Source organism: Ornithorhynchus anatinus, chromosome 10, assembly GCF_004115215.2.
Source record: "Ornithorhynchus anatinus isolate Pmale09 chromosome 10, mOrnAna1.pri.v4, whole genome shotgun sequence".
Lineage (NCBI taxonomy): Eukaryota > Metazoa > Chordata > Mammalia > Monotremata > Ornithorhynchidae > Ornithorhynchus > Ornithorhynchus anatinus.
The window spans coordinates 8063351-8135439 of NC_041737.1; the positions used below are offsets into that span (position 1 = coordinate 8063351).

At 46.1% G+C, this 72089-nt stretch overlaps 1 protein-coding gene across 1 annotated transcript; it reads left to right on the forward strand.

Annotated features, from left to right (window-relative positions):
* The first annotated feature begins 33430 nt into the window (after positions 1-33430).
* On the forward strand, positions 33431-37671 carry LOC103170567 (interleukin-8-like). The gene is made up of 4 exons (XM_007669183.3): positions 33431-33616; positions 34657-34792; positions 35609-35692; positions 36646-37671. Exons 1-4 carry the CDS (start codon positions 33553-33555, stop codon positions 36668-36670), a joined length of 309 nt encoding a protein of 102 aa, XP_007667373.1. The 5' UTR covers positions 33431-33552; the 3' UTR covers positions 36671-37671.
* The last annotated feature ends 34418 nt before the right edge of the window (positions 37672-72089 follow it).

A 72089-nucleotide genomic window follows, 5' to 3' on the forward strand; every position in this document is an offset into this window, starting at 1 on the left:
TACTCTCTATGCCTCCATTATCTCACCTCAAAATGGGGATTAAGACTGTGAGCCATATGTGGGACATGGACTGTGTCCAACCTGATTAGCTTATATCTACCCCAGCATGTAGTACAGTGTCTGGCACAAAGGAAGTGTGTAACAAATACCACAAAAGAAAAATATTTAATCCCCATTGTACAGATGAGGAAACTGGGACATAGAAAAGCAAAGTCATTGCCCAAGGTCATATAACAGACAAGTGGCAGAAGCAGGATTAGAACCCGGATCCAGTCTCCAGTACTGGGCCTATCTGTGTTTTCTTTTCTGCTGTCTTGGGATTTCGGGTCTTCCCAAAACCTTTCTTCTAGGAGAGTAACCCTTCTCCCTGTGTCTGGCCTCCAGGCCTATACCTGGCAACCAACAACTCATTAAGTCGTGGAACACTGTAAGCGCATTTGGGGCAGGGAACATGTGGATCAAATCAGTTATACTATACTCTCCCAAGCGCTTAGTACAGGATAATAATAAGCACTCATTAAATATGATTGATTGATTAATTGATCACGCTTGTTGCTACTCAGAGCCGAGGAACACTAAATTAAGCTGTTTAAGCTCTTTGTGGGAAGGGAATGTGATTGTTTATTGCTATATTGTAGTCTCCCAAGTGCTTAGAACAGTGCTTTGCACACAGTAAGCGCTCAATCAATAAATCGAATGAATGAATGAATGTGGCCTTTTTAAAGGGTAATCAATCACTGGCATTTGTTGAGCACTTACTGTGTGCCGAGAATTGTACTAAGTGCTTGGGAGAGGATGATACGAAACAGTTGGTAGGTGTGGTTCTACCAAGCTACCAAGCAACTTGCAGGTTCACCAGAGTTGGCCTCCTCCTTTTCACTTGGGCCAGTTTCCTCCCGGCAGATTTTCTTTAGCCAACGCTATCGGGGTGTGCCTTCCCATCTGCATTTCCTTTTTTTTTCCTCCCCTGTATTTTTTCCTCCTTGGAAATCTGGAAACGCAGCGTGTAATAGTTTCGGGTTTTATCGGCTCCCGAAAAAGCCAGGGAAGAAACCGGATGTCTTCCGGCTTCCCGGAAACCCAACCGAGGGCATGAGTACGGCACCCATGATTTGCATCTGCTACGGGTCCCCGGCCGAGGGAAGAAGAGGGAGAGGAACATTTCAGGGCAGGGCAGAGGGTGTCGCCCTGGGAGACCTGGGTTGGTTCTTCGGCTGGCTGGGGTCTCTTTCGGAAGTGGCCCCGGGGCGGTTTCTACAGGCTTGCTCTGATCCAATTAAGAAAGGTATTTTCATATCTGATGGAATCGCTGCTCATCACACTGAGCAGCAGGGTGAAATGCTTTAGAGCATGACAGGCCCTGTGGACCTCTTCTGCCCCACCTCTGGAGCCTGCGAGGGTAATAATAGGAATAATAATAATTGTGGTATTTAAGCGCTTACTATTTGCCGGGCACTGTACTAAGCATTGGGGTAGATACAAGGTAGTCGGGTTGGACACAGTCCCCGTCCCACAAAGGGCTCACAGTCTTAATCCCCATTTGCCAGGTGAGGTAACTGAGGCACAGAGAAGTGAAGTGACTTGGCCAAGGTCACCCAGCAGACAAGTGGTGGAGCTGGAATTAGAACCGACGTCCTTCTGACTCCCGGGCCTGGGTTCTATCCACTAGGCCATACTGCTTCTCCTCCTCTTTTTCCCACCCCCAGGCCACAGGCTGGGCAGGTTCTACTGTTCCCACTGTTAGAATGTTGGGGTGGTTGCGGCAGCTGTAATAATAGTCATGATGATGATGATAATTAAATAATAATGGTAGTATCTCTTAAGCACTTATTATGTACCAAACACTGGGCTAAGCATAAGGTATATACAAGAGCATCAGATCAGTCACTGTCCTTCCCCGCATGGGGCCTAGAGTCTAAGGGGGAGGGAGAACAGGTCCCCATTTTACCCAGGAGGAAACTGAGGCATGGAGAAGTCAAGTGACTTGTCTGAAATCCCAGAGCAGGCAAGAGGTAAAGCCAGGATTAGAACACAGGATTATAGAAGCAGCATGGCCTAATGGATAGAGCATGAGCCTGGCAGTCAGAGGCCCTGGGTTCTAAGGAGAAGCAGCGTGGCTCAGTGGAAAGAGCACGGGCTTTGGAGTCAGGGCTCATGAGTTCGAATCCCAGCTCTGCCACTTGTCGGCTGTGTGACTGTGGGCAAGTCACTTCACTTCTCTGGGCCTCAGTTCCCTCATCTGTAAAATGGGGATTAAGACTGTGAGCCCCACGTGGGACAACCTGATTCCCTTATGTCTACCCCTGTGCTTAGAACAGTGCTCGGCACATAGTAAGCGCTTAACAAATACCAACATTCTAATCCCAGCTCCGGCACTTGTCTGCTGTGTGACCTCGGGCAAGTTAAGTTCAGTGCTTTGCACTCAGTAAGAGCTCGATAAATGCGATTGACTGAATGAATGAAAAGTCATTTTTCTCTTAGCCCCAGGTACTTATCAGTAAAATGGGGGTTAAGACTGTGAGCCCTGTGTGGGACGTGGATTGTGTCCAAACTTGATTAGCTTCGTATATCTAGGGCCTGGCACATAGTAAGTGGTTAACAAATGACATTAAAAAAAGATGCTTGTCCGTACACATTCCTGAAGGGAGTTCTGTCATTTGCTCCAAGATTCCAGTTGGCCGGAGGCCTAGTAAGGGGAGGAGGAGGAGACATAGAAGAGGGAGATGTCCCAGAGGGTTACAAGCGCACAGGGCACAAGGACTGAGAATATCAGCTGCTCCCACCCCAACCGTCCAATTTCTTTTAGATTTCTGACCTTAGGACACTCGGAATTCACCCCGCCCTCAGCCCCAAAGCATTTATGTACTTATCTGTAAATTATATAATACCAATTCTTTATTTATTTTCATGTCTCTCCCCGCTAGGCCGTAAGCTCACTGTGGACAGGGAATGCATCTAGCAACTCTGTTATTGTACTCTCCCAAGCGCTTAGGACAGAGCTCTGCATCCGGTAAGCACTCAATAAGTACCATCGATTGATTGACTGTTTGATTGATTGAACCCGTGAGCCCGAGGTTGGGTAGGGATTGCCTCTGTTGCTGAATTGTATTGTCTCTGTTGCTGAATTGTACTTTCCAAGCATTTAGTATAGTGCTCTGCACACAGTAAGCGCTCAATAAATAAGATTGAATGAATGAAAGAATGAATGAATGAATGCATGAACTTGGTCTCTGGGGAAAACGGGCCATTCTCTAAAAAATATCTTCCTGGCTCTGGCTGGCTTAGGCTTCCACACGCTCCTGGCTTGAACTGGATCCTGGATCGTGACAGAGGTCCAGTCTGCAGATGGGCAGGGCATCAGGGAGAAGATTCATCCGGTGAAAATGTTGGCTGTTGACTAGAATTGGCCCAGGGCCAAACGAAGGCTGGGAAATTGTCCCTTTGGAGTAAAACTCCTGTTAGTGTAGGATGGGTGGGGGAATCTACCCCGGGCTCCTCTCCCCAGAGCTCACCCCAGGAGCCCTGACATCAGGACAGCCGTCTGCCCGACAGACGCCACTTTTTTATGCCCGTTTTCTCACCCAACCTCTGGTGCATGTATTAATACCATTCTGGAGTCTCGTTTGGGCTTTGTCGGCCTCCCATTTCCTTTGTCTGCACCTCCCACCTTCACCTTGCCTCTCAGCCAAATCTGGGCCAGGTGATGATTTTAAAGAAAATCATCTTAATCGAAAATCATCGGGCATTTAAATAGCCCGAGCGCTGAGGTGAGGTAGCAGGACCCTGGGGTTAAACCGAGGTGTCCTCCTCCCCCATAGGGTGTAGTAGACACCTCATTGCAATTGCTATTACTAATTGTATTTCTCCCTCTAGACTTCAAGATCGTTGTGGGCAGGGAATGCGCCTGTTTACTGTTCTAGTGTGTTCTCTCATTTACTTAGCACAGTGCTCTGCATATAGTAAGTGCTCAATAAATACAACTGACGGATTGAAGTATATTAACTAAATACTGAGTAGTGTCAAGCACAGTGCTAAGCACTGAGACCCACTCAGGATAATCCAACTAGACCTAACCCCTCTCCCATATGGGGCTCATAAATTAAAGGGGTCAGAGATATTCTCCCCCGCCCTCACCCAAATAAAGAATCTATGCCATTCTAGGTTGATAGTTGTGTGGCTTTCCAGCTGATTATTCTAATTGGAAATATTTTTATGTCTGTCACCCACAATGGAGTTCCTGCTCCTTTTGGCAGGAAATGTGTCACTTCTCTGTTTTTTTATTTTCTTTTGTTGGGTTTTTTTGTGTATTGTATTTGTTAAGCATTCATATATGCCAGGCACTGTACTAACTGCTGGGGTAGATAGGAGCTAATCAGATTGGCCACGGTCCATATCCCACCTGGGGTTTACAGTCTTAATCCCCATTTTATAGATGAGGTAACTGTGGCACAGATAAATTAAGCGACTTGCCTAAAATCCCACAGCAGACAAGAAGCAGCGCGGCGTAGTGGAAAGGCACGGGCTTGAGAGTCAGAGGACGTGGGCTCTAATCCCAGCTCCACCACTTGTCTGCTGTGTGATCTTGACAAGCCACTTAACTTCTCTGTGCCTCAGTTGCCTCATCTGCAAAATGGGGATTAACACTGTGAGCTACCTTGCAGCTACTCCGGTGCTTAGAACAGGGTTTGGCACGTAGTAATCCCTTAACAAATGCCATTATAAAAAAAAAAAAAGGGGCAGAGAGGGGATTAGAACCCAGGTCCATCTGACTTCGAGGACTGTGCTCTATCCATTAGGTCATGCTGCTTCTCTGTTTTGCACTTACCAAGCCCGTAGTACAGTGCTTTGCAATCAGAAGATTCTCCATAAATATTACAACTACTATTACTTCTACCTATTAGTACTAGTATTATTAATAAATAGTCGTATTAATTGGTAGTATTAATTACTTTACAACTACTACAACTATCACCACTACTATTTTTGAACGGGCTTCCGGCCCGAGACACTGACCTAACCTTCACCTTCTCAAAACGGCCTTCCTCACCTTGACCCCGGACGACAAATCAGTCATCGCTCTGACCAGAACGCTCTATCTCGGCGAGGCAGACAGCGGGTGAAGCAATCAGATGTTGCCCTGTCTCTCGTACCCCAAACACCGGCAACTTCCTCTCAGATTTCAGCTACCGTCATGTCATGTCCCCCAGCTAACATGGTGAAATTCTCCCCGCTTTTGGGGAACCGAGTAATAGCTAGCCCGGGCTTGGACGTCAGAAGGACCAGGGTTCTAATCCCGGTTCCGCCGCTTGCCTGCTGCGTGACCCTGGGCAGGGCACTTTACTCTGTGCCTCGGTTACCGCATCTGTAAAAGGGGGAGTAAGTCTGTGAGTCCCATGTGGGGCAGGAAGTGTGTCCAACTTGATTTGCTTGTAGCCACCCCACTGCTAAGTACAGTGCTTGGCACGCAGTAAGTGCTTAATAATATTAATAATGTTGGTATTTGTTAAGCGCTTACTATGCGCAGAGCACTGTTCTAAGCGCTGGGGCAGATACAGGGTAATCAGTTCGTCCCACGTGAGGCTCACAGATAATCCCCATTTTACCGATGAGGTAACTGAGGCACAGAGAAGTTAAGTGACTTGCCCACAGTCACACAGCTGACAAGTGGCGGAGCCGGGAGTCGAACCCATGACCTCTGATTCCCGAAGCCCACGCTCTTTACACTGAGCCACACTGCTTAACAAATACCATGGTGATTATTAGTATTATCTGTCCTCTGAGAAGTCCAATTTTATTTCAGATCAAAAAAATTAGCCTTAGGAAGGTGGTAACAGATGTAAATACCCCTCTTCATTCAATCAATCAGTCAATCAGTGGTATGTATTGAGAGCTTACCTTGTGCAGAGCACCGGGTGAGTGCCTGGAAGAGTACAGTACAATAGACTACATAAACATGATCCCTACCCCCAAGGAGCTTACAGTCTAGAGGGCCAGAGAGAGTTTTCCCTACTTGGGGTGGAAACTTAGGCACCGTTATCCCGGGAGGCCCCTGGGGAGGCATCAGGAAACTGGTTTATCATTCCAGACTATAAGCTCCTTGTGGGGAGGAATCCTGTCTCCCAACTATGCTGTCTTATAATCTCCCAAGCCCTTAGTACAGTCTTCTGCACCTAGTAGGAGCTTAATAAATACCACGGAATGACAGTGATTGATTCTCTCTTTTTTTCATCCCCTTCCCTCACTCCCTGCTTTGGGGTGGTTCCTTTGTTGGTTTGATGAAATCTGTAATTATTTCCAGCTGAAGATGGGAGAGGCCGAGCAGGCCAAACCACAACCCTGGGGAAGAGCAGTAAAGTTTCTAGGATCAGTGACTCCACCACCTCTTATCTTTCTCCTTAAGGGAGCCTGGTTGTCTGTCTCTTTGAGAAGCTCGAAATTCCAATCCATTGATCTCAATATTCATTCATTCATTCAATAGTATTTATTGAGCGCTTACTATGGGCAGAGCACTGTACTAAGCGCTTGGAGTGTACAAATCGGTAACAGATAGAGACAATTCCTGCCTTTTGATGGGCTTACAGTCTAATCGGGGGAGACAGACAAGAACAATAGCAATAAATAGAATCAAGTCCGCTGACATCAATATTATCTCATGGCGAGCTTTGAAGGAAGTTTAAGTTTGATCAGTGGCTCTTGGTATTTATTGAGCCCTTACTGTGTGCGAAGCACTGTACTAAGTATTTGGGAGAGTGCGTTACAGGAGGTAGGCTTGATCCCTGTCCTGAAGAAGCTCCAGTGGGGGAGAGACATTAAAATAATTTTCAGGTAGGGGGAAGCAACCGAGGATAAGGTTATGGACATGAGCACATGCAGAGAAAAGTGCTGAGGGGAAGTTTGAAAGAAAAATGCATTGTTGTTAAAAGCGATACAAATGGAAGAACACCAGCAATGCCATTTCTGTGTTAGACCCAGCTGCATCTAGTCAATCAATCAATCAATCAATGGCATTTATTGAGTACTTACTGTATGCGGAGCACTTTACTAAGCGCTTTGGAGAGTACAATATAGCAATGAACAGACACTTTCCCTTCCCACAGGACTCATCAGTCATTCATTCATTCAATCATATTTATTGAGAGCTTTTTGTGTGCAGAGCACTGTACTAAGTACTTGGGAAAGTAGAGTACAATAATAAACAGTGACATTCCCTGCTCCCAGTGAGTTTACACTCTAGAGGAGGATCTGCTTCCAAAAAACAACACCCGGATGCATGAAATCTCCTTGCGAGTAGGGAACGTGTTTACCAGCTTTATTATATTGTGCTCTCCCAAACATTTAGTACAGTCCTCTGCACGTAAGTGGTCAATAAATGTCATTGATTAATTGATCATAAGAACTGTGTGCGGTTGAGGCCCCCCACACCCAACTCAGCAGCCATTCCCTGATGTTAGAGATGGGCTGTCAAACACTCTGAATTTTCACTCTGAACTTCCTCCCTAACTTTCCCTCTGGTGAGCCAGCATGAGTTACTCATCCATGGATCTATCCATCCCCTCTATGCACAGGTGCCTAGGTGATACAGAAGGAAAAGGGAGAAGGGGAAATGAGGGCTATTTGTAAATTATTTTGGACCGTCTCCCTCCATTAGAATGTCAGCTCCTTGCAGGCCGGAAAAGTGATGTGGGCCTTTCATCTTTTGTATCCTCTCAAGCTCTTACACCCGGGAGGTTCACGAGAAATCCCACTGATAGATGGATTGATCCATCGATTAATTTCGCAGATCAAAAGTTCCAGGACTCTACAGTAAGAACAGACAATATAAATCAATGAAGTCCTGAGGTAATGAATCCAAAGCCGACGGCTAGCTGTAGGGAAAGGAGGAGGGGCCATCTAAGCGGAAAAGTAGAAGTCCCCCTGGGATCGAACTTCTCAAACAGGGTTTCCTGGAGTGGGAAGGGAAACTAGTTTTCCTGAGAAACGTAAACAAGAGTCTCAATCTGAGAACAGAGCCCCAGCGGAGGTAGAGAAAGTCATGAGAGAGGGTGAGGCGGTAGGCTGGCTGAAAACGTGACGACGGTGCCCAACTTGGGGCCAGCCATAGCCGGTGGCACAATGCCCCCTGTCAAATTAGGAATTTCCCCCTCCTTAGGGGCAAGATTATTAACTTTCTCAACTCCACTTGGCAAAAATGAAGAGAGGGCAACGTGGGCAGACTCAGGTTCGTCACTCAGTGTGGGTGAACAGGTTTTTCCTGAATGGACTTTTCAGAAGACTTATCTGATTTGGCCACGGTTCCCCTCAGGACATCCTAAACCCACAAAGTGCCCAGGGGGTAGGTCATGGCCCAGTGGTTTGGAGGTGACAAACAGGAACAGCCCGCCCACCAGGCCTATCCCAGGAACTCTAGTGTACAAAGTCAAATACAGTGCCAAGCACTTAGTACAGTGCCCTGCACACAGTAAGCACTCAATAAATTCAATTGATGATTGATTGTATAAAACAATTCAGGTTTGGCTGTCTTCCATCCCCGTCTCTGCTTCACTTATTAGTTCCTCAGTTTCTTCATCTGTGAATTTTTTTTTATGGTATTTGTTAAGTGCTTACTATGTGCCAGTCCCTGAACTAAGCACTGGCGTAGATATAAGCTAATCAGGTTGGACCCAATCTATGTCCCTCGTGGGGCTCACGGTCTCTAACCCCAGTTTACAGATGAGGGAACTGAGGTCCAGAGAAGTGAAGTGACTTGCCCAAAGACACACAGCAGGCAAGTGGCAGAGTCGGGATTAGAACTAGGTCCTTCTGACTCCCAGGCCCGTGCTCTATCCACTAGGCCACTAAATAAATACCTGTTCTCCCTCCCTCTTAGACCCTTGTGGGACAGGGATGATGTCTAATTCAGTCCATCACATTTATTGAGTGTTTACTCTGTGCAGAGCACTGTACTAAGTCCTTGGGAGAGGACAATATGACAATAAACAGACACATTCCCTAATCTTTCTTTATGGTATCTTCTAAGTGCTTCGTGTGGTGTTTGTTGTCTATTACACTTTTAAAATACCACAATTATTATTATTATTTGTTCTCAAGGAGACCACAAAGTAATCCTCGGGGTCAAAACAGGGCAGGGCAGGGTGGGAGCGAAAAGTCAAGCTCCAGGGTTCAGATGTCAATATTTATACTGGGAGCCCCATGAGGGACAGGGACTGTGTCCACTCCGATTAACCTGTATCTACCCAAGTGCTTAGAACAGTGCTTGACACATAGTAAGTGCTTAACAGAGACATCTGGGCCTCAGTTCTCTTGTTCGCTCTCCTACTTAGACTTTGAGCCCCATGAGGGACAGGGACTGTGTCTGACCTGATTAGTTTGGATCTACCCCAGAGCTTAAAACAGTGCTCGATACGTAGTAAGCACATGACAAATACTAAATAATAGTAATAGCACAAATGTCCAGGTGAATTTGGAGTCTGCATAAGGCATAGATTACACAGACTGGCTTAGAGAAGCAGCGTGGCTTAGTGGAAAGAGCCCGGGCTTGGGAGTCAGAGGTCGTGGGTTCTAATCCCGACTCCACCACTTGTCTGCTGTGTGACCTTGGGCAAGTCACTTCACTTCTCTGGGCCTCAATTACCTCATCTGTAAAAATGGGGATTAAAAAATGCGAGCCCCACGTGGGACAATCCTTACCCTGTATCTACCCCAGCGCTTAGAACAGTGCTCTGCACATATCAAGTGCTTAACAAATACCATAATTATTATTCCCTTGTCTCCACAAATCCCATCCACATCTCTCAAGGCCAACAGATTCGATAATAATGATAATTAGGGTATTTGCTAAGCGCTTACGCTGTGCCCAGCACTATTCCAAGTTTCCAAGCGCTGAGTCTCTACAAGTCGATCAGGTTGGACACAGTCCCCGTTCCACACGGGGTTCACACTCAACCTCCATTTCACTGAGGCCCAGAGAAGTGAAGTGACCTGCCCAAGGTGATGCAGCAGACATGTGGAGAAGCACTGTAACCCATTACCACTCTCATGAGCCCCTGGGGCTGTTAAGCAGCAGATGGAAATCTCCTTCATCTGATGTTATCTTCCACTCACCCACACGGCTCCTCTTGGGTAGACATGGTGTCAGAGATCTGCTAGCTGAGACGGAGCTAAGCCGGAGAATCAGGTCAAGCCCCGGGAGGTCCAACTTCACAACCCTGCTGGGAGATGAGCTATTCTTTGGCCTCTCTCAGCCTCGGTTTCTTTTCCCAAAAGGGGCCTCCAAAGTAGGTCACTGCTTCTACCAAGTAGGACAGTGGTATTGTCGAGCTGCTTTCTGTTTTACTCCTCACAGCAGGAGTGCAGTCTTTGTAAACACGTTGGGGTGTGTGTTTTCGGTGTGTGCGTATTCAGTGGGCACCTGTGAATAGAGAGGACAGTTCTCTCTCAATCGGTCAATAAATCCACGGTATTTATTGAGCAGTGGCCGCGAGCTTGGGAGAGGACCATATAACAGTTGGTAGACCCATTCCCGGGCCACAAGGAGCTTACAGTTCCCCATCTGGAAAGCGGGGATAAGAAGCTGGCTCTTCCTACCTCTTAGATAGTGATCCCCTCCATGAGGGAAGTCACTTAACCTCTTTGGGCCTCAGTTTCCTCGTCTCTAAAATGGGGACGACAAACATTCTGAGCCCCATGTGGGACAAGGAATTTATCGTAACCGTCTTGTCTCTGTTGTATTGTACTCTCCCAAGCACTCAGTACAGTGCTCTGCACCCGGTAAGTGCTCAATAAATGCCATTAATTGATTGACAACCTGGTAATTTAGGACTTTAAGAAAAAATAACAGTAACAATGTTACTAATGATAACTGTGGTATTTGTTAAGTGCGTACTATGTGTCAAGCACTGTGCTAAGCGCAAGGATAATTACAAGATTATTAGATTGAACACATGCGACTCTTGAGTGCTTTAAGTTTAGTTTCCTTAGTGCTGACATCACTAGCACTCAAAATGTTGACCAGTAAAATCTCAGGGTAATAGAACATATGGGCAGCCCAGCAAGGCCTGGATTATCAGTTTTCTTGGGCAAATAGAAAATGGACATTTTAATGCATAATAAACAGATCTACCGCTAAGATCTATAATAAACGTATCCATTGTTTTTTTGTCTTGCTTTGTTTTGTTTTTGCTGAACGTTGTTTCTGCAGAAGTAATACGAGTCCACCAAGTAATTATCGAGAATCAATCTCTTGGAAATTGACTCCCACTTCACTCCTTTGTCTTCTCCAACTCTTTCTCTTTAAAGAAAGGGGATCTCCATTTGCACACCTTTCCACTACAGCAGAATTTTCCTGGGCGTTCCAGTTTCTTGGAAGAGAGTAAACTAAATTCCTCCCATCCTCTTCCCCTTCTTCCCAATCGGTTAATTAATGCGCCCTACTTACTGAATGCTTATTATGTGCAGAGCCCTATACTTGCTCAGGGCTTACCCTGAAGCAGCTTTCAATTCCCTGAATGGTCTCCAACTGTCTGCAGCCCGTGTGAATTTTAAGTGCCATGTTGGCATTCTTTAATCTAAAAGCATCTCCCTCCTGGTGTGTTCTTTAATGAGGAAATGTATTGTATCTTATTTTATTCTATCCAGCACTTCCTGCAACTTTTTTCTGTGCCTTCAAAATGGTGAGGCACAGTCCGATGCTAAAAGGTAGCTGCTTGTAACTATTCCCATCCCGCTAATTTCCTACCACATCCCTGCCGATGCACTTCGTTCCTCTAATGCCAACTTACTCACCTACCTTGATCTCACCTGTCTCTCTGCTGACCCCTTAATAATAATAATGGCCATTATTATTATTACTATCATTGTACTTGTCAACTGCTTACTATGTGCCAAGCACCGTTCTAATCTCTGGGGTAGATACAAGTTGATCAGGTTGGACACAGTCTCTGTCCCACATGGTGCTTGCACTCTTAATCCCCATTTTACAGTTGAGGTAACTGAGGCCCAGAGAAGTGAAGTGACTTACCCAAGGTCACAGAGCTGATAAATGGCAGAGCCGGGTTTAGAACCCATGACCTCTGACTCCCAAGCCCGTGCTCTTTCCACTAAGCCACGCTGGTGCGTGAATACACATAAGAACGGAACAAATGCCATGACCGGGTCTGACCTTTAAGGAGCAGCACTGCCTAGTGGTTAGAGCACAGGCCTGGGAGTCAGAGGACGTGGGTTCTAATCCCAGCTCTGCCACATGTCTGCTGTGTGACCTTAGGCAAGTCACTTCACTTCTCTGGGTCTCAGTGACCTCATCTGTAAAATGGGGATTAACACAGTGAGCCCCATGCGGGACAGGGACTGTGTTCAACTCGATTTGCTTATATCCACTGCAGCTCTTAGTACAGTGCCTGGCACATAGTAAGCGCTTATCAAATATCTTTCATCCAGCTCAGGATTCTGTCTTTACAGTGGCAATCGGATACTTGGAAAAACTATGTGGTCTACGCTTGTCCTTCACATTCAACATCGTGGTTGTGGATGGACCAACCTGTTATCCAGGCAAATAGTTTCTGGTTGGGTGACACCCCCTGCCAGATGTTGAGGGTGGCGAGAGGCCATCCGCGTGAGCGCTCCTGGTCCCACTAATGAGGAGAGCCCATCTTCCTCTGGGTCTGAGCCCATCTTCTCCTCTGGAAGAAGCAGCGTGGCTCAGTGGAAAGAGCACGGGCTTTGGAGTCAGGGCTCATGAGTTCTAATCCCAGCTCTGCCACTTGCCGGCTGTGTGACTGTGGGCAAGTCACTTCACTTCTCTGGGCCTCAGTTCCCTCATCTGTAAAATGGGGATTAAGACTGTGAGCCCCACGTGGGACAACCTGATTCCCCTATGTCTACCCCGGCGCTTAGAACAGTGCTCGGCACATAGTAAGCGCTTAACAAATACCAACATTATTATCCTCTCTGGATTGTAAACTCCTTGTGGGTGTAGAACGTGTCTACCGACTCTGTTGTATTCTCCCAAGTGCTTAGTACAGTGCTCTGCACACAGTAAATGCTCAATAAATACCATTAATTGACTGTTGGGTAAAGCTGTGGGAGTTCAAAAGGTTATGTGTGTCTAGACTGCAAGCTCACTTTGGGCAGGGAATGTGTCTGTTTATTGTTACATTGTACTGTCCTGAGCGCTCAGTACAGAGCTTTGCCCACAGTAAGTGCTCAGTAAATACGACTGAATGAATGAATGAATGTTGGACCTCCTTCCTATTTAGATTGTGACTCCAAGAGGGACAGAGATTCTGTACTACCTGATTAACTTTTACCTATGCTTAGTACAGTGCTCGGCACATGATAAAGTTAAGAAATATCGTTATTATTGTTGGAGGGGATGAGGGGACATGGGGAAATAGAGAAATAAGGAAACTCTGTTGTGTGTTACCTCAAAAAGAGATGGCTCACATCTCTGTCTTTGGGGCCGATGTGGAACATTTTTGGGGGGGAGGTGGGGTGGAATGGAAGACCATAAAGCCCCTGACCTCAACCTGTGCCGGAAACAAAGTTTCCAAGCTCATTCTAGGCGTTGTAGCAAAGTGAGCCATAAGAAGACTATCCCTGGACCAATTGCTATCATCATCAAGATCATCAATCATATTTATTGAGCACTTAGTGTGTGCAGAGCACTGTTCTAAGTGCTTGGGAGAGTACCATAAAACAGACACATTCCCTACCTACCATGAGCTTACAGTCCAGAGAGAGAGCCCCATATGGGACAAGGACTGCATCAGAGTTGATAATCTTGCACCTACCTCAGTACTTAGCATTGCAGTCAGTTAAAAAGCCATTATTATTACTCTATCATTATTACTCTTATTGCTCCTAAATGTTTCCGAGATGACTGGTTTGGCATCAGTTCTCATTTTCTCCATATCGTCATGATCAAAGTCAGTGGTATTTATTCAGTCCCTACTCAGTACAAACTATTACTACTCACTACAAAGTCACATTAACTCAATCACTCATCCCATCCCACTTGGGTTACCGCATTAGCCTCCTTGCTGACCTCCCAGCCTCCTGTCTCTCCCCACTCCAGTCTAGTTGCCCTGATCATTTTTCCACAGACATGTCACCTCGCCCCTCAAAAAATTCCAGCGGTTGCCCATCCGTCTCTTTGTCAGACAAAAACTCCTCAACATTGGCTTTAAAGCAGTCCACCACCTTGGCCCCTCCTATCTCTCCTCGCTTCTCTCCTTCTACAACCCAGCCCACACACTTCACTCCTCTAGTGCCAACCTTCTCACTGCGCTTTTATCTCGCCTATCTCGTCGCCAACCCCTAGCCCACCTCCTGCCTCTGGCCTGGATCAGTAATTTGGGCTTTTTTTGGGCTTTGGCAAGTTTGGGCTTCATCTCATGCCCAGACCACCTTGTTTTCCCACTGTATTTTCCCTTCAGAGAAAGGTCCTGGCTCTGTGGAGCTGCGAGGGTGGGAAATGAGAGGGAGGAAATGAAAAGGAAAAAAGAAGATGAGATTTGGGAACTGGACCAATGTGGTTGCTGGAGGTATGGGGTGAGGGGGGAAAGGTCAGACCCCAGAACCTGCCCCAGGAGACAGGAGACCAGCTCCGCAGAGAGTGTCTGTGCTTTCCACACCCTTCCCTGTCCCCTCCCCCTGTTTGCACCTGGTGGTGATGAGGAGTCGGAGTTGGGGGATGAGGACGAGGTGGAGAGGGGTGGGAGGGGTTGGGGAGGATAGACCATCAGCCCGCTGTGGGCAGGGATTTTCTCTATTTGCTGCTGAATTGTACTTTCCAAGTGATTAGTACAGTGCTCTGCACATGGTAAGCGCTCAGTAAAGACGATTGAATCGAATGATTGAATGAATGAATTAGGCGTCATCTCCCGAGTCCAGGTATGCTGACAGCAGGGTGAGGGGACCAATTCACCCTCCACAACACTTCCAGGCCCCAACTGTCAATCAGGCAGACTCCTGGACCTCCTGGAGAGGTAGGCAGGGGCAGCCCTGCCTGCCTGGCCTCAAACATTCATTTATTCATTCAATTTATTTATTTATAATGTATTTATTGAGCACTTGCTGTGTGGAGATCGCTGTGTGGGAGAGTACACTATAACAATAAACAGACACATTCCCTATCCACGATGAGTTTACATTCAGCAACAAACAGCTTTGAACCCATCCTAACTTAGAGCACATTTTACTGTTCCCTGACCCCTTCTAACTGACATGGAAAGGACACATTTGCACGCTTAGGAAACCTTGCCAAAGGATTTTTTTCAAAACAAGAATGGGTTTGGCATCAAGCAGACGCAATCTGACCCTTCGACCCCGGGCTTCTGTTAGAAAAGTCCCCGTTTCTTCCCTGTTTCTGTGTCTCTAGGTGCATCCTCCGAAATGGAGGCGATCCCAAGGCATTTACAAACAGCTGCCGCCTCTCTGCCCCGGTTTGCCCCACAATGGCTTATTGTTCTATTCCCCAGGTGGCCAGTTGCTGAGAGCCCAAGCAAAGGGGTTTGCAGGGGAAAAAATATCCTTGGGAAATTCCAGTGTTCCCACATCACTAGCAGGGAATGAAAGTAAACAAGGATGAGGCTTGGAAGCTTTCTTCAGTGAGATCACCCTGACACCCTTCCGGATCTGCCTTTACAATCGAGGCAGCTGCTAACCTGCTGCCAGCGTAGGTCAGAGAGAAGAATGCAAACAACCACTTCGGGAGGTGAAGAGAGGTAGAGGTTTCAAAGCGACCCGACCCAGAGAGAACCTATACAAATGTTATTTGTTTAGTAGCAACTTCTGAGGCCGGAGATAGGCTTCACTGCGAGCGAGACGGAGCCAAAGAAAGGCAAGGAGACAGAGAGAAAAAAACTGAGTCAGAGAGAGAGGCATAGAAACATGAGCTACAATCCCCCACCGGTGCTTAGAATAGTGCTTTGCACATAGTAAGCCCTTAACAGATGCCATCATCTTTGTTATTATTGTTATTTTTCTATGAAAACATTCAGGACATGTTACCCCACTCCTCAAGAAACTCCAGTCGTTTCCCATCTACCTCCTCAATAAACAAAAACACTTCACACATTGGCTTCGAAACACTCAATCATCTTGCCCCCTCCTACCTCACCTTGCTACTTTCCTAGTACAACCCAGCCCACACACTTCACTCTTCTAGTGCCAACCTGCTCACTGTACCTCGAGTTCATCTACCTCACTGCCAACCTCTCGCCCACATCCTTCCTCTGGCCTAGAACGCCCTCCCTGACTCTCTCCCACTTCAGAGCCTCATTGAAGAAATATCTCGTCCAAAAGGCCTTCCCTAACTTAGCCCTCCTTTCCTCTTCTCTGACTCCCTTCTGCATCTCCCTGACTTGCTCCCTTTATTCACCCCCCCCAGCCCGTCGGCACTTAGTGCATATCTGTAATTTGTTTATTTATATTAATGTCTACCTCCCCCTCTAGACTGTAAACTCCTTTTGGCCAGGGACTGTGTCTGTTTATTGTTCTAATGTACTCTCCCAATCACTCATGCCCATCAGCTGGACTTTTCCTTTATTTTCTCGCATGGCATAGTGGATAGAGCAAAGGCCTGGAAGTCAGAAGGTCCTGGGTTCACATCCCGGCTCCTTGTCTGCTTGTCTGTCTGTTTACACTTGACTGCTGTGTAAACTTCGGCAAGGCCACACATCTGGAAAATGGGGATTGAGATTGTGAGCCCCATAGGGGATAGGGACTGTGTCCAGCCTGATTTGCTTGTCTCCACTCCAGCGCTTAGTACAGTTCCTGGCACATAGTAAATGCTCAACAGATACCATAATTATTATTATTATTATTCCCCCCCCCTTTCTTTTGTCTTCCTAAAATCTCCATCCTCTTTTCCCTTTTTCCCTTCTCCAGACTAGCCAAAAGCCCCTCTGGCCACTGCCTAGCCTTGCTCCTGGCCCTTGGAACTAAAGAGTTTGGTGAGCCCTGCAGGTAATAATAATTGTGATTTTTAAAGCACTTACTATGAGTCAGACTCTGTGCCCTTAGTACACTGCGTGGAAAGAGCATGGATCTGGGAGTCAGAGGACCTGTGTTCTAATTCTGGCTCTGCCACCTGTCTGCTGGGTGATCTTGGGCAAGTCATTTAACTTCTCTGGGCCTTAGTTACTTCATCTGGAAAATGGGTATTAAAGCTGTGAGCCTCACATGGGACATGGGCCGTGTCCAACTGATTGTCTTGTATCTACTTAGCTCAGTGCCTGGCACATAGTAAGTGCTTAACAAATACCACCAAATATAAAATAAGATGGGAAGCAGCATGGCCTAGTGGAAAGAGCACAGGCCTGGGACTCAGAGGACCTGGGTTCTAATTTGGTTCTGATATCTGTCTCCTGTGTGACCTTGGGCAAATCACTTAACTTCTTTGTGCCTCCGTTTCCTCAACTGTAAATGGGGATTCAAAACCTGTGATTCTCCCTCATACTTGGAATGTGAACCCCATGCAGGACAGGGATTGTGTCCAACCATATTTTCTTGTATCTAACCCAGCATATAGAGCAGTGCTTGACACACAGTAAGTGCTTAACAAACACCATAATTATATGACAGTGGGAATTAATGGTTAGAGGGGTTAGATGATTCAAAAAGGTCACCATGCCTGACATTTTCGATGCAAATTTCTAATGGGGGTTTTTTACAGTATTCGTTAAGTGCTTACTCCGTGTCAAACACTGTTGTAACTGCTGGGGTAGGTACAGTTAACTAGGTCAGACACAGTTCCTATCCCACAAAGAGTTCACAATTTACGTAGAAGGGAGAAGAGGTATTTAATCCCTATTTTACAGTTGAGGAAATGGAGGCACAGAGAAGTTAAGTGACTTGCCCAAGGTCACATAGCGAACAACTGGCAGAGCCGGGAATAGAACTCAGGTCCTCCAACTCCCAGACCCACGCTCTTTCCACGTAGGCAATGGTGCTCTTTTTATGTTATGTTCTACCACTCCTAACAATAATGACAATAGCCATCACGATCAATAATAATAATAATAATAATGTTGGTATTTGTTAAGTGCTTACTATGTGCCGAGCACTGTTCTAAGTGCTGGGGTAGACATAGGGGAATCAGGTTGTCCCACGTGGGGCTCACAGTCTTAATCCCCATTTTACAGATGAGGGAACTGAGGCACAGAGAAGTTAAGTGACTTGCCCACAGTCACACAGCCGACAAGTGGCAGAGTGGGATTCGAACTCATGAGCCCTGACTCCAAAGCCCGTGCTCTTTCCACTGAGCCATGCTGCTTCTCCAGAGATCACCTCATCTCTAGCCCATCTTTAAACCTCAGGTAGGCAGCATGGCTTAGTGGATAGTGCAAGGGCCTGGGAGTCAAAAGCTCGTGGGTTCTAATCCCAGATCCTCCACTTGTCTGCTATGTGACCTTGGGGAAGTCACTTCACTTCTCTGACCTCAGTTCCCTCATCTGTAAAATGGGGATTGAGACCGCGAACCCCACGCGGGACAGGGACCGTGTCCAATCTGATTTGCTTATGCCCACCCCAGCGTTTAATACAGTTCCTGTACTATAGTAAGAGTAAGTCTCTATAGTGTATGTACTATACTATAGTACATAGTAAGCACTTAAATACCATTATTATTATTATTACCATTAATTATGTTCCTCTTGTGGCCGTCAGATGTGAACTGGATCCCGATCAGACTTATCCCGAACTTTCCCTAGTTTAGGAAGTCTTGCCACCACAGGCCCAGGGAAAGCACTCAGATTTAATCACCCTGAAATTCAGGAAGGGGAACTTGCCTTCCTGCCCTCACCTGCATTATTGGCCCCATGGTCTGTCACTCTGGCTGGGTGACACCACTTGGAAATGAGTTGGGCAAAGGGAAGTGGCTGTGTCAGAGTTTACAAAACCAAAAGTCAAACAGGATGACATAAGGCTGAAGTCAGCACAAAATGCTAAAGCAATTCCTGGTATTCATAGTAACCCCAATAATCTGGAAGCAATAATAATAATGGTCATAATAATTGTGGTATTTGTTAAGCACTTACTACGTGCCAGGCACTGTACTAAGCTTTGGGGCCGGCTACAAGCAAATCAGGTTGGACACAGTCTCCGTCCCATCAGGGCTCACAGTCTCCATCCTCATTTTACAGATGAGGTAACAGACTCCCAGAGAAGTGAAGTGACTTGCCCAAGGCCACACAGCAGACAGTGTGGCCCGATGGAAAGAACAGGAGACTGGTAGTCATGAGTCACTCAAGTCCTCTGGTTCTCAGTTTCCTCATCTATAAAATCAGGATTAAACATTTGTCCTCCTCATCTCTTAGATGGTGAGTCCCCTGTGGAATCGAAGCTATTCCTTGGTCATCTTCTAGCCAGTCACCTTCTCAGACTCTTTCCCCCTTAGGACAGTTAACTTTCTTAAGAGAGCAAGCTTCTTGAAGGCAGGGACCATGTGTTTGCCTCTCTTCATTCAATCGTATTTACTGAGTGCTTACTGTGTGCACAGCACTGCACTAAGCGCTTGTCATCCTACCCATAATGCTCCATGCGATGCTTTGTACTCCGTGGGGATTCAATAAACACCGACCATCTTGAGATTTCTCTTACGGCGATTGCTATTTTTAAAATTTCAAGTCAGTTTGCATACAGCTCTCTCTCCCTCTTCTCCAGACCTCACCCCTGTGTCATCAATTTCATAACCGTTCGAAGCCGCACGTTGAGGAGTCATCAAGAGATGAAGCTGGCGGAAGTCGCCTCTGTGGGCAGAAAGGATGTCCTCTTTCAGCAAGAGGCCAGTTTCTAGATAGCCATTCCTTAGAGTTAACACACCTCTGTTCTCTCCACCCTAACTCAACTCTGATTTCTCTAAACCGGAGAACAAGCCGATTAACTTTGAAACAGCGGACATTTAGAAGTGTGTGGATGAGTGAATGAGCTCCTAACTGAGAGCTGAGTTCTGGGAAAGTCTCCCGTAAAGGCAAATTCACGCAGCGAAGGTTACGGTCACAAGGAGCTTCTTTCAATAATGTAGCGCAGCTTTGGGCTACAGAACAAAAATTCCCTAATTCTCCAACAGCGTCCTGAACGAAGTGTGTGGTGAAAAGCCTAGTGGATAGAGCGTGGGACTGACTGTCAGGAGGACCTGGGTTCTAATTCAGTCAGGCAAACGTATTTGTTGAGCCCTTACTGCGTGCAGAGCATCTTACTAAATGCTTGGGAGTTTACACCAATGATTCATTCACAAATTTATTGAGCGCTTACTGTGCACAGAACACTGTACTAAGCACTTGGGAGAGTACGATATAACAATAAACAGACACCATGATGGAGAAGAGCCTTTCCCTTACCCCAGCCTAAAGTGGGATCTACAGTGGGTTCCACTTTCGGCCTATCAGAACATATAGGACAGAATCCCAAATATTGAGCTAGAGTAATAATAATAATAATAATGTTGGTATTTGTTAAGCCCTTACTATGTGCCGAGCACTGTTCTAAGCGCTGGGGTAGACACAGGGGAATCAGGATGTCCCACGTGGGGCTCACAGTCTTAATCCCCATTTTATAGATGAGGTAACTGAGGCACAGAGAAGTTAAGTGACTTGCCCACAGTCACACAGCTGACAAGTGGCAGAGCTGGGATTCAAACTCATGACCTCTGACTCCAAAGCCTGTGCTCTTTCCACTGAGCCACGCTGTACTCAATGAATGCAAAGCACCGATTGGTTATGTGAAGTCAAACCCGACCCTCCACATTTTGTTTCATTCATCTTTTTATAACGGTATTTGTTGAGCACTTACTATGTGCCAAGCACTGTTTTAAGCACTGGAGTAGAATCAAGTTAATCAGGTTAGGCACAGTCCCATGTCCCACATGGGGCGCACGGTCTTAATCCCCATGTTACAGATGAGGTAACTGAGGCTCTGAAAAGTTAAGTGACTTGGCCAAGGTTACACAGAAGACAAGTGACAGAGCTGGGATTAAAAACCAGGTCCTCCTGACTGCTAGGCCCGTGCTCTAATAATAACAATAATGGTGGTATTTGTTAAGCGCTTACTAGGTGCAAAGCACTGTTCTAATCACTGGGGGGATACAAGGTGATCAGGTTGTACCACGTGGGGCTCACAGTTTTCATCCCTGCTCTACCCACTAAGTCACTCTGCTTCCTTGGGAGGAGGCCAGTCATGGAAGAAGGATGGCCGTGGGTGGACAGTTAGTGGAGGAGGATATCCATGGGAATAATAATGATTGCGGTAATTGTTAAGCACTTACTGTATACCAAGCACTGAAGTAAACGCTGGGCATAAATACAAGATAATCAGGTCTCACATGGGGCTCACATTCTAAGTAGGAGGGAGTACAGGTATTGCATCCCCATTTTACAGATGAGGGAACTGAGGCAGAGAGAAGTTAAGTGACTTTGCCCTAAGTCACACAGCAATTCCTCGTAGTGGAACTGGAATTTGAACCCAGGTCCTCTGACTCTTGGGCCCGGGCTCTTTACACTAGGCCACACTGTTTCTATGGAGTGGGAAGAGGATGGCCAAGGTAGGAGGATGGCTAAGGTAGGAGGATGGCTTTTGGAGGAGGATGACCTTGGAAGGACAGTGTAACTAAAATGGAGAGGATTTTGCAGTTGGCATTTCCTTGGTTGGTCCTATGTGGTGCTCCTCAGCCACGTCCCATAAAACCATTCTTCTCTTGAGAATGACATCGTATTGGTGGTCTGGTTCTACTCCAGGCTCAGTGTTTCCAGGTAATTCTTCCAGGGGTATTTCCAGGCACCTCACACAAATCTGCTTGTCTTGGAACAGGAAGTGAGGAAAAGTTCATCCAGTAGATTTGGGGTGGGAAAGCTTTTTCCTGCTTTCAACGTACTTCCGGCTCTCATTCACGCTGACTTCCTCATTCCTGGAGTAGGGAAATCACAGAAAACAAGCTGGGATTTCACCCACTGAGGAATGCGATTGAAGCAAGAAAGGGAAATAATAAGCCAGAAGAAACTGTGGAACAGATCCCATCAGAACAGTTCCCAGGGCCCATTCTACCGCCAGGAACCAGGCAAGAATTCCAATGTGGAATTCACTCATTCAATTGTATTTATTGAGCGCTTACTGTGTGCAGAGCACTGTACTAAGCGCGTTGGAAAGTACAATTCGGCAACAGATAGAGACAATCCCAACCCACCAACAGGCTCACAGTCTAGAAGGGGAAGACAGACAACAAAACAAAAGTAGACTGGCATCAATACCATCAATAATAATAATAATAATTATGGTATTTGTTAAGCGCTTACTATGTGCAGAGCACTGTTGTAAGCGCTGGGGTAGACACAGGGTAATCAGATTGTCCCACGTGGGGCTCACATTTTTTAATCCCCATTTTTACAGATGAGGGAACTGAGGCACAGAGAAGTTAAGTGACTTGCCCAAGGTCACACAGCAGACAAGGGGCAGAGCCGGGATTAGAACCCATGACCTCTGACTCTCAAGCCCGGGCTCTTTCCACTAAGCCACGCTGCTTCTCTTTATCAAAATAGATAAATTTTGCTTATCAAAATAAATAGAACCGTAGATAAGTGCACATCATTAATAAAATAAATAGAGAAATAAATACGTACAAATATATACAGAAGTGCTGTGGGGAGGGGATGGGGGTAGAGCAGAGGGAGGGAGTAGGGGCACTGGGGGGGACGAGCATGGATCATATTTAAGAAATCATAAAGTTGAGAAGAGTGGAAAATTCAGCACTCGATTCAAGACTGCTGGATTGGATGATTTCAATCGTTTCTGGCCACCGCTTCCGAGATTTCTAGGGTGATAGCTAAAACCTGTAACAGTCCTTTAGAACATCAGTTACCCAGTGGCCGTTTCTCTGGAAACCGTGTCATTCTGCAGACAGAATCATTTGGGTGTTTTCACTCTGCTTCCTGGAGTGTCATTTTCCAGTAGAATCACTGGAGTGTTCCCACTCCGCCTTCTGAAGGGAGCAGGACTTTTTCTTGAAGTCAGTCCAATCTGGCAAGGCCTAGGCCCTTAGCACAGCACTTGACACATAGCAAGCAATCAGTCGATCAACTGTATCTGTCGAGCACTTACCTTGCACAGAGCACTGTGCTTGGAAGGTGATAATAATGATAATACTAATGGCATTTGTTAAGAGCTTACTATGTGCCAAGCGCTGTTCTAAGCGCTGGGGGGGATACAAGGTAATCCGGTTGTTCCACATGGGGCTCACAGTCTTAATCCCCATTTTACAGATAACTGAGGCCACAGAGAAGTTAAGGGACTTGCCCAAAGTGACAAGTGGCTGAGCTGGGATTAGAACCCATGACCTCTGACTCCCAAGCCCGGGCTCTTTCCACTGAGCCACGCTGCTTCTCTACAATATAACAGACTTGGCAGACATGGTCCCTGCCCACAAGGATTTTACAGTCTAGAAGGGGAGAGAGTTAAACAAACTACAGATAAGTACAAAAGTGCTGAGGGGCTGGGGGGAGGGGGGTGAATAAAGGGGACAAATCCAAATGGAAGCATGATGCAGAAGGGACAGGGAATGGGGGAAATGAAGACTTAGTCAGGGATGGACTCTTGGAGGAGATGTGTTTTTAATAAGCCTTCAAAATTGGGGAGAATGATGGAGTGCATAATATATTCCACAATCATCATTATTATTACTCTAAGCCCAGCTACTACCTGGCAACCCTGTTTGGCACTGTCTTCTAACTTAATGTTCCCAAGACCCAATTAGCAGGTTTTAAAACAGCAAAACAATACCAAAAAAAAAAATATTTGATTCAGATGTTCCCCTGGAGTTTCTCACTCTCAGTCCTTTTGGATCGGGAAAACAAAGCAACTCGGGCCCTGAGGGAGAATCAAATAAACAGAAGTGAATACTTCCACCTCCTACTGCTCCTGTTGCGGTTTAGCTGTTGCTTGCCAAACGGTGGAACAGTGGAAGATCCAGAAATCATGCAAGAAGTCTCCAAAAGAAGGCCCTGGGTTTGAGACCCTGAAACTCTCAGGCAGATGCTCTTGGGATCATTCAAGTTTCATGCCAAGCCAAAGAGAAGAAAAGTCAAATAGAGCTTTTATAGTACCAAATTGCTTTTAAATCAGTTAGCTTATTTTATCCTCACCACATTCCTGGGAGACAGGGAGAGGCAAGTATCGTTAGCACGGGAGGCAGGATGGCCATTTGGAAAGAACGCGATGCTGGGAGCCAGGAGACCTGGGTTCTAATCCTAGTCCTGCCATTGCCCTGTTGGGGGACTTATCGCTGACCTCTCTGTATTTTGGCTTCCTCATCTGTGAAATGAAGATACCTATTCTCCTGCTGCTTGAACTGTGAGCTCCAAGTGAGACAGGGGCCATGTCTCGATCTGATAATCAATCGATCAATCATTGGTATTTATTAAGCATTTCCTGTGTGCCGTGCACTGTAGTAAGAACTTGGGAGCGTACAATACGACAGAGGTGGTAGACACAAATGATTATTATTATAATGTGCTTACTATGTGTCCAAGCACTATTTTAAGTGTTGCAGTAGATACCAGTTAATCAGGTTGGAAGCAGTTCCTGTCCCACATGGGGCTCGCGGTCTAAGTAGGAGGGAGTAGGATTTAATCCCCATTTTACAATTGAGAAAACCGAGGATCAGAGAAATTCTGTGACTCGCCGAAGACCACCGAGCAAGCCACTGGCAGTCAGATTAGACACCGGGTCCTCAGACTCACAGGCCTCTGCTCTTTCCACTTTCCAAGTGACTTGGGCAAGTCACTTAACTTCTCTCTGCCTCGGTTACCTCATCTGTAAAATGGGGATTAAGACTGTGAACCTCAAGTGGGACAACCTGATTACCCTGTATCTTCCCCAGCACTTAGAACAGTGCTCTGCACATAGTAAGCGCTTAGCAATACCAACATTATTTCCACTAAGCCACGCAGTTTATCTTAATCAGTCCCTTGTAGTTAGCAATTAATAAACACTGTAATATTTTCTGAGGAACCAGAGGAACACAGAGGTTTTAAGGAATTTGATCCAAGTCAGACCGCAGGCCAGGGACAAGTCTGGGATTTTATCCTCAGGCTCCTGCTGATGCCGATGGCATTTGTTAAGCGCTTACTATGTGTCTGCTCTAAGTACTGAGGTAGATACAAGGTGATCAGGTTGGACAGTGTCCCTGTCCCACATGGAGCTCCCAGTCTTCATTCCCATTTCACAGATGAGGTATCCGAGGCCAAGGTCACCCAAAAGACAAATGGTGGAGCCGGGATTAGAACTCAGTCCTTCTGTCTCCCAGGCCCGTGCTCTATCCACTAGGCCATGCTGCTGCCTTCCAGACCCTTGGTCTTTCCCATGAAATAAGAATTCTGGAAACTACAGGGTTGGCGGCAATGGGCCCTTCCAAACAGTTCTACTGAATGTCAAACAGTGGGGTCCAGGCCTGCGTCCCAGCGTCCCCCAAGTCCAATGTTGTCATGGGCCGGGGTTGGGGGGAGGGTGGTGAGGAGACGGGATGACTGTTCGCAAGAGTATCTCTCACATTCCTTGCTCCCTTCAGCTCATGGCTTAGAACGCCCTGACGACTGAGTTCCCTTTTGGTCAAGTGATTTAATTTCCTGTGCTGTGACCGTATCCTGAGGAAAGTCCTCAGGACAGATAAAGCTCTTGGAACAGAGCAGCCTATTTCCATGACCACTGGGTGTGCTTATTTAGGGCCAGCGCCCAAAGACGTGGATAAATAAGGTTTTTAAATGAGTGTTTCCAAGATGCTCATCGCTAGAGAAAATTCCCCGGGAAAAGTAAGACTCTGAGCAACATATGAGCTCATCAAAAATTGCTTCTAGACTCTGATCGACTCCGAGTACTTTTGATGCTTATTTTTTTTAAGGTTAGCGTGACTATATCTTGAATTTAAGGTTCTGGGAGTATGAATTCTATTCTGTGGACTGAATAAGGCCGTGTTCAAGACCAAAGGTTGCAGATAAAAATAATAATAATTATGGCATTTGTTAAGTGCTTACTATTTGCCAGGCGCAACTTGGGTTGGAGACAGTCTCTGCCCCCCATGGGACTAGATTAGGTCCCTTTCCTAATCATCCGTTTCTGGGCATACCTGCCCCAAGGTAGAGGGGAATTGAGGTTGTGTTTTGTGGTGCCAGATAGTAGTAATTTGCATGGTGCAGTCGTGGAATGACTAGCCATAAATAACGCTCCGTGTTACCCCACCTGTGGAGATTCCCTAACCACCTCTACTGCCAGGGCCCGGGAGCACTTCTAGGACAACAACATCCTGCTAGATGAAACTTGGCCTCCAGAGTCTCTGTTTCAAAGATAACTCCCAGTTGCCAAAACTAAAGTTCCCAGCAAGGTACGAGGATAACTAAACAGGAAAATCATTAGCTGGATTTCTACCTCTATCAGAATCCTGTTCCAGAAGGGCCAATCCCTCTGATGCCTCAGGTACCCAGCCAGTTTCCAGCCTGGCAGCCTGTATGGGCACCTGTCTCGGGGCGGACAGGAGTCGGGGAAGGGGAGGGTGAAAGGAAGCCGATCTTAAATCATCACTGACGCCGCTGCTGAGAGTGAGGTTCTCTCTGTGGTTATGACTGAAAAGGCTGCTCTCCGATGGATACTCCATATTGAATTCTCAACACAGAAGGGTGACCCTTTGTCGATCTGATAAGTTTGCTCTTTAGAGCACCTGTAACCAATCAATCACATTTATTGGGTGCTTACTGTGTGCAGAGCACTGTACCAAATACTTGAGAGAATACAATTCTACAGACCTGTAAAACACGTTCCCTGCCCTCAGTGAGCTTACAGTCTAGAAGGAGAGACAGACATTAATATAAATAAATAAATGACAGATACGTACTGAAATGCTGTGGGGCTGAGAAGAGCAGTGAATAAATGATACAAATCCAAATACGAGGGAATGGGAGAAGAGGAAATAAGGGCCTCTCGGTGTTTCCTGTTACCTGTTTATTTATTTTGATGTCTGTCTTCCCCCTTCTAGACTCTAAGCCAGGTGTGTGCGGGGATTGTCTCTCTTTATTGTTGAATTGTACTTTTCAAGCACTTAGTACAGTGCTCTGCACACAGTAAGTGCTCGATAAATATGATTGAATAAATGAATCAATGTTCTGAGTCTGTCTCTTGTTCTCTCAGACTTCCCTCTAGTCTAGTTGTCCCCGATAGACTGGAAATTCCCTGTGGGCAGGGAACGTGTCTTACCAAATCTGTTGCATTGTACTAAACCAAGCACTTAGTACAGTGTTCTGAACGCAGTAAACGCTCGATAAATATTGATTGATTCCCTGCAAGAAATCACACCTGCAAACACACTTAGGGTTGTCCTAGACTGAAAGCCACTTCCAATGGCTGGATCTCTTGATGACTCCTCAACATGCCAAGAAGGGGGGCAGGAATAGGGAAGACCTCTCTTCTTGGCTATTCTGAGGGCACAGATTGGTTAAGAGGGAAAGGAGGATTGAGTCCTGGAGTTCTGGTCCTGGGACAAACGAGCTAGAAAACAGCAGTCGAGAGAAGCTTTCAGTGAGGGATTCTGGGCAGATGAACGCAGCTCCCAACTCAACACTGATGGGAGCAGGGAGGGAATGTTTCTGAATTTCCAGTGAGTTTGCCCCCCACCCCGCCCCTTCTCCCCCCACCCGCCCATCACAACCCTATTTGTTTACTCCCCTGATGCCCGAGACAAAGGATTTCACAGTCTCAGGAAAGGGTTTTCCTCCTTATGACATTCAGGGATGCAAGTCACTGATTTCTTTAATAAATGAATCACAAAGTCCCACTCACTGATGCATCAGCCCCGGGAGAAGTTACAGCCCAAAACACTGACTTGGAGGCTTCAATTCAGTCCATTTAAAACAATCACAATTTAAAGAAAGTTTGGGCCCAACCCAGGGATTCTAGATCGTAAACTCGTTATGGAGGGGGGGGAAACATGCCGGCTAATTCTTTTTCATCGTGCTCTCCCAAGCGCCTAGTACAGTGCTCTTCACAGAGTCAGTGCTCAATAAATATGACTGGCGGATTGACTGATGGACTCCAAAGAAGAAAGGACAATACCGTGTCTCGTGCCCGATAAAAATGCTCATCCCTCCGGGATTTCAGTCAGGGCATCAGTTTTGTCTGTTTTCCCTACTAAGATTCATTCATTCATTCGACTGCATTTATTGAGTGCTTACTGTGAGCCAAGTACCATATTAAGCGCTTGGGAGAGTACAATATAACAGACTTATTTCTGCCCATAACGAGCTCACAGTTTAGAGGGGGAGAGAGACATGGATATAGATAATTAAATAAATAAATAAATGGATTAATAAATGATGCAAGGGTGGAAAACCTGTGCCTTATTACTACTGTACTCTCCAAGTGCTTAATAAAGTGACTGAATGGAGGGGTAAGCTTCTTGTGGGAAGACAATATGTCACTACCTTATTCTATATTTCCCAAAGGCCTATTAACAGTGCCCTGAACTGAGCTTGGAACATAATAAGCATTCAACTCATACCACAATAATAATAATAATTATTATAAAGTGGGTGCTCAGTAAATGCTTCTGCTGCTTCTTAATAATAATAGTAATAATAATGGTACTTGTTAAGTGCTTACTATGTGCCAAGCACTCTTCTATGCACTGGGGTAGATACAAGTTAGGTTGGACACAGTCCCTGTCCCACATAGGAGTCATACTCTTAATCTCCGTTTTACAGATCAGGGAACTGAGGCTCAGAGAAGTGAAGTGATTTGCCCAAGGTCACATAACAGACATGTGGTGGAGCCGGGATTAGAACCCATGACCTTCTGACTCCCAGGCCCGTGCTCTATCCACTAGGCCCTGCTACTGCTCTTGCTCGGGCCTGCCAAAGTTGCTGCCACAGCCAAGACTGAGTCAATCATGAGCACTAAATAAATACCACAATTATTATTATTATTCTCTGTGCCTCAGTTCTCCTTTTCTCCCTCCTACTTAGAGTATGAGCTCCATGTGGGACAGGGACTGTGTCCAACCTAATTCACTTGAATCTAACCCAGTGCTTACAGCAGTGTTTGACACATAATAAGCGCCTGACAAATACTGTTTTTTAAAAAAAGATTGGCAGAGAACCTGTCCCCTGAGGAGTGGGACCCCCCCCCCCGAAGGACTAAAATGCTCTCTGTGGGTTTGTCATGGGAATCGGGTGATTCTGTGAGAGAAAAATGGCCAAACCTCTCCTCAGTCAATCAATCAATAGCATTTACTGAGCACCTACTGAGTGCTGTACTAATGCTTGGGAAAGTACAACATAATAGACAAGACACCTGCCCTTGAGGGATTTACCATCTAGTGGGGGAGAGAGACATTAAAATAAATTACAAATAGGGGAAACCACAGAGAATAAGGATATGCACATATGTGCTGTAGGGCTGGGTTGGCGTATCGAAATGCTGAAGGGCTACAGGCCCAAGTGTATAGGCAAACAGAAGACAGGGAGAATAGGGTTGGGAAATGAGAAATCCACAGCAGAAGGCTTTCATTCAATAGTATTTATCGAACGCTTACTATGTGCAGAGCACTGTACTAAGCGCTTGGAATGAACAGGTCGGCAACACATAGAGACGGTCCCTGCCGTTTGACGGGCTTACGGTCTAATCAGGGGGGAGACGGACAGACGAGAACGATGGCGATAAATAGAGTCGAGGGGAAGAACATCTCGTAAAAACCGATGGCAACTGAATAGAATCGAGGCGATGTACATTTCATTAACAAAATAAATAGGGTAATGAAAATATATACAGTCGAGCGGAAGAGTACAGTGCCGAGGGGATGGGAAGGGAGAGGGGGAGGAGCAGAGGGAAATGGGGGGGAAAGAGGGTTAAGCTGCGGAGAGGTGAAGGGGGGGTGGTAGAGGGAGTAGAGGGAGAAGAGGAGCTCAGTCTGGGAAGGCCTCTCGGAGGAGGTGAGTTTTAAGTAGGGTTTCGAAGAGGGGAAGAGAATCAGTTTGGCGGAGGTGAGGAGGGAGGGCGTTCCGGGACCGTGGGAGGACGCGGCCCGGGGGTCGACGGCGGGACGGGCGAGACCGAGGGACGGCGAGGAGGTGGGCGGCGGAGGAGCGGAGCGTGCGGGGTGGGCGGTAGAAAGAGAGAAGGGAGGAGAGGTAGGAAGGGGCGAGGTGACGTAGAGCCTCGAAGCCTAGAGTGAGGAGTTTTTGTTTGGAGCGGAGGTCGATAGGAGACCACTGGAGTTGTTTAAGAAGGGGAGTGACACGCCCAGATCGTTTCTGCGGGAAGATGAGCCGGGCGGCGGAGTGAAGAATAGACCGGAGCGGGGCGAGAGAGGAGGAAGGGAGGTCAGAGAGAAGGCCGACACAGTAGTCTAGCCGGGATATAACGAGAGCCCGTAGCGGTAAGGTAGCCGTCTGGGTGGAGAGGAGAGGGCGGATCTTGGTGATATTGTAGAGGTGAAACCGGCAGGTCTCGGTAACCGATAGGATGTGCGGGGTGAACGAGAGAGACGGGCTTTCTGGAGAAGATATGATTTTAGTAGGGCTTTAAGTTCTCTCCCCTTTAAAGAACACCACAAGGAATTCTCCCCATCTCTGAAGTCTAGAACCTTGCATTTTCCTTAACTCCTGCCTTTCTTTCCAATGCCACATTCAGTCTGTAGCCAAATCCACTGCATCAGCCTCCTCACTGATTTCTCTGCCTCCAGCCCACCCCTCTCCAGGCCCAGATCATTTTCCTAAAACATCATTCTGCACACATCTCCCCACTTCTCTAAGAATACCAGTAGTTATTCCTTCAGTTAACTCCTTTAAGGTATTCGATCAGCTCTATCCCTTCTAATTTTCCACCCTCATCTCCCATTTCACCCCAGCTCACGCTCACCATTTCTCCAAAGCTACCGTTGTTCTTTGGTTCGTTTTGTGTTCGTGCCTTGCTCTCCTATCTCCCACCACAGACCTCTTGCTCACATCCTCTAGGCTGCAAGGTCACTGTGGGCAGGAAACATGACTACCAACTCCGTTATATTGTACTCTCCCATGCTTAGTACAGTGCTCTGCACACAGTAAGTGCTCAATAAATATAATTTATTGGTTTTGACTGATCGATTGTCCCCTTGCATGGAACTTTCTCCTCCTTTGGATTTGACAAGCCACCCTTCTCCCCATCTTCAGAGCCTTTCTGAGAGTCCATCTCCTCCAAGAGACCATCCCCAAGTAATCGCTTATCTCTCCATTTCATGTCCCCAAATTGACATTTCTACCCTTCCTTGCCACTAAGCACTTAAGTTCTCTCAACTTCTGTGAGTACCTCAGCACCACAGACCTTAGTACAGTGCCTGGAACATAGCAAACGCTTAACAAATACCACTATTTTTATTATTATTATTGTTATCTGATCTGAGGTTGTAGTCAGAAGCTGTCTTTGAGCCATAGTAAGTACTTAACAAACACCATTCAAAAAAAGAATCTCCTGACCATTCATTCAATCTTATTTATTGAGCACTTACCATGTGCAGGGCACTGTACTAAGCGCTTGGAATGTACCATTCGGCAACAGATAGAGACAATCCCTGCCCAACAACGGGTTCACAGTCTAAATGAACATGAGTTTGCCATCTTCTCTAGAAGGAAGGTCAAGGGCTCTGCTGAGTCCTCAATGGCTTGCAGGGAGATTTTCTCCAACTCATAATAATTTTGATATTTGTTAAGCACTTACTATGTGCCAAGCACTGTTTTAAGCACTAGGGTAGCTGCAAGATACACGGGTCCAGCATGGGTCCCGTGGTCTAAGTAGGAGAGAGAACAGATATTGAATTCCCCATTTTTCAGATGAGGGAATTGAGGCCCAGAGAAGTGAAGTGACTTACCCCAGGTCACACAGCAGGCAAGTGGTGGAGTCGGAATTAGAACCCAGGTCCACTGACTCTCAGGCCCACACTCTTTCCACTAGGCCATGCTGTTACCCCATGGCCGAGAAATAGGTGGTTTGCAACTATTATGCTTCCAAACGCTTTAAAATAATTCTAACTAGAGACACCCCATTTCCAAAAGCACTCCGGACTTATTTACCCCTGCCTAGAGGAAGCTCTTCAGTAGACTGATATCTTCCAGTTAACATTAGAGAAGCAACCTAGCCTAGTGGAAAGAGCCTGGCCTTGGGGGTCAGAGAACCCAGGTTCCAATCCCGCTCCACCTCTTGCCAACTTTGAGACCTTGAGCAGATCCCTTCAATTCTCTTTGCCCTGTGCCTTGGTTTCCTCATCTGAAGAATGGGAATCCAATACCTGCTCTCCCTCCCTTTTAGATTGTGAGCCCCTGAGGAACATGACTTGTGTCCTACCTGATCATCTGGTATCTACCTCAGTGCTTGGCACATTGTAAGCGCTTAAAAAGTACTCAATGATCAGAATAATTATTATTATCTCACACCCCAGCTTTCACCTTGAAAAGTCACAGGTCCTTTCGCTGAGCTGCATTCGCCCCACGTCCATGATCTGGGACTTTTGTGGCTGAGACCTAGGGTCTTGGGGTGGTCCCAGGAAGTGGAATCCCTTCCTTAGCTGGTTAATCTGCCCTTCCCAAACTGGTCCCACAGCAGTAATTCTGCACAGAAAAGGGCACTGGCCTGGGAATCAGAGGACCTGAGTTCTAATCCCGGCTCTGCCACTTGTCTGCTGTGTGACCTTGGACCAGTCACTTAACCTCTCTGTTCCTCAGTTCCCTCAACTATAAAATGGGGATTATGACTATGAGCATCATGTGGGACAGGGACCGTGTCCAATCTGATTCCCTTGTATCTGTAGAACATGTAGAACAGTGCCTGGCACATAGTGAGCACTTAACAAATACCATAAGAAAAAAAGACTTGGGTTCTAATTCGGGGTCCATCACTTGTCCTCTGTGAGACCTTAGGCGAGTCACCTAACCTCTCCATCTGCGCCTCAGTTACTTCTTCTTTAAAGTGGGGATTAAATCCTCCTCTCTCCAACTTAGATCGTGAGCCCTACGTGAGTCAGAGACCGTGTCCAACCTGATTATCTTGTATCTATCCCAGCACCTAGAACAGTGCTTGACACAGAGTAAGACCTACCAAATATCACAAAAAAGCAACTACCTTGAATAGCAATATCCTTTCTTTCCCCCTCCAAATTGCCACCGGGTAATACCAAATGTGTGGAATCGGAAATCACCTCCAAACTGAAAGAATAGAGGTAGACAATGATACCAGCACACAGGGCACTCGGGAAACTTGATGGACCAGTTTGGACCCCGAAAAATTCCAGTGAGGAACATCTTTGCAGAGCAATCGGTTGATTTAGACTCTAGGAAGGGGCTCTACCCGCGACTGATGACTCAGCTGCACTTCCGAAGTGCCAGCTGTGTTTTGCAAAAAATGGAAATTCCTCTGACATAATGAAGTCACGATCCACACAAGCACACCGGGGCTCGTTCGGTGTATAAAAGGACCCACGGGAGCACTGCAGCTTACAGAAACCCTCCAAGACAAATCAGCTCCCACAACCTCCTGACAGAGCCACAGACCAGAAGAACCATGACTGGAAAGTTTGTCTTTGCCCTCCTGGCTGTCATGATCCTGACTGCCACAGTCTCAGAAGGTAAGCCCAAGTTTTCTTGTACTCAGCCTGAGAAAGACATCTTAACTTTTTCTTTGATCTACTCAATTCCTCGATCTCCAGACTTTGCTAGTACTGTGAGCAGGCCACGCGTTCAGAGAAATCTATCATTAGGTCGTATTTATTTTCCGCTTACTGTGTGCAGAGCACTTTCCTAAGCATTTGGGGGATAGAACAGATTTGGCAGAGCTGTTCCCTGCCCACAAGGAGTTTACAGTCTAAAGGATCCACAGAAAACCCCTCTGGTTTTGCCTTTACTCCCCTTTCTTTTTAGACACCCAGATGCAAGGATTAATATTTCATGGTGGGCAACTTTTAACCCACCTAAAAGAAACTTTGGGGTTGTGTCATTTCAAGATATTGAAACAGAGAAAGCCTTCCTCGATAGGAGGGTTTGAAGGCATTCTGATGTAAAAGAAACTTTTTTGTTGTGCCATTTAAAGGTTTTTGAAACAAGGGAAGCCTTCCCCATGGGGAGGATTTGAAGGCAACGTTGGAGAATCTCCAGAATCCTCCAGCTTCCCTCTTCCCTACTGGGATCCCCGCAGCCTCTGTGAACCACGGGGCCGTAGGCCACACTAAACCCTTGTGAATACGTAGGAAGGTGGGGCTTTGGGCAAAACCTGCTCAGGGTTTTTAGAGACCTGATCTAAAAGCCCCATTAAAAAAGAGAAATCTACATAGAGGATGCTAGCAATAAGAAAATCTCCGCCACTTGGAGGTGAAGGTCCTTCCAGAATGCTTTGCAGCGCTGGCGTAGGAATGCTTTGGAAAGAAACCTCCACTTCTGTGGATTGTCTGAAATATTTAACTGAAGAGAAACTTCAGAAACAAAAGTCTTTGCGGTTGGGGTGAGCTTTAGGCTTTGGGATTTCCGGAGTCTGTTTGCTAGATAGGAAGGGGCAGTAACTTGTAGGAAGCACCCCTTGATTCTATAGGAAGCGGAACGGTCCCATGGAGGACACAGAAGGAGGTGTGCGGTTGGGGCCCGAACTCACCAGATTTCTCATCTTGCCCCTCAGCTGCCTCTATTAGTAAGGCGAACATCCAACTACGATGCAGGTGCATCAGCACGCACCCCAAACGCATCGCTCGCAAGCACATCAAATCCGTGGAAGTGATCTTCAAGGGACCGCACTGCTCATTAGACGAAGTCATGTGAGTATCCGAGGGTGTGAAACGGGGGCTTCCAGAGGGGATGGGCAGCTCGAGGGTGACCAGTTGCCCTTCAAGCCGTCCCTCCCAAGCATTCAAGTCTGGTTAAAACCATCCTTTATTTTCATAAAGGGGCCTTGAATTTTATGCCAAATCTCATTTTGGTCCAGGGAAAGGGGTGCCTTCTGTCCATCCAAAGGGATCCATCTTGGGGAGATTCAGAGGGAAGGGCACGGTGGATTATCCATTAATCAGTTAACTTCTTTACTGAGCACACACCATACTGTACTGAATGCTTGGGAAGTTCAGTAGAGTTAGTAGACATGACTTCTTTGGAGGATCCTAGGTGATTATAATACTAATGGTATTTATTAAGCACTTACTGTGTGCTAATCGCTGAGGGGGATACAAGAAAATCAGGTTGGACACAGTCCCTGTCCAACGTGGGGCTCACCATCTCCATCCCCATTTTACATATGAGGTAACTGAGTCACAGAGAAGTTAAATGACTTGCCTTAGGTGACTTGCCCGAGGTCACACAGCAGACAAGTGGCAGAGCTGGGATTAGAACTCATGACCTGCGGCCTCCCAGGCCCATGTTCTATCCACTAGGTGATGCGGCTTCAGTAACCGGATGGTCCACGGAGTGGCACGGGAACCTCAGAACCCCCCTGCCCTCCACCCCTCACACCACAGAGAGACTCAACTCCTTCTAGGTGACCCCCAAAGTCCCTCCAGCTTCAGAGCCTGAGCAGGTGCACTGGTCTATCAAACAACACCCCAGACAAGAATGTTGACCCTCATTCTTTTTCTCTGCAGAGTGACGCTCCAGGACAACAAGGAAGTCTGCCTGGACACCACCAAGGACTGGGTACAGGAGCTTATCGAGAAGTATAAGAAAATGTGAGAATGCCTTTCGGAAGAGATTTCTTGAAGGGGGTGGGTCACGGGAAAGTTAATCCATCAGTCCATCAGCGGTATTTCCTGAGCGTTTACTCTGCTCAGAGTACTTTATTAAGCGCTTGGGAGAGGACGAGACAGCAGAATATCATGGAGTACGGTAGAAAACCCTAATCTCTGATGCCAACGCATCAGGTCACCACTCCTCACACGCTGCTTCCCGTGGCGTGTGCTGGAGTGCGAAGCCCCAGAGCTGCTTATGGTTTTCACTGGAGGGGTTGGGGCAGTGGTGTTGTGCTCATGCCCAGGCACGAATGCCTTCCCCATGCCCCACTAGGCTGATGCCCTATGTTTTTATGACAGAGAACCCGGTAATGAGGAATGGCGGTCTTTTCTGGACCGATCAGAGCTCAAGGTGTGGGTGGAAAACCAGGGCTTTGAGCGTGGCCCAAGAGCTTTTCCCTGACATTGCCACAGACTATCCTAACCATAAGTCAGCGTGGCTTAGTGGCAAGAGCCCGGGCTCGGGAGTCAGAGGTCACGGGTTCTAATCCCGGCTTTGCCGCTTCTCAGCTGTGTGACCTTGGCCAAGTCTCTTCACTTCTCTGGGCCTCAATTACCTCATCTGTAAAATGGGGATGAAGATTGTGAACCCTACGAGGGACAGCCTGATTACCTTGTATCTACCCCAGCGCTTAGAACAGAGCTTGGCACATAGTAAGAGCTTAACAATACCAACATTGTTATGAGTCTGCTCCAGTCAAATAAGGTGTCTGCTTACTGCTACTTGGATGCTACTTGGCTCTGTCCATCTGTCAAAATATTCCTGGAGGATGAAAAATAAACCCTTAGTTATTGTCCTGCAGATGAAGAGCTTGCAACTTCAATAGCTATGTGTCTATAAACTCTAACGTTCTTGGATACATTTCTAAATCGCTTCTGTTTTTCTATTTTAGAATCGAGAAGAATAACCAGATGTAAGGAAAAGCAGAATTCCCTCCGGATTCCCTCTAAGAACAACTCATTTGAAAATACCAAGAAATCTTCTAAGACCTCTTTTCGAAAGCCTTGGCGAGAACACTGGGATGTGAATCTAGAGAGCTGGGTTCCAGTTTTCATTTTGCCACTCTTCACTCTCTCTGTGTCCTTGAGAAAGTTCCTTAACTTCTCTGGGCCTCTACTTGTCCACTTGCAATTTGGGAAAAATGATCCCTCCTTCTTTTCCCTCCCTCCCTCCAAGGGCTGACTTGAGAGCTGATTAGCTCAGTGCTTAGAAAGGTGCTTGGCACATACTAAGCAATTAAAAACTACAATAATAATGATGATGATAATAATAATGTTATTGAGAATAAATTAGGCGAGGGACAGGAGAGCACCCTGAGTTTAGGGGGAAGAAATGCTCCAAGATAGCAATGTTGTTTTCATATGTAACTTATTTGCGTACACAATATTTATATATTTATTTAATTTTGTGCTCTGAGTAAATGAGTCATCATTAGAGCTGTGGAAAAGGTGTGTCAAGAATGAAGAGGCAATCCTCGAGGTTCCTCTTCAGGCTTCTTGACCGCTGTCCCCATCATATTTTTCTACAAGCTCAGGTCGATGGATTGCCACACAGTACTCAGACCATCATCCTCTGTCCCACTGACCGCAGTTTACACCGTTCTCTGACTGAGGAGGTGAAATTATGATGTCAGATATACTGTGTTGGAGTGATTTTATTTAAACAGTTGTATTTATTTAAATGGTTAGGCACCATGGTGTTTTATTTATTTAAGTTATTTTGAATGAATCTGGTTACATACCAGAGAAAGAAAAACTATTTTAACAACTGAAACATGTTGCGATGTTTTTGAAACATTGGTTCTGGGGAATGTATTTTTGTGTCATCTGTTTGCCTTTCATTGTAAACTTCTGACTTCTGTAAGATTTTCTTTGAAGTTATTTGGACAATAAAGAGTAACTGTTTTTTTACAAACCAAGAATTTGGTCTCCCTTGTCTCTTAAATGGTATCGCTTTAGCCTTGGGCTACAGAGAATTGTTCAAGATTAATTCAGGGTGACCTCCACAGGACCATAAGTTAAATCATCCTGAATCAGCATGTGAGAAATCCCATTCTAATCGTTCATTTGGCCCAAAATTCTTCTCTCTGACAGTAGCTCTGGGCATGCGGAGGAATTCCCCTATCCTCTCTGTTTGGATCGACCCGTCAAACCCCTAACTCATAACTTCCTTATTATGAATCTAGCGGTTTTGAATTTATTCCAACCCCTCTATGCCACTTAATAAATTAACTTTTTCCTGTAATAAATCAATTTGGACCTGAATTGATCTACACCCCCTTGGATCTAGCGATATTTTCTACCTGATCACATTCCTGTGATCACCCTACTCACAGCCCTACGGCACCCACATACCCATCCAAAAAGTATCTGAATGTCTGTCTCCCCATCTAGACTGTAAAATCCTTGCGGGCAGGGACCATGTCTACCAGCTCTGTTGTACTGTACTCTCCCAAGTGCTTAGTACAGTGTTCTGCACACAGTAAGCACTCCATAAATCCCACTTGTAATCGATTGATTGAATTTCATGGAATCAGTTTCCCCAGTTGGGAATACTCCTGCCTACAGCCAATACAAAGGTGGGATGGGGTTGAGGAGAATGGAATCTGTCCACCTTTCTGTCATGCAGGTACTAAAACCAGTAGAATTTCTCATTATCTGGTTCATCAGGTGAAAAAATAGATCGCTGAGGATGTGTGTATGTCTGTGTGTGTGTTTTTGTATTTCCCAGCAGCTAGTACAGTGTATTGCACGGTGTTTATTCAATAAGCAATCAATAATATTTACTGAGTACTTACTGTGTTCAGAGCACTATACTAAGCACTTGGGAGACTAAAATACAACAGAGTTGGTAGTCACATTCCCTGCCCATAAAGAGCTTACAGCATAGAGAGGGGAAATGGAAATGAATTTAAATAAATAAATTATAGTTAGTGTACATAATAAACTTTAATACTGCCCTTTTTTATGGTTTGTTAAGCACGTGTTATGTGCCAGACACTGTACTAAGGTAGAGCTGTAGACGTCATCTGAGATAGTAAAAGAGGCCTCAAAGTACTCCACCGCTGGAAGAGCGGTAAAATACAATTCAAGGGTAATAGTAATTGTTAGGGCTTCCTAAATGCTGGGATAGATACAGATTGATCAGATTGAACACAGTCAGTGTCCCACATGGGGTTCACAGTTTTAATCCCCGTTTTACAGATGAGGTAAATGAGGCACAGAGAATCGTATCTACCCCAGCGTGACACATAGTAAGCGATTAACGAATACCATTAGCAGCAAAAAAAAGCTCCACAAACTTCCTGAGAAGTTTATTCCACAATTCAGTTGTCCATAGAGTCAGCCCAGAAATACAATTAATATTGCTTTACCTAGAAAAGGACTAGAGTATTTCTTTGAGTTTTAAATGCCATAGAGCAGAGTACTGCCAGAATTTAAAATACTATAATAATAATAATAATAAAAGATACAAGCAAATCGGGTTGGACACAGTCCCTGTCCCACATGGGGCTCACAGTCTCAATCCCCATTTTACAGATGAGGTAACCGAGGCCCAGAGAAGTGAAGTGACTTGCCCAAGGTCACACAAGCACACTTCTGATTTCCAGGTCCGTGCTCTTTCCACTATGCCATGCTGCAACCATGCTTAAACAGAGCAGAGTACTGCTGGAAGCCTCTAAATCACAGCACGGAGCAGACTAGAGACCTGTTATCTAACCTCTCCGGAAGGGTGGAAATTTCCAAGTCCACAATTTTGCGTAAACTGAAGTGTATATGAATCAACAAGTTGAGATAAGAAAACTTCCAAGAGGACGGCGGGCGTCAGAGATTAAACACCCTGAAACCAACAGGTAACTAGAAGGGAGACTTCAATCCCTCTCCCAACCTTCAAAGCCTTATTAAAATCACATCCCCTCCTAGAAACCTCCCCAATTAAGACCTCATTTCCCCTACTCCGTCTCACCTCCGTGTCATTCTCGTCCTTGTTTTTGTCCCCTTTAAACACGTGATATTCACCCCTCCCTCAGCCCCACAGCACTCGGGTCCATATCTTTAATTTATTTAACATCTGTCTCCCCTTACAGATTACAAGATCCTCTTGGCAAGATCCTCAAGCAAATCTCGTATACAGTTCTCTCCCAAGCGCTTAGTACGGTAATCACACAATAAGTACAATCGATTTGTTGATCGTTTGAGACTAAGGAAAGGGAGCAGATGACTCGGGGACTAGCAAAGACTCTGCCCCCTTTTATTGTGGAGCAATGAAAAAGAAAATCTATAATTCCTCAAGAGATACGGTCAAGTACCAAAGTCCAAATTGGTCCCTCTGGATGGACTTCGTTCCAGCTACTTGCCTCGGTTTTCTCTCCTATTAGACTTTAAGTGCCTGGGGGGCCCGGAACACGTCATTTTTTTACTTCCTACTTCCCAGTGCCCATTTCAGGGAACTTGGACTTGGGGTTCTAACACCAGCTCTGCCACTTGTCAACCGTGTGACCTTGGGCAAATTGCTTAACTTATTAGGGCCTCCGTTTCCTTAACTGTAAAATGAGGATTCAGTACTTGTTCTCCCTCTTACTTGGGCTGTGAGCCTCATGTGGGACAGGGACTGTGTCCGACCTGACTATCCTGTCTCTATCCCAGTGCTTAGCACAATTATTGTTATACTCCTACCCCTGTGAATTTTCCCCATCTCCCTTATTGCTTCTATTTATAATAATAATGGCGGTATTTGTTAAGTACTTACTATGTGCAAAGCACTGTTCAAAGCGCTGGGGGGATACAAGATGATCAGGTTGTCCCACATGGGGCTCACAGTTTTAATCCCCATTTTACAGATGGGGGAACTGAGGCACCGAGAACTTAAGTGACTTGCCCCAAGTCACCCAGCTGACAAGTGGCGGAGCCCGGATTAGAACCCATGACTTCTGACTCCCAAACCCGGGCTCTTTCCACTGAGCCACGCTGCTTCTCACGCTGCTTCTATTTATGAAGCACCTCCAAAAATATCCATCCCCCGAACCTTTACTTTACACCCTCTTTCCCCTGATGATCAATCATTCAATCGGTGGTATTTATTGAGCACTTAATATATCCAGAGCACTGTAAGTACTAAGCGCTTGGGAGAGCACTATATAACAGAGTGGGTAGACACGTTCCCTGCCCACAACAAGCCATTGTTCTTGTCTGCCCGTCTCCCCCATTTAGACTGTAAGCCCGTCAAAGGGCAGGGACCGTCTCTATCTGTTGCCGATTTGTCCATTCCAAGCGCTTAGTACAGTGCTCTGCCCATAGTAAGTGCTCAATAAATACTATTGAATGAATGAATGAATAAAGCTGAAATCATCTAGACTGTGAGTTGTGGGGTAGGGATTTTCTCTATCTGTTGCCGAACTATACTTCCCAAGCACTTATTACAGTGCTCTGCACACAGTAAGCACTCAATAAATACGATTGAATGAATGAATGAATTTAGGAGAGCTAAATCGTCTCCCCAATTCCCTCCCACCCCTCCATTCACCTTCTCCCCCTCAGTCTCCTAAATACTTTCAAAGTCTCCCTCCTCTACCTGTGCTTCTGATCCTCTCCCCTCTCCCATTCTAAAATCATCTTCTCCACCATTCCCTCTCTCACTGCCATCTTTCACCACTCACTCTCTGATAGCTACTCCCTCTCCTTCTCCAGCGCAGCCCGCACAGTCCTCTCCTCTGCCGCTCACCTCCTCACTGCGCCTCGGTCTGGCCCGGCCCGTCCCGCCGTTGACCCCTGGCCCACGTCCTACCTCTGGCCTGGAACGCCCTCTCTCCTCACATCTGCCAAACAATCACACTTCCCCCCCTTCAAAGCCCTACTGACATCTCACCTCCTCCAGGAGGCCTTCCCAGACTGAGCCCCCCTTTTCTTCTGCTCCTCCTCCCCTCCCCATCATCCCTACTCCCTCCCTCTGCTCCACCCCCCTCCCTGCCCCACAGCACTTGTATATATATGTACATACTTATTTATTCTACTTATTTTATTAATGATGTGTATATATCTATAATTCTTTTTATTTGTTTTGATGCTACTGATGCATGTGCTGTCTGTCTCCCCTCTCTAGACTGTGAGCCCGTTGTTGGGTAGGGATTGTCTCTATCTGTTGCTGGATTGTACTTTCCAAGCTCTTAGTACAGTGCTCTGCACACGGTAAGTGCTCAATAAATACAATTGAATGAATGAATCTCTGTCTTCCAACCGGCTTAAATAGTCCCAAAATTGAAAAAAAAAAAACCTGTCTGAATCCCAGTGCTTCCTTCAGCATTTACCCAGTCTCACCAGTCCCATTCCGGTTCAAACTCCCTCTGCCTCCACTTCCTCTCTTTCTACTCTCTCCTTGACCCCTTTCAATCTGGCTTCCGCCCTCCAGCCTGAGCTCCACTGAGAGCAATTTTCCCAAGGTCACTCATGTCGTCTACATATAATGAGTTCTTACGTGCCTGTTTATTGTTATATTGTACTCTCCCAAGAGCTTAGTACAATGCTCTGCCACAGTAAGCGCTCAATAAATACGATTGACTGAACCTCTTCTCATCCACCTATTTGGCCTCTCGGACTTTTGACTCCATAGATAATTCCCTTCTTCTAGAAATGCGACCAGGAAATTCTGCTGGAACCACTCTCCTGGGAGGTGAAGGTCAATCAATGAATTGGTCAATGGAATTTAATGTTGGCATTTGTTAAACGCTTACTATGTGCGGAGCACTGTTCTAAGCGCTGGGGAGGATACAGGGTCATCAGGTTGTCCCACGTGAGGCTCACAGTCTTAATCCCCATTTTCAGATGAGGGAACTGAGGCCCAGAGAAGTGAAATGACTTGCCCACAGTCACACAGCTGACAAGGGGCAGAGCTGGGATTCGAACCCATGACCTCTGACTCCCAAGCCCGGGCTCTTTCCACTGAGCCACGCTGCTGGGTGCACAGCACCGTATTAAGGGAGACGGCAGAAGACAGCAGTAGGCTGGGCATGGTGGTAAGTCTCTCCCATCCTGTAGAAGCAGCGTGGCCCAGTGGAAAGAGCATGGGCCTGGGATTCCGAAGACCTGGGTTCTAATTCCGGCTCTGCCGCTTGTCTGCTGTGTGACTCTGGACAAGTCACTTAGCTTCTTTGAACCTCAGTTCCCTCATCTGCAAAATGAGGATTCAATACCTGTTCTCCCTCCTACTTAGACTGTGAGCCCCATGTAGCACCTGATTATTGCATATCTACCCCAGTGCTTAGTAGTGTGCTTGGCGCATAGTAAGCACTTAATTCTTCTGTTGCTTTCTTCCCACCCTGCCTCCCTTCCTCTTTCCTTTCTTCCTTTCCTCCCTCCCTGGTACTTTACAAGATATTAAACCATCTTCCAAGGAAACAATATCGCCAGTTCAGTGCTTTGCATATTCCGAGTCTTAGTTAAATATATTTGACTGACCAACCGACTGAAGACGCTTGGTGAGACAAAGTTAGAATTAAAGGAAAGGGAATAGATTCGGCTAACTGGCCTTCTCCAACCTCAGTTGATAGCATTAGTACAGTGCCTGGAGAAGCAGCGTGGCTCAGTGGAAAGAGCACCGGCTTGGGAGTCAGAGGTCATGGGTTCGAATCCCGTCTCTGCCACTTGTCAGCTGTGTGACTGTGGGCAAGTCACTTCTCTGGGCCTGTTACCTCATCTGTAAAATGGAGATTAAGACTTTAGGCCTCACGTGGGACAACCTGATTACCTGATTACCCTGTACTGTGCTCTGCACAGAGTAAGCGCTAAACAAATAGAAATACAAACAACAACATAGGAAACGCTGCACAGAGGCCATTATTATTATTTACTGAATGCCTTCTAAGTGCCTGAGAAAGATAAACGGAAGCAGAACTCAAATTTTCTGGCTTCAAGAAGCTTAGAATCTAATGGGGGAGATAGTGGAAAATTAAACCAATCTGACAGCAAAATACTATTTCTTAAGCCCTTACTATTGTGTTAAACACTGTTCTAAGAGCTAGGGTAGATACAAGATGATCACGACGGAGCCAGTCCCTGTCCCACATGGGGCTCACAGTCAAAGTAGGAGGGAGAACAGGTATGAATCCCCATTTTACAAATGAGGGAACTGAGTCCTGGAGAAGCCAAGTGATTTGCCCAAAGTCGAATAGCAGACAAATCGGGGAGCTGGGATTGGAAGCCAGCTCTCCTGAATCTCAATCAAGAACTCTTACCACAAGGCCATTTTGCTTCTCTAGTCCACACTTACCTAAGTGTTTTGGCTAGAATGTTCTTAGGGAGAAAGGGGAAGTTCTTTTTCCCTCATGACCTTGTTGTGATACGGTGTGAGAAAGACCCTTGGACTCTGTGCCCCAGGTGAGACAGGGACAAAGTCAGATCTCATTAACTTCTATCTACCCCAGCAATTAGTACAGTGTTCACGATATAGAAAGTGCTTAACAAATAACGGCATCACCATCATCATCATCACCAGATTAAAAAAAGGTTGGGATGAAATCACTGAATAAATAACTTACCTTGCCCTTTTCTCTATTGTTTTTAGCATTCTCAGCTCAGATAATTATTTTTCAGATATACGCAATCTTTATTTGAGATTTGAACACCTTCCTGAAAGTCCTCACTCCCATTTCCCTAATAGAAGAATTACTGCAACTCATATTTAGAACTGCCCTAGATCATGCTTTCAAAATTTGGAGTTTTGTCTCCAAAATAATATCCTCAATTCTTTATTTTGTTACGAGGAAGAAAACTCTCTTCTTGGACAGAATGGCTAATCTTTCTATCTTTATCTCCTGGGCCTTTGGCAATCTAGGATTTTCTTCCTCTGAGAAATCAACATCATAGAATAGCTGATCTGGTACAGAAAACCACTTCTCCAAGACATCAGGAAGTGAACCGAGGTTAGAGCCACTGAGCTCTTTGAAAATCCCTGACAACTTTCAACAAAAACTTAGAAAAGAGTCAACCGCAGCTCATTTGATTAGCCCCAACTCAGTGTCTTTCTTGTTTATGCTGTCTTTGTTTTATTAGCTTAGACATAAACTTGGATTATTTCGGTGGCTTCTTTGTAGAGACTCTAAATAAACTATTCCACTTCTGGCCCTGATTCTATTTATTATTCTGTGCTCTACAGTCAAAGACTCAGATGGGCTCCGACTTACCTACTTTTCTCCCGGCTCCACAACTTGTCCGCTGTGTGACATCGAGCTAGTCACTTCATTTCTTTGAGGTATCCTCAGATACCTCTTCTGTAAAATGGAGATTAAGACTGTGAGCCCCACGGGGGACAGGGACTACGTCCAACCCAATTTGCTTGGATCTACCCCAGCGCTTAGTACAGTGCCTGGCACATAGTAAGTACTTAACAAATGCCAGGACTATCATTATTATTATTATTTTTCTGTCATCTCTCACTTTGCTCTAGGGGAAGTACAAAATGCCAAATCACAAAGGACAAACTTTTTTCTCTCTAGGAACACCCCAATGGTGAACAGCAAAATACAGGATGAGGCACTATCGCTAGTTTAGATACACCTTGGAACCTTAAAAAACCTGAATTAGGATGCCAATGTGGAGTAATTCCAATATGACTCACATGGCTCCCTTCCTTCAAAGCCATGCTAAACCCGCACCTCCTCCAAGATACGTTTCACCAAACATCCCCCCACCTTTCTGGTTATATCATCCCCTTAGTTCCAACGACCTTCTCACGAACTTATCTATTCATCTGTTACTGATGTCTTCATCGACCAAATTCTTCTTCATATCAACCCTCAAGCTCTTGTAAATATTTCTTCTTTTCAGTCAACTGGGGTTTGCTTAACTTTCCATCGGAGGAATGGGTTTTTGTGAATCAATTTCAATGGGCAATGAAGGAAATTGTTCCAATTCTTCCTCTACCCTAAACTTCCCATTCATTTACAGAGCTCATGCTTGCTTTTTTGATTTTTGAAAAAAATGATACTAAGTGCTTATTATGTGCCAGGCACTGAACTAAGCACTGGGATAGATACAAGGAAATAGATTGGACACAGTGCCTGTCCTTGATGGACCTCACAGTCTTAATCCCCATTTTATAGATGAGGTAACTAAGGCAAAGAGTAATGAAGTGACTTGCCCAAGGTCACAGAGCAAACAAATGGCAGAGTCGGGATTAGGATCCAGATCCTCTGGCTCCCAGGCCTGAGCTCTATCCATTAGGCCATGCTGCTTTTAAGGGTGCTTTCTACCAAAATACTGCAAGGCAAAAATACTCTCCTGGAGAATAATAATAATAATATATTAAGGGTTTACACTGGGTTAAGACCTGGGGTAGATATGGTAAAACCAAATTAGACACGGTCCCTGTTCCATATGGGGTTCATAATGTAAGGGAGGGGAAATTCAGATTTAATCCCACACTCAGATGAGGAAACTAGCACAGTGGAGGGAAGTGACTCACTCAAGGTCACACATAAGGAAAGCATGCAAACTCACTGTGCCCACTCCATACACTTACCGGTGAGTCCCTTTTTCACCTGGGTAGTAATGTTGCGGCCATCGGATCAAACCTCACTCAAGAAAATAAAACAGGGCACCTTTTCTGGCTCTTTGCTAAAAATAATGGTGGTATCTGTTAAGCGCTTACTATGTGTCAAGCGCTTTATTAAGTGCTGAGGTAAAATGAGCTCTGTCTCTGTATTCCATGGTGCTCCTAGCCTAAGGAGGAGGGAAAACAGGTATTGAATCCTTCTGTTACAGAAGCAGAGTGGTCTAGAGGGATAGAGCAGGGCCCTGGAGTCAGAAAGATCTGGGTTCTAATCCCTACTCTGCCACTTGTCTGTGGTGTGACCTAGGGCAAGTCACTTCACTTCTCTGTGCCTTTGTTATCTCAGCTGTAAAATGGGAATTAAAACTGTGAGCCCTATGTGAGACACGGATCGTGTCCAACCCCATTACCTTGTATCTACTCCAGCGCTTGGTACAGTGCCCGACAAATAGTACGAGCTTAACAAATACCACAATTATTATTATTAGATGAGAAAACTGAGACCCAGAGGAGCAAATTGACTTGCCCAAAGCCACACAGTAGCCAAGTGGCAGAGCCAGGATAAGAAGTTGGTTTCTCTCACTCCCATGGTCCTTCCTTTAGGCCACACTGCTTCTCTAGACATTGCACTCTTATGGATTTGATTGAACAATGAAAGTGGGGACCGTCACATCTTACTGTGCTCCCACTGAGGATATGACATTATCCAACTTCAGCCCATTCATGAATCTCCGGTCCAAATCCCCCCTCTAAGATTTGGGTGAAGCTACAAAGCAGAATTTACTTTGGACTTCAAACAAAAACCACCCTTTGCTGTGTATAGTGCTCTCTGTATGGCTCAAAACTAAACTAAAATTAAAACCAACAGTCAAATCAATCCCTGGATTTATGTAATCCCCCGATGAAACATTCAGTTCCATTAAAGCTGGATTTTGCAGAGCTGTCTGTAAACAACTGGGCCAGAAAATCATAGACAGCAAGTGCATTAATTTTTCACTCCACCAGTGATTTGATCCCAAGGGTCCAGTGGTTTTCAACAGAAGCAGCACTGTGTATTACTTAGAGCATAGACCTCCTTGTCAGGAGGACCTGGCTCCTTTTCCCACCTCTGAAACTTTTCTACTGTGTGACCTTGGGTAAGTCACTTCACTTCTCTGTGCCTCAGTTACCTCATCTGTAAAATGGGGATTAAGACTTGAGCCCCAAGTGGGCCATGAAATGTGTCCAGTCTGATTAGCTCATATTTTTTTAATGATTTTTTTTAACATTTATTATGTGCTAAGTACTGGGATGGATACAAGCTGATCGGGTTGGACACAGTCCATGTCCCACTTGGGGCTCAGTCTTAATCCTTATTTTGTAGATGAGGGAACTGAGGCACAGAGAAGTTAGTGACTCGCCCTGGGTCACACAGCAGGTATGTGGCAGGGCTGGGATTAGAAAACAGGTCTTCTGATTCCCAGGCCCATGTTCTTTCCACTAGGCCATGCTGCTTCTCACACAAGGTGCTCTGCACACAGTAAGTGCTCAATAAATACGATTGAATGAATGCATGAATCTACCCCAGCACTAAGTGCAGCGCCTGGAACAATTCCCCCTCTAGACTGTAAAATCATTATGAGCAGGAAATGTGTCTGTTTATTGTTGTGTCGTACTCTCTCAAGTACTTAGTACAGTGCTCTGCACACAATAAGTGCTCAGTAAATACTATTGAATGAATGAAAATGGGGATTAAGACTGTGAGCCCCATGTGGGACAGGACTGTGTCCAATCTGATTAGCTTGTATCTACCCCGTTCATCTCCCCTCCCAGTCCCACTGCACGTATATACGTATCTGTAATTATTTATATTAATGTCTGCTTCCCCCTCTAGACCGTAAGCCCCTTGCGGGAATGGAATGTGAGAAGCAGTGTGGCTCAGTGGAAAGAGCCCGGGTTTGGGAGTCAGAGGTCATGGGTTTAAATCCCGGCTCCACCGCTTGTCAACTGTGTGACTTTGAGCAAGTCACTTAACTTCTCTGTGCCTCAGTTCCCTCATCTCTAAAATGGGGATTAAGTCTGTGAGCCCCACATAGGACAACTTGATCACCTTGTATCCCCCCAGCACTTAGAACAGTGCTTTGCACATAATAAGTGCTTAACAAATACCATTATTATTATTGTTATAATGTACTCTCTCACGCGCTTAGTACAGTGCTCTTCCCACAGTAAGTGCTCAATAAATGTGACTGAATGAATGAAGAAATGCCTGGCACATAGTAAGCGCTTAACAAACGCTATTAAGAACAAACCCCTTAGGGAGCACTTAACAAATACTATTAAGAAAAAAGCCCATAGTGAGCGCTTAACAAATACCGTTAAAAAAATCAACAACAACCAAAAAAAAAGAGAAATTACACTTAACAAATACCATTAAGAAAAAAGCCCATAGTGAGCGCTTAACAAATACCCTTACAAAAATCAACAACAACCAAAAAAAATGAGAAATTACAAGTTTTTGGGGGCCTCCATCAGGAGGGAATCATGGATAGTGAGTTGTCGGGGTTTGGAAGCATCCTGGTGCACTTAACACACACATCTATAATTTATGTCCATCTCCCCCTCTTGACCGTAAGCTCATTTTGGGCAGGGAACATGTTTACTGACTCTGTTGCATTGTACTTCCACAACCACTTAGCACTTAGAGATCTCCCAAGCTCTGCACACAGTAAGTGCTCAATAAATACCACTCATCCAACCAAACCTGGATGGCCAACTCAATCTGGGAAAGTACAAAAGTGACATCCTGGAAAAGTGCCCAAGGGCTGAGATCTTTTCCTGCTTATGCATTCATTTCCCTCAGGGCTTATACCCAGGCAAACTCCATTAAAATCAATAGTCGGCTAGTCAGGAATGCTCCACACCCATCTCATTATGAAATCTATGAGTTTGAAGAATTCTCACTGAGGAAGATAAAAACACTGCCTTTTTTTTTTTTTTACAAATACAAGATTGCTTAAACTCGGATTAACCCAAGGCCTGACCCTTGGCTTGCCTTAGGATAGAATGACTAGGGCAGGAAACAGTTTCTCTCTTGAAAAAATCAGAAGGGATTGCTATAAACCCAGTGATATTGATCAAACGTTTAGGAAAGAGAAGATCCCCAGAAAGCAACTTTTGACTGGAATCCATTTGGGGAAAATAAGATAATTCTCCTAGAATGTCCCACTCTTGACTCCTTGTGCTTAGGGATCTCTTCTACCAACTCTACTGAACTGTTCTTTCCTAAGTGCTTACCACAGTCCAGTCTCCACAATAATTGTTCAACAAATACCACTGATTGATATAATAATAATAATAATGTTGACATTTGTTAAGCGCTTACTATGTGCCAAGCACTGTTCTAAGCTCTGGGGGGAATATGAGGTGATCAGGTTGTCCCACATGGGGCTCACAGTCTTCATCCCCATTTTACAGATGAGGTCACTGAGGCAAAGAGAAGCGAAGTGACTTGCCCAAAGTCACCCAGCTGACAAGTGGCGGAGCTGGGATTAGAACCCATGACCTCTGACTCCCAAGCCCGGGCTCTTTCCACTGAGCCACGCTGATATTTAAAATGGCGACCAGTCAATCTATCGATCAATGATCGATATGTGCGGAGCAGTGCGCTAAGCACTTGGGAGAGTACAATGCAACCGAGTCGGTAGACACGGTCCCCGCTCACAACAATGAGCTCAAGAGATGAAAGACCAGCATTCAACATTAGAAGCCCAGAGAAAAAAAGGAGATTGAATTGGAAAAGAGCAAGTGAGGTTTCCTTACTTGGTCCCCATGGGACCAAGCTCTTACTATATGCTAAGCACTGTTCTAAGTGCTGGGGCAGATACACATTAATCAGGTTGGACACAGTGCTTGTCCCACATGAGTTAGGATTTAATCCCCATTTGACAGATGAGGTAACTGGGGCACAGAAAAGTAACTTGCCCGAGATCCCGCTATCAGAAAGTGACAGAGCCTGGATTAGAACCCAGGTCCTTGCTCTTTCCACTAGGCCATGCTGCTTCTCAGCCAATACAGGATTGTTTCCTACCAATCAATGGTTTTTACTGAGTCATAGCTGCTTACAGAACACTGTGCTAAGCAATCAGTGGCTTAGGGAGCCCTTCTCGGAGCGCTTCCTTGTGCAAGACAGGCAGACCTCAGAACTCAAGCACGCAGAACTCAAGGACTCAGAACCTCAAGGGCAGAGTACAGTGAGAGCACTCGATAAATACAATTAAAAGAATGAACTCTGCTTCTCTCTGGTTAAAAGGCCATTTAGCTACCAGTTCCTGCTCAACCTCCTGCTACTGGTTCTGTCTTTAGGAGACAGTTTCTCCCTCCGAAATGCTCCGGTTGAGAACTTTGAACACCGGACCTTGGATGTTTCCGCAAACTCTAGAGAGGAACAGACCAAACATCCCTCGCTAATATTTGAATTCCCAGAGGGCTTGGCAACAGCATGGCCTACTGGAAGCGTGGCCTAGTGGAAAGAACATGGGCCTGGGTGTCAGAGGACCTGGATTCTAATGCTGGCTCCTCTACTTGCCTGCTGTGTGACCTTGGGCAAGTCACTTCACTTCTCTGTGCCTCAGTTACCTCATCTGTAAAATGGGGATTAAGACTGTGAGCTCCATATGGGAGATGGACTGTATCTACCCCGGAGTTTAGTACAGTGCCTGGCATATAGTAAGTGCTTAACAAATACTTCTTGGATGGAATTTAAGCCCTCACTATGTACCAGGAACTCTGTACTAACTCCTGAGTTAGAAGCTAAGCAGGTTGGATAGAGTTTGGGATGAAGGCAAAGCAGTTTGGGGTGAAAAACCATCTTTCCAGAGAGAAGACTTGGTTGGTTTGAAACTGGGCCAAGAATCAAGTTTCATCAGGATTTCAGACAAGTGGTAATTAAGCAAATATTCTTGTAGTTTGGACTACTGCATGAGTGATTCATGACTTTTTTTTCCCAAGAACAATTGGGCAAACACATATTTCTGGATCCTGAAAGGATCTTGGCATAATTCAGGGTTTGGAGAAAAATCCAGAAGTCATTTTGGTAAGTCAGGTGGGGCTCACAGGAATGTTTTTTGTTTTTTTTTCTGGGTAACCCAATCATGGCTAAGCCCAGAAGAGAAGAAACATTTTAACTGTAAGAAATTGAAATCCCTTTGGGAGATCTCTCCTCTGCTCTATCTTAAACTCCTTGAGAGCAGGGATCATGTCTTTTCACTCTACTGAACTCGCCCACGTGCTGAGTACACTGTTTTGCACGTGTAGTGGATAGAGCGTGGGCCTAGGAATCAGAAGGTCATGCGTTCTAACTCCAGCTTCCCCACTTGTTTGCTGCGTGACCTTGTCCAAGTCACTTCACTTCTCTGAGCCTCAGTTATCTCACCTGTAAAATGGGGATTAAGAATGTGGGACAGGGACTGTGTCCAACCTGATTAGCTCTTACGTACTCCAGCACTTAGAACAGTGCTCGACATATAGTGAGTGCTTAACAAACACCATTATTATTATTATTATATCATTATTAACAATAAACAGAAACATTCCATGACCCGAGGGCAAGAAACCAATGGCCTGGTGCTTAGCAAAGCTAAAGGACTTGCCCCCAACTGTCACATGTTATAGCCCCTGTGGTCAGCAATGCAGAGGGAGGATAGCAGAAGGGGGTGCGTGCGTTCGCCGGAGTTGTCTTCTGGAACATGAATGGACCGAGTTTAGTTAGTCCAGTTTAGTATCTGTCTCTCCAACTAAATTGTGAGCTTCTCAAGGGCAGGGATTGTGCCTTCTAACTCTATTGTACTCTTCCAAATGTTTAGTTCAGTGCTCTGAATGCCTGGCTCTCCCTGGCTCTGAGACTAAACTGGGTTCAGAATCTGCCTGCTCTGAGCCCACGAGCCCATTGTTGGGTAGGGATCGTCTCTTTCCGTTGTCGACCTGTACTTTCCAAGCGCTTAGTACAGTGCTCTGCACACAGTAAGCGCTCCACATAAATACGATTGAATGAATGAGCGAGCACTGTGGTTTGGACTCGGGGCGAGGGTGGAGGCTCCTCAGGGCTGCTGTCGGCCAGAAAGCCGCAGAAAGGGACTTTGGGCTATTCCCGGAAGAATTAGTGCCTTTTGAGCTCTGACCCTTTTATCCAGAAAAGTCTAACAAGATGGCCCGATAAGCGGCCGCTTTATTCAGGTGCTTTATCTATCGTGTGAGTGGTTTAAAATACATAAATGCCAATCTGATGACAGACGGAAAGAGTAGGGGAAAAGGGGACATAGGGCAACCCATGTACCCTACTCTTCCCCCTTCTTGCAGTGGCTCGATGTCCTGTCGCCCGCTCTGTCCTCCAGAGGAGGGATGGCAGTAGCCCCAGAGTCCCCCCACCCCGGCCTCACCCCGCGCCTCTCCTGTGGAGGGGTGGGGGCTGAGGGTTATGGGTGGCAAATTCAACACCTCACCCTATGCGGCAAGGAAGCAGCATTGTGAAACTCGAAGAGACAACCTCCTCACCCCCCAGAGAGCTGGAATGCAGCGGTGTGAGGTTCGGGCATACCCTAGTCACACTGCCCACGTCAGATGGTGTCATATAACTTTCAGTTATAAGCCAGTCATCTTAGCTGTCATAAGCCAACCACTTCAACGAGATGGAGAAAGAGGAGATGGGGCACCCACGCACATCTGCCATCCAATCACAAGACTCACAAGTCATAGACGCACAAATCTACATGAGTCTCAAAATGTCCACCCCTCCTGAGCCAGTCATCGTATGTATCGACCACTAACTGTGTGCAGAGCACTGAACTGAGCGGTTGGGAGAGTTCAATGTAACAATTTTACAGATATATTCCCTGCCAACAGTGAGCTTACAGTTTAGAGGGGAGACAGGCATTAATATATATAAATGAATGACAGGTATGAAGCAGCGTGGCTCAGTGGAAAGAGCCTGGGCTTCGAGTCAGAGGTCATGGGTTCGATTTCCGGCTCTGCCACTTGTCAGCTGTGTGACTGTGGGCAAGTCACTTCACTTCTCTGTGCCTCGGTTACCTCATCTGTAAAATGGGGATTAACTGTGAGCCTCACGTGAGACAACCTGATTACCCCGTGTCTACCCCAGCGCTTAGAACAGTGCTCTGCCCATAGTAAGCGCTTAACAAATACCAACATCATTATTATAAGTGCTGGACTGGGAGGGGGGATGAATAAAAGGAGAATCAGGTCGATGCAGAAGGGAGTTGAAGAACAGGAAAAAAGGGCTTAGGCAGGGAAGGCCTCTTGGAGGAGATGGGCCTGAACCCATCCAGTCAACGTTCCAAGTATCTACGGGACTGCCATTTCCTTAGGTCTGGATAATGCCCTTTCCAGCAACCCCGGGGCCTATAGAACGAACCAGGACAGAGATCCCACATGCCAACTCCCTGCCTCTGGAAGTGGCACAGATCCATCACCCATTCTCCCCACACCTGGCACTCACCCACCCAATCCACCCACTTTTAGGAAAGTTCTCAGGGCCACTGAGATCTGCGGCAGCCACAGATGAAGGCAAGAGTAAATATCCTGTGAAAACACAGCTGGGCTCAAATGAAGACCTTTAAGAAGGGCCTTATTTGTAGGGAAAGTGGGTGTAGCTAGAGAAGGTGGTGTTTGGAAGCTCCCATTAAAAATATTTTAAAATAAAGTTAGCAATCTTTACTCATTTTATGAGAAACGGTTAAACATTTCCTGCTTTTATCTCAGTTTCTCCTGGGAGATTTATTTGCTAAATTTCCTGTTTTGTTGCTGCTGGGATTAGTAACCCTAAACTCTATTTGCTTTCAGTGGTTTGGTGTTTTTTTTCAGTCCACTTGATACAAGTGTTGGGGAAAGGGATGGGGAGGAGGGGACTAAAAGGTGAGGGGAGGAGGGGAAGAGAGGATGAGAGGAAGAGGACAGGGTGTGATTCTATGGGGACTGATGTCTCACGTTCTGCCCGTTGGGCAGGAGGAGAGTCAAAATTGATGCCAGCAAACACCGTAGGCCCGACCTGCCTTAGATCCCAAGCTTTTTGAGGGAAGGGATGGTGTCTTCTAATTTTAATCTCATGTCCTCTCCCAAGCATTTAGTCCAGTGCCCTGCAAGTATGTGCTCAATAAATGTCACTGTTGATGGATTTAGAGACAGGGATGTCCCAGAAGCTTCCCAACTTTCCAGATTCCTGCTGCTTCATTCTTGGGACCTATAGCTGGGAGATGGCAGGGGGTGAGGAGGAAGGAGACTCCCTAGTTGTCACGGCCGTCAGGTAATACGTCTAATAACCACATTGTTTTTGTCACCTTTAACCAGCCTGGGAGTTGGGGGTGGAACATCGGGGAGATCCATGGGACAGAATGGAGCAGACAAGAATTTCCAGTTCTTGAAAGGTTGTACGGCATTCACTCTTTTTTTTTTAAATGTTATTTGTTTTATTATGCGCTAGGCCCCATACTAGCTGGGATAGATACAAGCTAATCGGATCGGACACAGTCCGTGCCCCACATGGGCCTCACAGTCCTAATCCCCGTTTTACAGGTAACTGAAGCAAAGAGAAGTGAAGTGACTTGCCTAAGGTCACACAGCAGAACGTGGCAGAACTGGGATTGGAACCCAGGACGATGCTGCTTCTCTTGGACCTTAGGGCCCAGGACACAACTGAAGGATCTCTCTCCTTCTCTTTCATTTTATTTCTCTAGCCCCACATTTCTTCTTTTCTCTATTCTTCCTCATTCTTTCTCTGTCTCTCTCATTTTCCCTCTTCTCTCTCATTCTCATCTCTCTCATTCTCCCTCTGCCTCTCTTTTTTGTCTCTCTTGTCTTTCTCATTCTCCCTCTTTTTGCATCCCTCTCTTTCTCTCTGTATTTCTTTTGTGTCTCTCTTTTCCCGCTCATTCTCATTTTCCCTCTCTGCCTCTCTCATTCTCTCTGAGTCTCTCTCATTCCCCTTCTCTGCTTCTCTGGTTTTCCCTCTCTATGTCCCTCTGTCTCTTGGCCTGTGTCTCTCCCATTATAGCTCTTCAGATCTCTTTCTCCTCTCTCAGCATCCTCTGGGGGTGGAAAGACAGGCAGTGAGACTGATTAAGCAGAGGCCTTGGTGTCACATAAGGGTTGATTGCATTAGGGTGGATACAGCAGGTGGCCCTGGGAGGGTGGTCCCGGCAGGGTGATCACAGTAGGGTGGGTCAGCAGGGTGGTCACAGCAAGATGGCGACAGCAGAGAGTGGCAGCGGGGTAAATCCCCCTTACACTCTGCTCCTCTGCCGCTAACCTCCTCACAGTGCCTCATTCTCGCCTGTCCCGCCGTCGACCCCTGGCCCGCGTCCTACCACTACCTGGAACGCCCTCCCTCCTCACCTCTCCCAAACTAACTCTCTTCCCCTCTTCAAAGCCCTACTGAAAGCTCACCTCCTCCAGGAGGCCTCCCCAGACTGACCCCCCCTTTCCCTCTGCCCCTCTTTCCCTCCCCATTCCCCCTACTCCCTCCCTCTGCTATACCCCCTTCCCCTCCCCACAGCACTTGTGTATATTTGTATATATTATTTATTACTCTATTGTATTAATGATGTGCATATATCGATGATTCTATTTATCTTGATGGCATTGATGCCTCCTTTTTTTGTTTTGCTGTCTCCCCCTTTTAGATTGTGAGCCCATTGTTGGGCAGGGATTGTCTCTGTTGCTGAATTGTACATTCCAAGTACTTAGTACAGTGCTCTGCACACAGTAAGCTCTCAATAAATACGCTTGAATAAGTCCAAGATTCCGGAGGCTGTCCTTCATCTTGCATCTTCACACCTCAACTATCCTAGCTGGGACAAGGAATGCCCCTCAAAGGGAAGGGCAGATGGGATGAGAAGGACCCAGGTTGACACATCTCCCTCCACTCCACCCCCACTTCCCCCCGAAAGGAGAAAGGGAAAGCTCACTGTGGGCAGGGAATGCGTCTGTTATATTGTCATATCGGACTCTCCCAAGTGCTTAGTTCAGTGCTCTGTACACAGTAAGGGCTCAGTAAATGATTGACTGATGGGCTCAGGAGGACTCTAGATTGTAAACTCGTTATGGGCAAGGAGCGTATCGGCTAATTCTGTTGTATTGTCCTCTCCCAAGTGCTCAGTACAGTGCTCGAGCTAAGAGAGGGGGAGGGAAAGAGGGAGGGAGGAAGGAAGGGAGAGTCAGAGGTGGGGAGGAAGGAAGGGAGAGGCTTAGAGAGAGAGGTAGAAGGAGGAAGGGAGGGGCAGGAAAAGAGTGCCCTTCTAGACTGAGAGCCCCTTGTTGGGTAGGGATTGTCTCTATTGCCAAATCGTACTTTCCAAGGGCTTAGTACAGTACTCTGCACACTGTAAGTGCAGCGTGGCTCAGTGGAAAGAGCATGGGTTTTGGCATCAGAGGTCATGGGTTCGAATGCCGGCTTTGCCACTTGTCATCTGTGTGACTGTGAGCAAGTCACTTAACTTCTCTGTGCCTCAGTTACCTCATCTGTAAAATGGGGATGAAGACTGTGAGCCCCACGTGGGACAACCTGATTCCCCTGTGTCTACCCCAGCGCTTAGAACAGTGCTCTGCACATAGTAAGCGCTTAACAAATACCAACATTATTAGTAGTAGTACAGTGCTCTGCACATAGTAAGCGTTCAATAAATACTACTGAATGAAATACTACTGAATGAATTTAAGAAGTGCTTCTCTTTTCTCCAGGGAATCTCATTATTCAGGACAACCAATTGCAGTTAACAACCAGCTGTGCTATATTTGAAACTGGTGGGCTCAGCTCAGATGTGAAATTTAAAAGCCTGGCCATTTATCCAAATCAATCTGTATTTACAAAATGAAACTATAGGTTTTGCAACAGGCTTCTTTGTAAAGACTTCCAGTAATTCTGTCCTATCATGAGACTGGAAATACAAGAAAAACAGCCTTTACTACGATACTCCGCCACTTCTGCTTCTAACCAGAAATTGGGAATTACAGAAATGTCTGAATACGATTTCTTGGAGGAAAGGTAATCAAACTTTAAAGAACTCTGGAAAGTTCTAAGATGGAGTTGGACGTGGAGTCCTATTTGTTAGATATTCTAAGATGGTTTAGTGATTCTCCTTAGCAACATCCTGTAATCATCTAATATGATTCTTTAGTCTTTTTTCATCATCGGTGTTATCATCACCATTTTCGAAATCACAGTCATCACCATCATCATCATCCTTTCTCATCAGTACATGTTGGGTCTGACTATCCCAAAGCTGAACATCCTATTTGTAAGTGAAGACCCCCCCCCCCGCCCCCCCCAGTGGATAGACCCAGGGCCTGGGAGTCTGAAGGAGCTGGGTTCTAATCCCAGCTCCACCCTTTGTCTGATGCATGGCCTTGGGCAGGTAACCTTTCATTCATTCATTCAATCCTATTTATCGAGCGCTTACTGTGTGCAGAGCACTATACTAAGGGCTTGGAAAGTACAATTCGGCAACAAAGAGAGACAATCCCTGCCCAACAACGGGCTCACAGTCTAGAAAGTGGGGAGATGGACAACACAACAAAATAAAACCAGTAGACAGGCATCAATAGCGTCAATATAAAGAGAATTATAGATATATACACATCATTAATAAAATAAATAGAATGAGTAATATGAACCTATATACATAAGTGCTGTGAAGGGGTTAGAGCGGGGGATCAGGGTGATGGGGAGGGGAGGAGGAGCAGAGGAAAAAGCCTCCTAGAGAAGGTGAGCTTTCAGTAGGACTTTGAAGGGGGAAAGTGTGCTAGTTTGGCTGATGAGAGGAGGGAGGGCATTCCAGGTCAGCGGGAGGACGTGGGCCAGGGGTTGATGGCAGGACAGACGTGAATGAGGCATCGTGAGGAGGTTAGCGGCAGCGGAGCGGAGTGTGCGGACTGAGCTGGAGAAGGAGAGAAGGGAGGTGAGGTAGGAGGGGGCAAGGTGATGGAGAGCTTTGAAGCTTTGAACAGTGACGAGTTTTTGCTTGATAAGTGAGTTTTCCCTGTGCCTCAGTTACCTCAACTGTAAAATGGGGATTAAGACTGTGAACCCATGTGGAATATGGACTGATTGACTTGTGCCTACCCCAGCATGTAGTACAGAAATACTAGTGGAAAGTGGTCTAGTGGAAAGAGCACGGGGCTGGGAGTCAGAGAATCTGGGTTCTAATTGCGGTTCTACTAATTGCTTGCTGTGTGACTTTGGGCACGTCACAACTTCTCTAGGCCTCGGTTACCTCATCTGCAAAATGGGGGCAAAGACTGTGAGCCCCATATGGGACAGGAACTGTGTCTGACCTGATTATCTTGTATCTACCCCAGGGCTCAGTACAGTGCCAGGCACATCGTAAGCACTTAGCAAATACCATTTTTTTTAAAATACCACTGATAGGGTGGACGCAATTGCTGTTCACCAAATCCCGCCAACTCAACATGAGTGGACACCCACTGCTGCTCGAAGAAGGAAGGTTTCAGATTAACAACAGGAAACACTTCTTCACCCATCGGGAAGGTAAGCAGATGGAATCCATTCCCACAGGAAGTTGTGTAGTCGAATCTATAATAATAATTGTGGAATTTGTTAAGCGCTTACTGTGGGCCAGGCAAATACACTAAGCAAATCGGATTGGACCCGATCTCTGTTCCAAGTGGGGCTCACAGTCTCAATCCCCATTTTACAGATGAGGTAACTGAGGCACAGAGAAGTAAAGTGACTTGCCCAAGGTGGCAGAGCTAGGATTAGAACACAGGACCTTTGACTCCCAAACCCGTGCTCTTGCCACTAGGCCATACTGTGTTTGACTCAATGGGCTCGTTCCCAGAACCTGAGTTTGTTTCCTGCTGATGAAATCTGACTGGGAGATTGGCTTAATCACAGACCATCTTCAAATCAGGGAGGAAGAACGTCACAGTATCGGCACATTTCAAAACAAGAGCGACCCTGGTGGGATTCAAGCGACCAATGAACCAGGGCCGGCTTCAGCTGGCGAGTCAGTGAGTAAGCCGCCTCGGGACTCGCTGGCAGAGAAGATGGCTACCACTGATCAGTCAATAAATCAATTGTATTTACCGAGCATTTATTCTGTGCCAAGCACTTTACCAAAAGCTTGGATGAGTACAGTTCCCTCATCAGCAAAACGGGGATTTTCTCCCTCCTACTCAGACTATAACCTCATGTGGGACCTGATTATCTTGTAACTACCCCAGTCCTTGGAACATTGCTTGGCAGATAGAAAGCATTTAACAAAATATTATTATTATTACCATATCTACCTTTGGTTAGAAGACACTTCTTCCCCTCCTCACTTTCACCACTTTTGTACATAAAGCTAACCTGAAAGTACAGCGATCAACATTTTAAATGAGAAGCAGCACGATGTAGTGGATACAGCAAGGGCCTGGGAGTCAGAAGGTCATGGATTCTAATCCCAGCTCCACCACTTGTCTGCTGCGTGACCTGGGGCAAGTCACTTCACTGGGCCTCAGGAACCTCGTCTGGAAAATGGGGATTGAGACCGAGAGCCCCACCTGGGACAGGGACTGCATCCAACCCGATTTGCTCATATCCACCCCAGTCCTTAGTACAAGTGCCTGGCACATAATAAGAGCTTAACAAATACCACAGTTATCATTATTATTTAAATGAGACTTTAAGTGAGTCCTCTAATCAGTCCTTCAGTCAGAAAAAAGGGGCCTTCCCTGATTTTTCTTTCATTATCCCACTTGAATCAATCCACCGTACCATTTCTGCATGTCTAAGTCACTCAAATCCTTGGGTATTCACCCCTCACCCCTGTAGCGTGTTCATGTCATCATATCTATATATTCCACTGGTCTTGCTTCCTGCAATTCATTTTAGTGTCTGTCTGCTCCGCTAGATTGCAAGCTCTTTAAGGGCAACGAATCATATCAACTAATTCTATTGTCCCCTCCCAGTGGCTTAGTTCTCGGCTCTGCAAACGGTAGAGTCTCAATAAATACTATTAAATGAATGATTGATTGATTGATTGAAATACCAAGCTGCTTTCATTTTGTCAACAGTTTTGGGAGTACTAGCAGCCTTAGATACAGGAGGCATTTTTTCAAAATTGATCAAAAATAATGAAAAATAATAAATAATAATAATTATGGTATTTGTTAAGCGCTTGCTACGTGCCAAGCACTGTACCAAGTGCTGGGGTGGATACAAGCGAATCGGGTGGGATACAGTCCCTGTCCCACGTGGGGCTCATAGTTTCAATCCCCATTTTACAGATGAGGTAATTGAGGCCCAGAGAAGTGAAGTGACTTGCCCCAGGTCACACAGCAGAGAAGGGGCAGAGCCAAAGGAAATGAAGGTTGTAAGTAAGGTCACAAACCAGGTTCAAAATAATTTATTGGGTGTGGCTGTTCTTTTTAGAAATGGCAGAAACTATAATAAATCATCAACTCTTTCCACCAGGATACTGACCTCTCTCCTGTTTTCTTCCTTTTTTCCTAGGGATCAGAGCAAGGAGGCTGCCAGAGGAACAGATGCACTCTCACTGTATACCATATTACCAATCCTGATACCGTCTCAGTGTTCTCTAGGGAATCCGGAGAGAAAGAGATACGTACAACAACCTGATCATTGGCTTTTGGGTGAACCCAGAATTTCCACATCACCCTCTTCAGTTTGCCCACAATGTAAGTTTGTAGCTGTTCTCATGGTCAGACTCTGTTTGAATTTTAAACGCTTAAAAATCCTGGCACCACGTGGGTTAACACACACTTAAAACATTGTTAAACAAATAAAATAGTTTCAGGCACACTTGCAAAAGCTTCACTCCTGAACACTTCATTTCTGAAGTTCTGCTCTGACCTTTACTTGAATTGTCAGTTACACCTTTCTCCTCCCCTTGGCATCTCTTTTCCAGCTCCCCATGTCACGAGGAGCAGCGTGTAGTGGTGGTTAAAGCACGTACCCCGGGGGTCAGAAAGACCTGGGATTTAGTCCCGGCTCTGCCACTTGTCTAGTGTGTGACCTTAGGCAAGTCACTTCACTTCTCTGGGCCTCAGTTACCTCATCTGTAAAATGGGGATGAAGACTGTGAGCCCCATATGGGACAGAGAATGTGTCCCAGAAGATTATCTTGTCCCAACCACAGCCTTTAGAACAGTGCCTGGCACATAGTAGGTGCTTAACAATGCCATTTAAAGAAAGAGAAGAAAAGAACACAATCTTCCCAAGGCAAACACACCATGTGAGAGAGAGACACCTCCTTCTCCCGAGTCACTATCCACATGGCACTAGATCCCCATGGTGACCCTATTTGTTTTCCTCTCCAATAATAATGGCATTTATTAAGTGCTTATACGGCAAGCTCTGAGCTAAATACCCAGGTAGATTCAGGGCAATCAGACCTAACACACTTCCTGTCCTACATGAAGCTCACAGTCTAAGGGGAGGGAGAACAGGTATTGAATCCCCATTTTACAGATAAGGAAACTGAGGTCCAGACAGGTTAAGTGACTTACCCAAAAATCACACAGCCGGCAAGTGGGGAACCGGAATTAAAACCCACGTCTCCTCGTTCCTAGCGCCATGCTCTTTAGGTCACGCTGTATTCTTGCGAACTGAGGTAGGGAAGAGGAGGGAGAAGAGGGGAAGACTGGGAGAAGACAGAGATTTGAGGAGTTAGAAAAGAAGGGGAAGCAGGGGAGAGAATACAGATCCCAGTCTCATTCACAGATGGACCCAGGTTTTCAATGGAGTTATTCAATCTTATTTATTGAGCACTTACCGTGTGCAGAGCACTGTACTAAGCGCTTGGGTGAGTCCAATATAACAATAGACAGACACATTACCTGCCCACAACAAGTTTAGTGTCTAGAGGGGGAAACAGACACTACTATAAATAAATCATTTACAGCTATAGACATAAACATTCTGCAGGGAAACCCTACAGGGAGAAGGTATCCAATGGCTCGACACTGACCAGAGGCCCAGAATTTCAGCCACCGATTTAAGAGACTGTTCAGATTTTGTCAAGCCAATGCCGGAAGGTTTTGTTTTTAGATGATTGATTTCAGGTGCCTCATTCTTGCCAGCTTAGTACAGCCCTTGGGGTGGATATTAAGTGCCATCCGTTTGAGCCGGTTACATAAAGAGGAAAGTAGTTGAAGAAATGAAAAACGGATTCAGCAGAATATAGGGGCTGTTATGTTCCACCACATCCTGTTACTTATCATGTCATTAGTCAACATGGATGAAAAGCGTGAGGTTAGCATTAAAACAATGGGGAAAAAAAGTTTAGGAGACCAACTTCTGCTAATCCTGGAGTAGAAAAAAGCTGTGTTTGCTACTTCCTCACACACACACACAAGTGCTTGCATACAGGAACTGTGCCCAATATGATTTGCTTGTACCCACCCCAGTGCCCAGTACAGCACCTGGCACTCAGTAAGCGCTAAATAAATGCCACAATTATCGAGTACACACCCAGCCCTAGAATAATGTTTTTCTGGGCCTAACCCTTCAGGCTAGTTATGCCAAGGTTCACGTCTGTTCATTCAATCTTATTTCTGGAGCAAAACACTGTACTGAACACTATCTGGGCCAGCGAAGGCTAAATTCAAGCCCTGACATTCAGTTTCCGCAGCTAAATTTGAGTTCTTCAGTGGCCATCGCAGGGCTCAGTCTGATCTAGAGAAGCAGCGTGGCTCAGTGGAAAGAGCCCGGGCTTGGGAGTCAGAGGTCATGGGTTCGAATCCCAGCTCTGCCACCTGTCAGCTGTGTGACTGTGGGCAAGTTACTTAACTTCTCTGTGCCTCAGTTCCCTCATCTGTAAAATGGGGATAAACCGTGAGCCTCACGCGGGACAACCTGATGACCCTGTATCTACCCCAGCGCTTAGAACAGTGCTCTGCATATAGCAAGCGCTTAACAAATACCAACATTATTATTATTATTTATGTAGCTATCAAGGTTACAACAGATTCTTCCAGGAATGTCTGTTCATTGTTGATAGCCAAACCAGTTGTCGCAGGTTTTCTGACATTACAAATAATGTGTATATTTAGAGGATTAAACTTCAGACAAGTGTTTCCCTCATCCTCTCTTTTGGACCACTTCCTGTTGCCTCTGTAAGCACTTCCTGACCAAAATAATAAATAGTTGTGGTATTTGGTAAGTCTCTACTCTGTGTCAAGCATTGGGGTAGGTAAAACATACAGATCAGTGTAGTGGATGGAGCACGGGCCTGAGAGTCAGAAGGTCATGGGTTCTAGTCCCGGCTCCGCCACTTGTCCGCTGCGAGACCTTGGGCAAGTCACTTCACTGTGCCTCAGTTTCCTCAGAGACTGTGAGCCCCATGTGGGATAGGGACTGTGTCCAACCTGATTTGTTTGTATCCACCTTAGCACTTAGTACAGTGCCTGGGACATAATAAGCACTTAAATACCACAATTATTATTATTATTATTATATCGGACGGGGTACCTGGCCCACCTGGGGATCGCAGTCTTAGAAGAATGGAGAACTGGTATTTAATCCCCGTTTTTACAGATGAGAAAACTGAAACTCAGAGAAGTTGAGCGGCGTGCCTAAGGTCACACAGCAGGCAAATGATAGAGCTGGAATTTGATCCCAGCTCTCCTGACTCCCAGACCTGAGAGTCCTCTTTCCACTAGGCCACCCTACTTTGCCATCTTACGCTTACGTTATCTTCAGCTCTTTCTCTCTGAATGAAGCATTAACACATTTTGTAATCTCAAATTCACAATTGATTTACAGTCCTAACACCCTATTCATTCATTCATTCAATAGTATTTACTGAGCGCTTACTATGTGCAGAGCACTGTACTAAGCGCTTGGGATGAACAAGTCGGCAACAGATAGAGACGGTCCCTGCCGTTTGACGGGCTTACAGTCTAATCGGGGGAGACGGACAGACAAGAACAATGGCACTAAACAGTGTCGAGGTGAAGAACATCTCATAAAAACAATGGCAACTAAATAGAATCAAGGCGATGTACAATTCATTAACAAAATAAATAGGGTAACGAAAATATATACAGTTGAGCGGACGGGTACAGTGCCGTGGGGATGGGAAGGGAGAGGTGGAGGAGCAGAGGGAAAAGGGGAAAATGAGGCTTTAGCTGCGGAGAGGTAAAGGGGGGATGGCAGAGGGAGTAGAGGGGGAAGAGGAGCTCAGTCTGGGAAGGCCTCTTGGAGGAGGTGATTTTTAAGTAAGGTTTTGAAGAGGGAAAGAGAATCAGTTTGGCGGAGGTGAGAAGGGAGGGCGTTCCGGGACCGCGGGAGGACGTGACCCGGGGGTCGACGGCGGGATAGGCGAGACCGAGGGACGGCGAGGAGGTGGGCGGCGGAGGAGCGGAGCGTGCGGGGTGGGCGGTAGAAAGAGAGAAGGGAGGAGAGGTAGGAAGGGGCAAGGTGATGGAGAGCCTCGAAGCCTAGAGTGAGGAGTTTTTGTTTGGAGCGGAGGTCGATAGGCAACCACTGGAGTTGTTTAAGAAGGGGAGTGACATGCCCAGATCGTTTCTGCAGGAAGATGAGCCGGGCGGCGGAGTGAAGAATAGACCGGAGCGGGGCGAGAGAGGAGGAAGGGAGGTCAGAGAGAAGGCTGACACAGTAGTCTAGCCGGGATATAACGAGAGCCCGTAATAGTAAGGTAGCCGTTTACCCTAGAGAGGTCTTTTGGGCTGACTTCTTACGCTAGTGAGCCCTCTTATAATATCTGGTGTTTTAATATCTGGCGAATCTCTTGATTCTATTTATTAATTCTATTTACTGCTATTGTTCTTGTCTGTCCGTCTCCCCCAATTAAACTGTAAGCCCATCGAAGGGCAGGGACTGTCTCTATTTGTTACTGATTTGTACATTCCAAGCGCTTAGTACAGTGCTCTGCACATAGTAAGCGCTCAATAAATACTATTGAATGAATGAATGAATGAATGAATGAATGGTGTTCTTCAACACCCTCCTACCCCCAATACTGTCATCATTCTTCATGCTATTATAAGCTCTTCCAGCCAACTGGATAAATCACCGGCTTGGGAGTCAGAAGGACCTAGGTTCTAATCCTGGCTCCACCATTTGTCTCCTGTGTGACCTTGGGCAAGTCACATCAGTTCTCTAGGCCTCAGTGACCACAGCTGTAAAATGGGGATGAAGACTGTGAGCCTCTGTCAGCTGCGTGACTCTGGGCAAGTCACTTCACCTCTCTGGGCCTCAGTGACCTCGGCTGTAAAATGGGGATGAAGACTGTGAGCCTCATGTGGGGCCACCTGATGACCCTGTATCTCCCCCAGCGCTTAGAACAGTGCTTGGCACATAGTAAGCACTTAACAAATACCAATAGTGTTGTTGTTGTTCTCTGGGCCTCAGTTACCTCATTTGGAAAATGAGGATACCTGTTCTCCCTCCTACTTAGTACTTGGTACTTTCCCAAACTAGAGAATCAGGACAGCGAGAGTACGACGGAAGAGCTAGATCCGTATGGCCGCACAATAACAAAACTGATTCGGGATCTTGAACTTGCCGGCCCCCTCTCCGTTCTGGTCGCCAGGCTTACCACCCCACAACACAGACTCTGCTGCCACAACATGAGTTGAATTTATCCACAACTGGGCATTTTCCCAGCAGCGATTTAATAAGGTTTGAAACCCAAAACCGCCTCACTCGGGCATACTTCCAGAGGTGCCGTTCGAGATTGGCCTTGCTTTCTCTTCTTCCCCTTCCCCGCTCAGGAGACCCTAGTGCCAACATGTCTGGCTCCACTCCAGCTATCAGATATTCAGTAGTATTGACCGAACACCTACCTCAGGCCAAGCACTGTCCTAAGCGCTTGTGAGAGTGTGGCACATATAGGAGACATGGTTACAGCTCTCTGCTGTAATTGAATGATTCCCACCCGTAGGGCACTCGGGAATCACGAGGGTAAATTGCAAGTTAACGTTGGAAATACGGAAGAGGAAGTAGCATGGTGGAGTGGAAAGAGCACGGACTGGGAGAAAGAGGAACTGGGTTCTAATCTCAGCTCTGCCATTTGTCTGTGTGACCTTGGGCAAATCACTTAACTTCTCTGTACTTCAGTTTCCTCATCTGTAAAATGGGGATTAAGTAATAACGATAGTACTTGTTAAGCACTTATTCTGTGGCAGGCACTCTCTGTTAGACTGTGAGTCTCACGTGTCCAATCTGATTATCTTTTATCTACCCCAGGAAGCATTTAACGAATACAATAATAATAATGATGATAACAATACCAACTCTGTTATACTGCAAGCACTCAATAAATACTGATTGACTCATTCCTTTCATGGCTGCCGCCAGCCTGTCAGCCCACCCAATGTCCCCCGGGGTCACTTCCATGGGGTTTCTCTCTGCCCAGCTTCTTTTCCCCTCCCTCCTGCCCCAGGTGACCTATTGGTTTCCATCCCAGCAAAAAAAAAAATAATAATAATTCTGGAATTTGTTAAGCATTTACTATGTTCCAGGCATTGTATTAAGCTCTGGGGTGGATACAAGCTATTCAGTTTGGACCCAATCTCTGTCCCATGTGAGGCTCACAGTCTCAGTCCCCGTTTTAAAGATGGGGAAACTGAGCCACAGAGAAGTGAGGTGATTTGCCCAAGGTCACACAGCAGGCAAGAACCCATGACCTTTTGACTCCCCGGCCCATGCTCTCTCCACTACACCATGCTGCTTCCCAGGAAAACATCTCAAATCTGCCTCCTTCAAGATGATGTATCTACCCAGTGCTTAGTACAGTGCCTGGCACATAGTAAGCACTTAAAAAATACCACAGTTATTTTTGTTATTATTATTGAAGCCAATGGTCAGGAGTTTCCTGCATGATACAGAGAGGAATAGTTACTCATTGAAGGTTTTGAATGTACAAAACACCGTATAAGAAAAATGATTCAGACAGCAAATTGAAATTTGAACTGGAGAAGGGAGAAGCTGGAGGCAAGGAGATCATTCATGCATATTTACTGAGCACTGTGCATAAAGCACAGTACTAAGCGCTTGGGAGAGCACAATGCAACAACAAACAGACACATTCCTTGCCCACGAGCTCACTGTCTGAAACGGTAGCCTAACCATGATCCGATGAATACTTGAACAGGGATGGGTGAGAGGAGGGGGCAGATCTAGAAAAGGTGGAAGAAATTCTGGCCAGACTTACAGACTGAACAGAGGACATGAAATGATCTCCACCAAGGGGCCTTTCCCCCAAGCCCTCATTTACCTACTTTGGTTTACACTCCAACCTGAGATTGTTGATTTTGTAATTTAATGCTGCTTTTTATCTCACTGTTATTGTTTTAGATGCCTTTTTACCCCCTCTTAGACTGTGAACCCCATGTGGGACAGGAACCAGGTCATAGAAAGTGCTTGATAAATATAATTATTAATGCTACTAGTAGAAATGGAATTTATTGAGCACTTCCTCTGACCTGGATTCTGTCTCACATGGACCAAAGCACTGGGTTAGATACAAGATAACATTCAGACATAGTCGCTGACCCACATGGGGGTCACGGCCCCGAGGCAGAAAGAACAGTATCTTATTCCCATTTTATAGATGAGGAAATTGTGGCACAGAGATGTTGAGTGATAACAATAATAACTGCAGTATTTGTTAAGTGCTTACTAAGTGCCATGCACTGTTCTAAGCACTGGGGTGGATACAAGCAAATCGGGTTGGACACAGTCCCTGTCCCACGTGGGGCTCACAGTCTTAATCCCCATTTTACAGATGAGGTACCTGAGGCCCAGAGAATTGAAGTGAATTGCTCAAGGTCACACAGCAGGCATGTGGCGGAGACGGGACTAGAACCCAGGTCCTTCTGACTTCCAGGCCCGTGCTCTACCTACTAGGCCACGCTGCTTCTGTGCCTAGCTCGAGATCACACAGCAGGCAAGCGGCAGAGCCGGAATTAGAACCCAGGCCCTTGGCCTCCTAGTCCCATACTCTTCCCACTAGATCACGCTTCATCATTCAGAAATGATGAAGAGGTACAGATGAATAACGTGCGCTCTGAGGTTCACCATTAGGCCACAGGAATGACCATCCAAAGAAATGAGGTCACTGCCTCATTAGATCTTTCTGCCAATATCCCCGGCCCCAACCAAGAAAACTACCTAGTACACACCACACAGCCCACACAAAGGGTCATTTCTTCACAACTCTGAGCCCGAAGGTTTAGGCGGCCTTTCATTAAAGGTTACGGTGGCCAAGCATAATTGCGCAAGGAAAATGGGGTCAAGACCCTGGGACTCTTAGTGAGTGAGGAAGACACTGAGGTTTCTGTCTCAATTAAAACATTTGCAGTGTTTACCCACTCACTCTTGGAGAATGTCCTCTGATTTCAGGCCCAGAAGTAAGAATATGATTGAAAAATCACAGAGCCCTCAATTTTGGTTTGGAAAACTCATATCGAATTCACAGCCAGGTGCATTCTGATGGATTCAAGCGACTTAAAAGCAGTAGCTTTATGCTGGTCTAAAAATTAAAAAGAGTAAGGGAAAACTGGAGTTTCACACTGGTTGTGGAATACTGGGTGGCCCATTCCCTGTTGTGTGGTTTTTGTCATTATCTCTGCTTGGTTTTTCCTTCTTGATCTTGTCGGGGCAGGGACAGAGTGGTGAAAAGAAAAATAAAGAGAAACGTGGGTTGGGATCACCAGCCTTTGGGTTCCCTTTCTGTCATACTCTCCCAAGCCCTTAGTACAGTGTCTTGCACCCAGCAGGCATTCAGGAAGCACCCTCAAGCAACGCTCCTCCCTCAGAAAGCCCGAGGACTCAGGCGGTCGAGTGTATACCGACTTGGGGAGCATCTCTGAGGAAATGAAATGCTTGTTTCCCTGTCCCACATGGGGTTCGCAGTGGTTATCCCCATTTTACAGATAAAGCCAAGGGAAGGGAAGTGATTCGCCCAAGGTCACACGGCAGACAAGTGGCGGAGCCGGGACTAGGATCCAGGTCCTGTTTCTGTCGCTCTATCCACTAGGCCATGTTCCTTCTCTACTGTAATTAAATCAATCAGTCATATATATTGAGCGCTTACTGTGTGCAGAGCACTGTACTAAGTGCTTGGGAGAGTACAATAGAACAATAAACAGAAACAGTCCTTGAGCACAACGAATTACAGTTTAGAGGGGGAGACAGACATTAATTTAAATAAATGACTGATATGTACGCAAGTGCTGGGGGGCTGGGAGTGGGGATGAACTAAAGGGAGCAAATCAGGGCGATGCAGAAGAAGAGGAAAGAAGGGCTTAGTCAAGGAGGACTTCTTGGAGGAGATGTGCCTTCAATAAGGTTTTGAAGCAGGGGGAGATCACTGTCCATCGGATTTGAGGGGGGAGGGCACTCCAGGGCCGAGGCAGGATGTGGGCGAGGGGTCGGCGGCAAGGTGGACTTAGTATGGTTGCAGGTAGTAAGCCCTTCTCGGGTGCTGTTATACCAAAATTGTTATTATTATCACCATAAAGAAGCACAGGTTGGGGAGGGGGAACATGCTGGGGGTACCCCTGGGGGGCGCGGAAGCCGGCAGGGTTGTGGACGGGAGCGGAGGGAAACGACCGAGCCGTGAGGAGGGCCAGTTGGAAGAAGGCTGGGGTGGAGCAGGAGAGGCGGAGGGGTGTGGCTGAGCGGGGAATTATCAAATCGCCCAAACATCCAGAGGGAGGGTCAACATGTCCAGTTTATTTCTGATAAAGTAAAAGTCATCACCTCTACAGAGGAGTCTCTCCAGAAGGGATTTGTCTCTGTTTATTGTTATATTGTTCTCTCCTAAGCCCTTAATACTGTGCTCTGCAGACAGTAAGTGCTCAATATGAGTACATTAACGAAACTAGATTACTCATTTATAATTGATTGAGAATGCATTGTGGCCCTGTGGAAAAAGCAACAGATTGGGGGTCAGGAGACTCTGGTTTTAACCTCACCTCTGCTACTGACCTGCTGTGTGATTGGGGGCAAACCGCTTAACCTCTTTGGGCCTCATCTCAAAAATGGAGATAGAATACCTGCTTTCCCTGTCTCTTAGATCTTCAGTCCCATGTCAGGTAGAGACCATTGTCTGAATGCATCATCTTGTATCTATTCCAGTGCTCTTGGTCATAATGAAGTCCATGGGAGACAGGAATCCAGGTCATAGGAAGTGCATAACAAATTTCATTTCTACTGGTAGTACTAATAATTATAATATTTATCAAGCACTTCCTATGACCTGGTTCCTGTCCTACACGGGGCTTGCAGTCTAATTGGGGATAGACATCTGAAACAATAACAGTGAAATAAAAATCCACCATAAATTACAAAATCGACCGTATAAGATGGTAGTGTAAACCAAGGAGATAATTCTAGTTCTTCTGAAAAGGAGTCAGCAGCTTTCCCAGGATTTCATCAGAACTGAGGACTCCTGCCAAGCCAACGGGCTTGTGTTCCCTGAAGGTCGACAACAAGGTTGGAGTTACACTGTGTGGTTAGAGTAATGGTCATCACGGTGGTATTTGCTAAGGGCTTACTATGTGCCAGGCACCGAGGAAAGGGCTGAGGAAGCTTCAAGAAATCAATCGGACACAGTTCCTGCCCTATATGGGCCTCGCGGTTTAAGAGGGAGGGAGATCAGGTATTTAATCCCCACTTTCCAGAGGGGAAAATTCAGGCACAGAGAAGTAAGGCGACTTGCCCAACGTCACACAGCAGGTAAATGGAAGAATGGGGATTAGAACCCAGATCCTTGGACTCCCAGGCTTTCTCCACCAGGTCATGCTGCTTCTCAAAATAATGCTAATAAATTTTAATTACGAGTGCTCAATGTGAATCCAATATCTAGTAAATGACTTTTTAATTACTACTGCTATTATTAATACTACTAATAAAATTTTGGTAGAAAGACAGTATCCAACCTAGGTTCAGAGACCAACCCCTCTACTTATAATATTGTTCCAATTTGAAAATTTGTTCATACTTTCCATGTTTCAAGCAAAGATGCAGTTTTTGGGAACCAATCATGTGACAGAGTCAAGAACTGCTTGCATTTTGTGTCTTGGTCGGCAGTGTGAACATTTGCCCAAATTTGCTTAAAATAAAAAGATTCAGGTCTAAACATAAAGAGCTCATTGTGGGCAGGGAATGTGTCTGTTTATTGTTTTATTGTACTCCCCCAAGTGCTTAGTACAGTGTTTTGCACACAGCAAGTGCTCAATAAATGACTGAATGAATAACAAGTTGGAGAATGCCTAGCACATTAAGGAGTTCTGATAATAATAACGATGGCATCTGTAAAGCGCTTACTACGTGCAAAGCACTGTTCTAAGCAATGGGGGGATACAAGGTGATCAGGTTGTCCCACGTGGGGCACACAGTCTTCAGCCCCAATTTACAGATGAGGTAACTGAAGCACAGAGCAGTTAAGTGACTGGCCCAAAGTCGCACAGCTGACAAGTGGCGGAACTAGGATTAGAACCCATGACTTCTGACTCCCAAGCCCGGGCTCTTTCCGCTGAGCCACGCTGATGGTTTTATCCCCTCTCAAGGTCACACCTGGAGAGTTTCCAGTACTCCACCAGCATAAACTACGGGAAGGAGAGTCAAGCAGAGGCATATCCATTCCATTCCTAGCTTCGGCAGTGGCTGGCAAGTGGCAGGCAACCTGCTACAAGTCAAAACTCAACTGCGCTGGGCAGCGGCGGCATGGGAGAGAATTGAGGGTGGAGATTCAAGTTTACAGCGCGGAAGGAGGCAATGGTAAATGACTGCCGTATTTTTTTAATCAA

What these genes read in the sequence shown, in the direction of transcription:
- LOC103170567 (XM_007669183.3), top strand. Translation starts at nt 33,553, where the DNA reads ATGACTGGAAAGTTTGTCTTTGCCCTCCTGGCTGTCATGATCCTGACT. An exon ending in GACTGCCACAGTCTCAGAAG is followed by an intron (nt 33,617 to 34,656) that starts GTAAGCCCAAGT and finishes CTTGCCCCTCAG; the next exon opens with CTGCCTCTATTAGTAAGGCG. An exon ending in TGCTCATTAGACGAAGTCAT is followed by an intron (nt 34,793 to 35,608) that starts GTGAGTATCCGA and finishes TTTTCTCTGCAG; the next exon opens with AGTGACGCTCCAGGACAACA.